This window comes from Coffea arabica, chromosome 10e, assembly GCF_036785885.1.
Source record: "Coffea arabica cultivar ET-39 chromosome 10e, Coffea Arabica ET-39 HiFi, whole genome shotgun sequence".
Taxonomy (NCBI): domain Eukaryota; kingdom Viridiplantae; phylum Streptophyta; class Magnoliopsida; order Gentianales; family Rubiaceae; genus Coffea; species Coffea arabica.
The window spans coordinates 47,590,761-47,660,536 of record NC_092328.1 but is presented as its reverse complement, the minus strand read 5'-3'; the positions used below and the strand labels follow the sequence as shown (position 1 = coordinate 47,660,536).

At 34.3% G+C, this 69,776-nt stretch overlaps 8 protein-coding genes and 1 long non-coding RNA gene across 13 annotated transcripts in view; 5 read left to right on the top strand and 4 right to left on the bottom strand.

Moving 5' to 3' along the window:
* The window catches only part of LOC113712347 (uncharacterized), a 3,077-nt gene extending 1,187 nt beyond the window's left edge, over positions 1-1,890 (top strand). Inside the window, exons 5-10 of the mRNA XM_027235736.2 lie at positions 1-55; positions 193-242; positions 326-476; positions 547-603; positions 1,415-1,536; positions 1,639-1,890. The exon at positions 1-55 is cut by the window's left edge and continues 26 nt beyond it. Coding sequence (XP_027091537.1) covers positions 1-55; positions 193-242; positions 326-476; positions 547-603; positions 1,415-1,536; positions 1,639-1,849 — 646 coding nt within the window. The 3' untranslated portion in view covers positions 1,850-1,890. The remainder of the gene's footprint in view (positions 56-192; positions 243-325; positions 477-546; positions 604-1,414; positions 1,537-1,638) is intronic.
* A 901-nt stretch (positions 1,891-2,791) lies between these two features.
* On the bottom strand, positions 2,792-6,881 carry LOC113712346 (probable choline kinase 1). Of its 2 annotated transcripts, XM_027235734.2 has the most exons (10): positions 6,744-6,881; positions 6,550-6,619; positions 6,348-6,388; positions 5,864-6,226; positions 5,095-5,216; positions 4,819-5,014; positions 4,163-4,280; positions 3,993-4,040; positions 3,260-3,360; positions 2,792-3,142 (listed from the first exon to the last, which is right to left on the bottom strand). In XM_027235734.2, the coding sequence occupies exons 4-10, from the start codon at positions 6,209-6,211 to the stop codon at positions 2,996-2,998; spliced, it is 1,080 nt and encodes a 359-aa protein (XP_027091535.2). In that variant the 5' UTR covers positions 6,212-6,226; positions 6,348-6,388; positions 6,550-6,619; positions 6,744-6,881; the 3' UTR covers positions 2,792-2,995. The 2 variants fall into 2 exon arrangements, with proteins under 2 accessions (XP_027091535.2, XP_027091534.2); XM_027235733.2 differs by lacking the exon at positions 6,348-6,388.
* Positions 6,882-16,021: 9,140 nt separating this feature from the next.
* LOC113711601 (tryptophan aminotransferase-related protein 3-like) lies at positions 16,022-18,668 on the top strand. The gene is made up of 5 exons (XM_027234761.1): positions 16,022-16,311; positions 16,588-16,882; positions 17,011-17,303; positions 17,773-18,056; positions 18,325-18,668. The coding sequence occupies exons 1-5, from the start codon at positions 16,022-16,024 to the stop codon at positions 18,666-18,668; spliced, it is 1,506 nt and encodes a 501-aa protein (XP_027090562.1).
* A 3,534-nt stretch (positions 18,669-22,202) lies between these two features.
* Positions 22,203-25,481, bottom strand: LOC113712107 (uncharacterized). 3 transcript variants are annotated; one of them, XR_011821683.1, is made up of 5 exons: positions 23,717-23,906; positions 23,296-23,509; positions 22,922-23,034; positions 22,551-22,830; positions 22,203-22,446 (listed from the first exon to the last, which is right to left on the bottom strand). It is a non-coding gene; the product is annotated as an uncharacterized lncRNA (long non-coding RNA). The 3 variants fall into 3 exon arrangements; XR_003453231.2 differs by lacking the exon at positions 22,203-22,446 and adding an exon at positions 25,457-25,481 and having other exon boundaries at positions 22,506-22,830; positions 23,717-23,833; XR_011821682.1 differs by lacking the exon at positions 22,203-22,446 and having other exon boundaries at positions 22,506-22,830; positions 23,717-23,898.
* Positions 25,482-26,518: 1,037 nt separating this feature from the next.
* On the bottom strand, positions 26,519-28,773 carry LOC113711600 (tryptophan aminotransferase-related protein 4-like). Its single transcript, XM_027234760.2, has 5 exons — positions 28,481-28,773; positions 28,094-28,388; positions 27,677-27,963; positions 27,296-27,576; positions 26,519-27,103 (listed from the first exon to the last, which is right to left on the bottom strand). Exons 1-5 carry the CDS (start codon positions 28,771-28,773, stop codon positions 26,727-26,729), a joined length of 1,533 nt encoding a protein of 510 aa, XP_027090561.2. The 3' UTR covers positions 26,519-26,726.
* A 4,258-nt stretch (positions 28,774-33,031) lies between these two features.
* Positions 33,032-33,442, top strand: LOC140015268 (uncharacterized). The gene has a single exon (XM_072067206.1). The coding sequence runs from the start codon at positions 33,032-33,034 to the stop codon at positions 33,440-33,442; it is 411 nt and encodes a 136-aa protein (XP_071923307.1).
* A 5,100-nt stretch (positions 33,443-38,542) lies between these two features.
* LOC140015267 (tryptophan aminotransferase-related protein 4-like) lies at positions 38,543-40,917 on the top strand. The gene is made up of 2 exons (XM_072067205.1): positions 38,543-38,776; positions 40,774-40,917. Exons 1-2 carry the CDS (start codon positions 38,543-38,545, stop codon positions 40,915-40,917), a joined length of 378 nt encoding a protein of 125 aa, XP_071923306.1.
* A 5,656-nt stretch (positions 40,918-46,573) lies between these two features.
* Positions 46,574-53,558, top strand: LOC113711809 (tryptophan aminotransferase-related protein 4-like). The gene is made up of 5 exons (XM_027235018.2): positions 46,574-46,959; positions 50,676-50,970; positions 51,056-51,345; positions 51,595-51,875; positions 53,076-53,558. Exons 1-5 carry the CDS (start codon positions 46,676-46,678, stop codon positions 53,288-53,290), a joined length of 1,365 nt encoding a protein of 454 aa, XP_027090819.2. The 5' UTR covers positions 46,574-46,675; the 3' UTR covers positions 53,291-53,558.
* Positions 53,559-54,813: 1,255 nt separating this feature from the next.
* On the bottom strand, positions 54,814-63,169 carry LOC113712998 (carboxypeptidase SOL1-like). Of its 2 annotated transcripts, XM_027236686.2 has the most exons (15): positions 62,856-63,164; positions 62,221-62,305; positions 62,036-62,131; positions 61,496-61,526; positions 61,334-61,390; positions 60,885-60,980; positions 60,280-60,402; positions 59,163-59,267; positions 58,359-58,405; positions 57,584-57,709; positions 57,364-57,466; positions 56,756-56,818; positions 56,153-56,236; positions 55,545-55,608; positions 54,814-55,360 (listed from the first exon to the last, which is right to left on the bottom strand). In XM_027236686.2, exons 1-15 carry the CDS (start codon positions 62,974-62,976, stop codon positions 55,050-55,052), a joined length of 1,512 nt encoding a protein of 503 aa, XP_027092487.1. In that variant the 5' UTR covers positions 62,977-63,164; the 3' UTR covers positions 54,814-55,049. The 2 variants fall into 2 exon arrangements, with proteins under 2 accessions (XP_027092487.1, XP_071923773.1); XM_072067672.1 differs by lacking the exon at positions 57,584-57,709 and having other exon boundaries at positions 62,856-63,169.
* Positions 63,170-69,776: the final 6,607 nt, after the last annotated feature.

The following is a 69,776-nucleotide window of genomic DNA, read 5'->3' as shown; positions in this document are numbered from 1 at the left end:
AATCAAGTCATTTACTTCCAGATTTTCTTCAAAGGATGTCCCTGTCCATGTTCTGGTAAATTATTGATCTCCTTTTCCTCCTCCGTAATCCTGCTGTTGTTTGGAAGTTCCTATGTACTTGGACTGTAGTATTCAGCTCTCTGACCTTTCTTCTATTGAATGCGTGCTAACCAAAAACTTTGCTTTTTGAAGGTTAATAATGCTGGTTTAATTGAAAATCGGCGTGTGACAACTCCAGAAGGGTATACCGTTTGTCAATTTTCTTTAAAGAACTTGCAATCACTACAGTGAACTGAGAATTTTGGTGTTTGTTTTAAGTCTCCAGATATGAGCTCAATTTTGCTGTTAATGTACTTGGCGCATACACTCTGACAGAGTTGATGCTGCCCTTACTGGAGAAAGCTGCGCCTGATGCTCGTGTTATTACAGTTTCCTCAGGTGGAATGTACACAGCCCCTTTGATGAAAGATCTACAGGTAGGAACCACTCTGAATGCCTCTCCTTAAGATTGACACCTCTATATGTTCTGATATATTGTCTTTGCAGTTTAGCAATAACAACTTTAATGGTGTGGAACAATATGCACGGAACAAGCGAGTGCAGGTACAGCGGAATAGTTTTTGCAAATGAAATGCAATCTTCCCTATTATTCTCCATTCTGAAAAATAGCATCTATTTCTTGTTGAAATATGATTCCCAAATTATGAATCCACTGATTTGTTTCATTGCTTTCTGCAAGTTTTAGACTTTGACCTTGGGGTCATTGTCGCTATGGTTTTGCTGACTAGGGAATTCACAAGTTTAGTAACGTTTAGAAAGCAGTTGATTATAATTTAACTGCAATGGTGATTGGTTCATGTTGCTTGATTTTATCTCATTAGTTCCTTGCTTATGTTTCATTGTGACCGCTGATATCCTGTGCACGTAATACTGTATGCCCTATAATGGAGAGATTTTTTCGATCACATTCTCTGTCATTTTAGGATGTCCAATATACCAGCACATGCTTTGATTCTACTACTACATTTATTATTACATTTTGATCATTTTATTGCATACAACCTTGCCCTGTGTTGGGCTAATAGATCATGTTACAGGCAGGCTAGTTGCCTGAACTATTATTTATTTTCCTGTGCAACCTGTTCCTTTTTCCTTTTTCCCTTTTTCCTAATTCCAGTTTCTTCCCCCCTTCCACCCCCAACAGGCACACACTATCTCTCACTCTCTACATTTTGCGTTATGTGCAAGTCAGCGAATGTGTAGAGCATCGTATCATGAAATCCGGTTCTTGCATCTAAAGTTATTTTAATATGAAACACAAAGATAAAAAGAAATTGCAGCTACAAAAAAAAAAAAAAAAAAAAGTCCAGAACTGCTCCTTTAAGCATGATGATATGTATTTTCTCTTGTGCAGGTTGCACTGACAGAAAAATGGGCTGAAATTTACAAGGACAAAGGTATTGCTTTCTATTCAATGCACCCTGGGTGGGCAGAGACTCCTGGAGTTGCCAGCAGTTTGCCCGGTTTCTCGAATTCGTAAGACTTTTGCACCACTCCTTGTATTGTTATTATCACGGATCCACTATCTGTTCTGGTTAATTATTCTTTTTCAGTGACTTTCCATGACCATGTTTTCAGGATGTCTGGAAAACTTAGAACGAGCCAGGAAGGTGCAGATACAGTGGTGTGGTTAGCTTTGCAGCCAAAAGAAAAACTAGTACCAGGATCATTATACTTCGACAGAGCTGAAGCTCCTAAACACCTGTTGTTTGCAGCTACAAAGGGTTCTCATTCTGCTATAGACTCCATCATTGAAAATCTTCGCTCTATGTCTGGTCTATCCTCTTGAATCCTGCTTCAATTTCGCCAAAGAATTTATATTTTGATCCTTGTGGTGGACCAAACTTAAATTATTGTCCTTCCAACCCCTACTTCGTTAGGTTATCTCTTTTTTTTTTCTTTTCGGGATACGATAAACCTACACTTATTCTATACTAAGGGGAGGGGAGAACCTGAAGAGACTCAAGGAGAATCCGAACGGGTGCATTTTATCCCTTGACCAAGTAGAGTTCTAAACCTCTCTTGGCGGCTAATTACTCCAAGAGTAGTTGGTTTACTTCGTTAGGTTATCAATCCACTCGAAAAAGAAGAAAAAATAAAAATACGCAAGAGATTCTGATGTCGACTTTATTGCTGATTCCAGCTAAAAGTCTTCTTCGTCGGTGGTGGGGATATATGTGATATTGACCCTGCAGACTGATAAATGAAAGGAGGACACAAGACCAAGGCTGGCGGCTTGTAGGACCTGCGGAGGGATGATATTTACACACGATGTAACTTTTTTTTTACAGAATGTATTTTCAGAACAGATAGTGGTGGGCCCCACACTTGACGCGAAAATTGAGTTACATGGTGTAATCTCAGCCGCACAAAATTTTGAGGGCAAATCTTGGCCCTTAACCGTGCAGGGACGGTCATCAGTATGACCGTCCCTGCCCCAAATCCATATTTTGCACATTTAAGTAAATTTACACGCTTATCAGTCGTCATGAACGAAGCAGCAAGTGTGGACACTGGGAGCTTTAATCTGAAGTAATAATGACTGATGATTATACTAGAATTGCATTTAGCTTTTTCTTTACCATTTGTCGTCTCTACAAAAGAACTTTGTTCTCATTCTTGGCAATCAGAGCATATTAAGATATTCAAAATGTCAATTTGGCATGTCTACGAGCATCGATGATTTGCTAATTGGGCGGAGGAGAATAAATTTCTGTGCCGACACTCTTAATTAAGTTACTATAACAAATGGTCCATTTGATTGATTACTTCTTGTTTTGACCATGTGCTCCTTATAATTATGTTCCCTCTGGGCTCACCCAACATGACAAAAAAGTCAACCGGATGAGATGTTGCATTGATATATTGCAACAGTTATAAATACATATAAACTATACAAGATTTGAAACTATAGGAAAAGGAAAGGAGAGGAAAACTAAATTTTAAGTTCTGCTGCTGAATCATTGGTTTCACACAATGAGTCTACTGAGATATCTAAAATCTTGGGTTTCTTGAGCCAGTACTGCTGAAACCTCTGCCTTGCATACTCCATGTAATCAAAGTCAATATTGTTGACATATGCCTGCAAATCCAAACACCAAACCAAAAAAAAAAAAAAAAAAGTTTTCATGTACTTGGTATCTTTCTCCGTCAAAGCAGGCAAATGAAACAGCAAAATCAAACCCTTCAAAATACTTACTGAAATGATTCCCCATAATCCCCAGAACAAATGGTTTGCAAGAGTGTACTTCTCCACGTTGATGGTGAGCTGCTTGACTTCAGCATCAGTAGGTTCATGGCCTGAAAATCATCAATGAACTTGTCAAAAGCTGTCATTATCTTGAAAAAAGGCTCATCAAGCTATTACTAGAAACAATCAAAGCTTACCATTGAATTGTACATCAACCATTTAACAGGTCACTTTCAGCCTATTAATTATGTTAGACAAAATGCTACGACCGGATGAGTATAAATAGGTGGAGAAAACTAGGATTGATTTTGTTGTCACCTAAAACGTGGGTCACTATAACCCACACAAGTATATTGAGCTGCATGGTCATTGACTTTTAGGTAGCTTGAAGGAAATTGGATATCCATTCAAAAGGAATTGGCTATGTAAGCAAGAGATTGTAAGGGCAGGGCTCTATTACTTGCAGAAATTATGAAGTTGACAATTGATATTTTGTTGTTTGCAGTAAAAATCATCTATGGAACCCAGGCCAATGTGTCTAACTTGGCCTGTTAGGTACATGAGCCTAAGCTTTGAATTTTACTGCTTTCTATCAACTCTTAGTTTCTAAACCTAAAAGCTATTGCTTCATATTCTACAAGATTTCACAATTTAGGCAGATTAAGGTAGATAACAGGAGTTTCCACATCCAGGTTCTCATTTGTCACACTGAACAAATAAGATAGGAGCAAATTAGACTAACCTGCAGAACTTAGATATTCACGTACAAACTTTTGGCGCTCCTCCAGACCTGTTTCGAAAATAAGGATGACAAAGTAAATATCTTCATGCTTTGCAGATTGCTCCTAACATACATGATGGAAACGGTAAATGAAGAATTACAGAAATCATCACTTATTAACTTTAACTTACCAGGGTATTTGTTGTAGTCCAAAATATGCGGAGTGTCGGTATGATAATCTGCCACCATCTCACAGAAATGATTTGCGATGTCATAGGCAATTGGATTGTAACTAGAATACTCATAGTCCTGTAAAATGGAAACAGTCAAGCTATAAGATAAAGGAGAGGCCTTTCTCACTGGAGTTTGTTTGCAGTCATTCTCACATACTTCCGCTGTGCTTAATAAACCTTAAAATATTCTGGTAAGAAGAAGCAGCAAGAGCTAATTTTGCAAGTCATGATAAGTGTCTACGAAACGCACAACTCTACCTTTCCAACCTGACACCCCCACCCCTCCAAAGCAGAAAGTATCTTCAAACCAGATGATGTCAAGTGTTTGCCAACCATAAGATGAATACCGAAGCTTAAAGATTAGCATGGTTTCATTGCACTTAACTTCATACATGTAATTACTTCTTTGCAAGATATCAGTCATCTAACGTTCAGTTAAAAGAAAATTTTCATTTAATTGATATCCCTGAAAAGAACCTTGACGACTTCCCACAAAGCACCACATAAAAACTCAGAAAAACCCAATTACAAATAACAGTGTCCGAATTCAAAATAAAACTAAGATTGGCTATAAAAAGAAGTAAAATAGAGCAGAAACCAAAGCAGACACTTACGATGAATGTAATTGATCTGGTCTCTTCATCAATCATTATGTTACCATATTGCAGGTCATTGTGACAAAAAGCGATTTCTTGGTTATCCTGGGACAGCTCCTTTTCCAGTATGCTAATTTCTTTTTCTAACTTCTCCAACCAAAACTCCTTCACATGTTCTAGGTTACACAAACTCTTGGCTTTCCTTAGCCAGTTTCTGAGGAACAAGAAATATCAGTAATAGAGGAACTTCTTTTTCTAAAGCCCTATATTCAATTTTAAGTAGTCAGGTAATACCTCATTCTGCCCCACAGCACAACGTTCTTTGAACCAGGCATATCAAGTTTATGAAATTCTCTCAATTTGGCTGCTATGAGAGCAGAAATTTCAGGGTCACGGAGGTCAGCAGCTGATAGAGTCTGAAAGTCCAAGAGAAATTGAGCAGAGCACTTAGATCAGCAAACCATCATTTAAGGAAGAAAGATTAGCAAGACGAAGGTGTCAGGCTACGGTCTACTGCTTTACGTTACTCAATTAGTTAAGGTAATTCCAAAAACCAGTAATCATACAGGTCCTGAAAATTTAAGTCACTGCCAACCTATTCACTTTTCCTATTTAGTCAATTTTGCCAAAATAATGAGCCAGATTGGTAAAAGCTCCACATACTACAGCTATTAGAGTCAAGCAAAAACTAATCTATCTTTCTGGGCTCATCAGAACAGCACAAATAATTATTGCGATGAGGTTGCAGTCCAGAGATGCTATTTAAGCATCTACACAATCAGAGATGCTTTAAAACACTTTCCAATAGAAAATGCTAGATTTTAGCATTAAATTTTAGATTTAATACTGCTGACAAGTGTCAAAGTCTTTTACCGGTGTATAGGACTTCCAGATCTTTAAAAGTGCAGAACTAGCAACAAAATCAGACTTGCATCAGATAGATAACATTATCTTTCAATTAGCTATCATAACTGTAACAATTTCCGGTCATAGTTCTAATTCTTTACAAACTCGGAAAAAAAAGTATGAGCTTCAAAGTAGCTCTAGACAAAGTTCAACAAACCTTAGCATAAATGAACTCTTCAACTCTTCCATCAGAAAACTGTCCGAGCAACCTAGGTCCATGACCATGGATCGACATACACTCAAAAGTCCTGATTTCCTCATCCCTGTTGAAGAAAAGTTCAACACCTTCACCATAAACACGAACCAAAACTGTTCTTGTATTTTCTTTGCTTTTTGTAGGCCAAGTTACCCTGTAAACCTCATTAGTCATGGCCCCCTTCAGTGGAATCACCTTAAAGGCATTCACATCAATTACATCTGTCCAAGTTGAAGCCAGAGTCAACAGCAACTTCAACAATTCCTCAGGCAAACACCCTTCAACAAATCCATTTGTCTTCACCGCCATCAATCCAACAAAAATCTTCACATCCCACAAAATTTTATCAAAATTAAGTCATCCAACAATACCAACAAAAACAATTCTTGACGAAATCATCCACATCAAATAATGTAATTTCAAGAAATGGCCATTAAAAACTCACCTTAGCAAGGGTCCTTCTTGGAAAAATGAAACTTGAAACAACTATAACATACACACAGGGTTTTTCAGCAGAAAGGCAAAACATGCAAAATTGCAGGCACAAAATTAACAAATTGCCTCCATAAAATAGACCGCGTATAAGCCAACATTTCAAACATCAAGAAAAAGTCACAATTTTTAAGAAAGAACAGCTACGAGCTCACCTAAAATCAAGGACCCTTGTCAGAAAAATTGAATCTTGATAGTAACTAGAATGTAGAAGCAAATTCTTTTCTGCAAAATGGCCAACATGCAAATCAAGATATAGTTAGCCAAAAATAAGAAAGGCCCAGATGAAGAAATGCTAAAATGGTTAGAGCCCTGTTGAATTCAGCAGAAAATAAACAGAAAAACTTACCAAGAACCTAATGGAAAAGGATGATTGCAGAGCTGATGAAACAGAGGCTACAACCTTCAGAAAAAGTCAAATGAAATGAAGAGAGGCAGGGGCACTTGAAAAATTGATCACGAGGGGTATATATAGGCACGAGGGGTTATAAGGCAAAGAAATTTGTGTCTGCTTATCAACTTGCACTTGTGAACTTTGGGATCCGTTTGCAACACGCATTGAACCGCGTGAGCTGCGGTAGCTAATGCGAACTTGACACGTCAGCTATATGCTAAATGCCGGGAAAATTGGGATGGTGAAAGTAAACGGCAAAAACTAACTGACGTACATAAATTTAAAAGGGATAATTTAGGAAACCTCACCTGAGGTTTCTGATAATTTTACTTAACCCCTTAAAATTTTAAAAATATTGTTTACCTCCCCTAATTTTAAATGTTTATAACATTCTCAATCTAAATTCAAATTATATGACTAAAATACTATGTTTAGGAAAGAGAAAATTATTTCATTCTAAAGTTACCTTTTTGTTGTGATTCATTAGTTGTAATGATAAATCAATTTAAAATCTCTTGATATTTGAAAACTTCATAGATTTGTTCTTTAATGAAAATTTATAAGTTTTGGGTTGAGATGTCCTTTACCAAATCTTATTTATAATTTAGAGACAAAATTTAAAATAGACAAATTATAAATAATTAACAAAGCATGTAAAACTATTTGTAATATTGTAAAGATGTAGAAAATAACTTTTTTTTACCTTCTAAATATCTCAAATAAGTTTTAAATGTAATTTTAATTTTGCTTCCTTTTCTAAATTTTGAAGCCATTCATCTAGATAAACAAAAATTAAAGATTCTAAACATTTCATAAAAAATTATTAAATTCAATCAAAATATTTTAAATAAAAAGAAAAATTTTTCTTATTTGGTAATCTAAGGGCACACGATAAGCTTATAACTACATAAAGGTAGGTCCAATATTGAAGTTTCAAAATCAAAGCAACACACCTGAATTGCAACACTTTTGTGAAAAGAAATCTACGCTTTTATCAAAAAAAAAAATAATAACAATCATATCGGGTTTATTTCTTACTATGTGACCTTAGAGTACTAAATAGACAAATCCTAAAGAAAAAAATTATTTTGCATTTTGAAAACATGTTAAATAAACTTCTATTATTTGTTTGCACTTAAAAAAGTATATTACTTATGATTGCGGTTACTACATTTTGTTCATCTAGAAAAATTGCACGTTCATATTTTTTGTCCTTATTTTTAATATTAGATTATTATAATTAGAGTTCAAAAAAGTAAGGTAACAAGACGGGTATTGTTGGAAAGAAATTATTTTCTCTTTCCTAAAATGTGTATTTTAATCTTATAATTTGGATTTAATTGAGAATGTTTCAAAATTTTGAAGTTAGGGGAGGCAAGTGATATATTTAAAACTTCAAGAGTGTTAAGTAAAACTGATAGAAATCTCACGGGGAGGTTTCTCAAATTATCCCAGTTTAAAATGTTGAGATAATCGGTTGGATATGGGACACGTGTGGTGTGGAGCATTTTTTTTTTTTTTTTTGTTCTAGTTAATCGAGGAAGAGGAGTTTCTTGACTTTGTATTACACCTCTGTTGGTAATGTTTGACCTTATCTTTGATTTGTTGCTTAATAGGTAAGGTGAACGTTGAAGTGGACTCTTCTATCTAATTGGTGGATTTTGTTGTTGATTATTTCATTTGATATCAAAGAAATTTTAGACAATAAAGAAATACAACGATGTGAAATAAGGCTGGCCGGTTACAATCATATGTGGAGCTGGAACTCCTCTAATGTTTTGTAAGGGAATACAAATTAGGGATGGCAATTGAAGCGGGTGCTCACGAGGCTAATGAGAGGGAAAAAAAAATTTTCCCTGTTTAGAAACGGGGCGAGGGAGTCGTCCCATCCTCCGTCTCGCCATCGGTTAAAAAAATTAAATAAATAAATCTATGTATATAATTATATATATAATATTTAATTTAATTAGTTGTAAACTTATAATAATGATATTATTAGTTATAAATATTATATAATGTATATTAGTATATGTAATATAATTGACATTATCAATTATACTAATAATTATACATGTCTACTAATAGCAATTATTAATTAGTTATACTAAATTTACTAATATATTTATACTAAATTGCTAATTACACTTAACACAATAATACTTTTTTGTCAAAAAAAAAAACACAATAAAGCCTTAGTGATTGTATTTGTGTCAAAAGTGAAAACTTGACTACTTTAATTGTATTTGTTTCATCATGTTGGATTGCATTTAAATAACTTTTATTTGATTATTCTTATGGATTTCAATTGTAAAATTACAATGAATAATAACTTGATGATATGTTGATATTTTAATACTTGATTATTTGCTAAAATTTAACTGTAATAAAATTATATGATAAATTTTTATTAGTCTCGTAGGTGCCCTGCGAGGGTGGGGCGGGGGGAGCAAGGACGAGGGGCGGGACAGGGAAATTAGTGGACAGCGGGGCGGGCCCGTTGCCATTCCTAATACAATTGGGCAAGAGTTAAGAAAAACAAAACAAAGTCCTTCAAAGGCTTTTGTTTTTTAGTTTCTGAGTGTCTACATAACAACCTTCATGGCTAACTAGATAAGATCTAAACATATGAATTATTCTACAAGGCTCAAGCACTGAGCTAATTTTACAACCTATAAATTAGTGTCTCCAAAGATTTGCAGCTTTGATGGAAATAGATAGTCGATCTTGACTTAATTATTACTAGAAATTTGTTATTTTAGTAGACGTGGAATCCCAACTTACGGCTTATGAATTAGTGACCCAAAGATTTGAGGTTTCAGTGGTGATAGAATCTTCCATCTTGACTTAATTATTACTACAAAATTGCTATGTTGGCACCACTGTTGGCAGAAATAGAATCTTAGAAACACTTTAGACGTAAGTTTAGCTTTAGACATGAACAACCTGCGATCAAATAACATGGGGACAGTTCACCTGAGTTGTCAAGGGGTTATCACGTCTAGATGTCTATTTCATTTTCTAATTAAATATTTTTTAGTATAAGTGAGAGGTTTCGATCCAAGTATCTCTCATTCGCGCTTCCTCTTCTGTATCATCCAACTCATTCTCCCCACCCCCTTCCCCCCTCCAAAGATTCTAATTAAGTTATGACTTTTTTCAGAGGGGTAGGTAGAGAACTATTATTGATTCTTCTTGAAAGAAAGGGAAAAAATATAGCTTTTTTCAAATCATAAACAATTTTTGGTTTGAGTTTTGCACAATTGACTTAATAAAAGAGCTCACAATACTCTTTGAAACTTTAAAACCTTATTCCTTCCATCTCCCACACCCCCCCCCCCCCAAAAAAAAGGGCCAACAAGATTATGTCATTCCATCACATCAATTGGCTACTTTTTTGCCACTTTTTAAGAGGGGGAAAAATGACAGAGGAAAAAGAGAGTCATTAAATCCCTCTAAACTTAAATCTATATTATTCCATCAATTAAGAAAAGAGTGTGAATATTGGACAAAGAACTACTTTCAGTTTTTTTGGCCCCTCCACTAAAGAAGGCATAAACTTGCTCTTGGAAAGGTTGGTTTGGATTTGAAATCGCCCAAAGTGCAATCATTTCTATTGACTCCAACAGGGATCCCAAATTGCACTAATTTAAATTAGAAATGGCCAAATCACTTTTCATGGATGGAGAAGGCTTTAGCCGGACAAATATTTACTACTATAGCGATGCTGGTTGGAGTTGGACCCATTCTTTCTCAGACGATATTTCTAATCATTCTTGTTTGAATGCTTAACTTTTGGCATTTCATGGTTGATAACTGTTCTTTTCCAGTGTCGCAAAAAATCTCTCATTTTTATTTTTTGCGACACAACTGTATCAATTGGAACCATTCTCGTATTAAAAGAAAAAGACCTTTTGATTGATATTGACTAAAGAGAGATACGAATAGTTGTTGGAATACGCTACCTGTGTCTTTGAAAGGTAAGTGTAACGTCCCAATTTGAAACTTTGCATGCCACTTGCATTAAAAATTTTAGGATTTAATATATGGTATTAATATACATTGATCACTTTTTTTTTTTGCATTTTTTTTATTGTACATGTAATTGTAAAATTATTAGAAACAAATCCCATATCGAATTTGAATAACCCACTACTCTCTAGATCAAAATTGTACATTATTAAAATTTCTCTAATCATTCATTTCTAATCCTCTACCATTCTAACACAATTTAATTATATATTAAACTAGTGTTTTACGCTGTCCATTACTAATTTCTTTTAAAGAAATATAACCAATATTCTCTTAAATTTGTTCACATTCTAAACGTACAACTACCATTCTATTTTTAATTTTTTTTTATACATGAAGTCATATAATCTAATAGTATTCATCAAATGCTATAATATATACTTAAAAATTAACATATATTCTTATAGATAGTAATTGAATATTTACGATGATTATACACCTAAAATTACTTACCATTTTTAATTATACACAAAAGGATGCAGCAATCTATTTTCTCATAACAAGTAGTTTTAGAAAAGTTAGGGACCCCTCATCTTAATTTTGTAATAATGAAGACCCCGGGCCCCTTCCATGTGCTCTCCACATATCACTATAGGTGATAAGTGCATGCGAACAAATTTGCATCTTTTTCTTCACTCTTTTCTTTTGGTACTTTTCTTTTGGGCCTTTGGTCATCTTTCCTACTTTTGTGTTTCCTATAAAACATTTGCCTCTTATTCTCTTGTAGAATGCATTGTAGAATCAGACTTAAATTAAATAGTTAATTATTATCTCGAAAAAGCATAACCAAACATGAGATTTATTAGACCATGATAGTTGCCAAGGGCAAAGTACAATTGAAAAAACAAAGTGAGCTAAGGCAAAAAAATTTCTCAATTTTTTTGTTTTAGCAAGAAAACTATCATTTTATTGATATCCAAATTCAGCTTTACAATGGAGAAGAGCTCCTACTACATCTGTAATACTCCAATGTTTAACACTATTACATCAGACATTCCATCAACAAAAGCACCAGCTGCCAATTCTCCTTTTTTTTTCTCTCTCTCTCTCTCTCTCTAGTTAGTCCAAAAAAATTGGTAAACATAAAATGCTATTCTTGTCTTGCTATTATTGAAAAGGGAAATTTAAATATCATATGGAGATATTTTGTGGGATGTCATTTTACTCCAATTAAAGGTTTCTGATTTAGTCTACCAAACAAGAGGGAGGTTTCTATAATTTTCAAATGAAGGACGTAGGTGTTTGGATTGTAGTTTTCTACTGAAAAATTTTTGCATTTTCCGTGAACATATTTCTTATCATTTTTTTAATCTTACATATATTAAATCATTATAATATATTTTCTACAAAAATTTTAGAAAATATCAATCAAATGAGACCCAATTTAGCGTACTCTAGTTTTTTAACAAATTTGAGGAGAGGTTGTTAGTGTACTCTATCCAATCTAGCACTGCAATGAACATACGTGGACAAAACAAGGTTTCTGGGTTGATCTTGGGTGGGCTGGTGATTCTCATTCTCCGAGCCTTGAAAGTGCACATTTCACCAAGAAAAGGAGAAATACTGGAACATTATGTTTCTTAGGCCGAAAAGCTAACCCAAAATAGAATCACGGGCTTACATTAGTTGGCAGATTGGACCTTCTCCAATTCTCCAACACAATACATGGTACAAGTCCAACAGGGAATTAAGAAGGTTTGAGGACTTTTTTTTTTTTTTTTTTTTCCTTTTTTGGGAGAATGGTTTCGGACTTTAAAATGAAACTATGTGTTAGTTCTGAACAACTCCAATAATCGAGGGAGGAATTTAAAAAGAATAAGAAATTTATGTAATTGTTCATATAATTTAGGGCACATCAAAACATAGTTAAAAAAAATGAAATTTTGTAGTAATAGCTCCAAGTATGATAAAAATATCTCCATTATTTATAAACTACCACATTTGATGGAAGTCGAATCTTGAAAAAAAAAAGTAGAAATGTATATCATAAACTGAGCGATATAAGGGTCCAATTAAAAGAAATTGAATATTTAAACTTACAAATATTTTGCTTTCGATTTGATGATCTTCTATGAAGGTGTGAACATTCTTCACACCAATCAACTCTAAGTACGAACGCCAATATTGGGGGGATTAATTAATTTTATTGAATTTTATGGAGTTCGTACTATAAATGAGAAGGCACAATTTTTCGATGAGTTAATGTGTTGGTTGAACAATGTACCTCTATTTTCCTAGAATTAAGAGCAAACAGAATTTAGAATTATCTCTTTTTTTTGAAAGTTTGTGAATAATATTGTATAAAAATATATACGTATAAATAATTTATTTCTTCCTTTTTAAATCGTAAAGATAAGAAGTATCACAACAAAATATGAATCGTACATGCATGTCTTGAAGATTAAGGTATAAGTTACCACTAGAATCTCTAACTTCTATGTTCACATTGTATCTATTAAGAAGAAAATGTAATGTATGATACAGAAAATTATATTAAAATTAAAGATATATGAAAACAATTACTTGACAATAGTGTTGACTACGTCATTACAATGAACACACACTATTTTTGCAAAATGAGATTGACATAGTTATCCACAATTTTTGCATAACTCATAGAACGAATTGTTTATATTAATGTTTTGAATGTAAGCAAGTATTCAAAAATATTTAACCTTGTAGGTGGGTATATTTCATGATGAAATTAAGTCGAGGGTTAAGATGGATACTGTAAGGAAGTTGAAAGAGATGATAGATTCCTGTTTTTATTTACGAAAACGACGAATGAACATATGAGGTAAGCAGCAATGAGAAGAGATGATAGATGCTGACGAACTATTATGACGAATTAACAGATAGGATAAGCAATGGGCAAAGTTGATAGATACCCATGAAATATTGTGGTTTTTGTCCTTTTCTTTTTTTGGTTGCAAGAATGAAGTGTTGTGGTTGAAGGATGCTATGTTTTTATCTCTTATTATGATTTTGGAGAAATCTTAATTGGAGTGAAATTCGTATGTATTTGACACATGCCAATGGGAAAGTTGTTGAGTTCAAAAACGAAAACGTCTCTTATTATGGTCCTGGGAAAATCTTAATTGGAGTGAAATTCATATTTGACACATGCCAATGGAAAATGTGTTGAGTTCAAAGATGCAAACATGGTGGTGATTTGAAAGACATGTACACTAATGACTTAAAATGGTGTTGAACGTGCAAATAATGAGTTATTTTAATTGTAAAGGATATTGGTCACATGATGAATTGATTTTGAAAAGTAACTAAATATCAATAGTACATGCAGCGGGAGTTAAGAGGAATGTATTTTATAGAATAAATTAAATGTGAAATGCTAGAAAAATAGAATTGAGAGTGGAAGGTGTGTGGAGGAATATTGCTGAAAATCCCTTCTCAAATTTACATAAATATAGATAACTAATTATTGGAAGAGATCTCTCACCTGGGATTTTGTGAAAAATCACCTTTTAAGAAGAAATAATTTTCACCATGCATATCTTACCCATTCCAGGGTTATTGAAGCAAACATGGGCACTTGCAATAATAAGTTATACAAGATTATGCATAATGAAGTCTGGAACACAAGAAGAAGAAGAAGAAGAAGAAGAAGAAGAAGCACCTGCATTTGAATATATGCATTCAATGAGATTGTTATGTGCTTGTTTGATAAAACTGTAGGCTGAATTTAAAACAATCAATATGCTGAATTAATCGATCACCTAAAACATTATCCTAAGATGCATTCTCATTCATCGGCTTAGATTCTTCAATGCAAGTCTCAACTCCCAACTACCTTAATTTGTCCAAACAAAACGCTGAAAAGAAAATAAAATAATGTCCCAACGACCAATAATTCGGTCATATACTAACTCTCCACATAAAAATTGGATTATATATCAATAACTCATGATCGTAGCTGCAGCAAAAAAAACGTGTTCCTTTTACTTTTATATAAGTTAATTTGCTGTGAAAAGAAGCAGGACGTAAATTTGATTACAGGGAACTCTTTCTTCCCGCATTAATATGAAGTATGAACCAGTATCGCACCACTGGAGCTAAGTTCTTGTTACGCGTAAGCTGATTCTAAAGTACAATGAATATCACATTTGACCTTACAATAATATGTACGTACATGTATAAGGTAACCTATATATGTTAGCACTAATTTGAGTAGTTTTAGCTTTTTGTTTTACATTTGTAACTCAATTATTGAATGTCACTGCTGCAGAATCTGAGGTTATTTTCATCTTAAAATTAATTGGCAAACACTCCCTCTTACCCTTGACTTGAGCTGAACAGATTAATGTGACTTGCTAAACAGATCAAGTGGACTAGATTTATAATTAAGACAAAATTTACTAGTTAAGAGCCAAAAAACAGGCTAAATGAATCAGAGCATTGTCATAGCAAAAGTCTATGAAACCAAGCTCAATACATAGAGTTCGAGTCATGTGTGAATGGAACATGATCAAGTACTACCTTTGAAAACATGTTAAAGAATATAAACTTTTACTTCAAAACCAATTGGGAATGAATGAAGTAGCCATTGTTAATTAGTTTAGTTGGTCTTGATTAACTGATGGGGAAATTAGCCATTGTTAATGAACGGCCACCATTTATTTTTTAGCTTCTTCCTTCCCATCTCTTCCCTTCTTTTTTTTTTTTTTTTTTTTCCATTTTTGTCTTTTGCCAAATAGATGAAGTTTGTTTTTTGTCTTCAAACAACTAGATGAAAATGTGAATCCAATTAAGATGATGCATCTTGAAAGGCTTAACAACTTTAAAGAAATGAAATCTATGTCTAAATTTTCCACTACTACCTTCAGATTGTCAAACAAAACTTTGAATGAAACACTTAGATTATAAAATCTCCTGCAAACAAAGAGACCGTGCGTGTGATCTACTTTCGCTATTTTTTTTTTGCAAGACAACTTGCGGTGAGTTTACATATATTGCGCAAGTGCATTGTCTTATTCATGGTCAATATCCAAGTTGTATTATCTTTATATTGCATGAGTCATTAAGATAAAAAAAAAAAAAAAAAAAAAACTCTCCAAAGAATTTTCCTAAGTCATTTATCAAACCTCATGTAAATAACTTTGCTGGTAATTTTACAGAATCCACTAGAACCAATATATAAGGAGACGAGTCACAACTTTTATGATCACATCAGATACGTTTGAAAAATGGAGAAGCAATATTTGAGCTTGACATACAAATTTTTCTTGGTTTGGTCCGTATCGCTCAATTTTCTTCTCTTTTCTTTGGTAATTAGTCGTAATTCAGAGCTGAGTTGGAGCAAAAAAGCAGCTGCGGAAGCTGAAGCTGCTGCTTCAGTTTCATGCTCAGGCCATGGAAGTGCCTACCTAGATGGCTTAGTTTTAGATGGTGGAAAACCAGTTTGTGAATGTAATGGATGCTATACAGGCCATGATTGTTCAGAGCTTATACCTGACTGCATTGCAGACGCTGATAGGTATTAGTCTAACCACAGATAGAACTAGAGCGGGGGGGAAGGGAGGTCTGAAAATTTTGGTTTTATACCGTTGTGAATTCTAGATTGAATTTTTTGAAATCCCTTATCCAGTGGTCTATACTCGCAAACTTTTTGCAAAGTTCTGATACTTTTGGATAAGCAAAAAAATTCTACGTTACAGTTTTAGTTGATGAATCAGAACTGCTGCCCTTGTATATGTTGAATTGGACTGAAAAAACGTTGAAATCTAATCTTGACTCTCTTGGTTGCATGCAGCGGAAACCCGACGTTCTTGGAGCCTTTCTGGAGGAAGAATGCAGCAAGTAGTGCAACTATGGTGGCAGGATGGCATCGCATGGGCTATGAATTTGAAGATGGTTCACTAACATCTAAAGAACTGGAGAAGCAAATACGAAAGCTGCATGCTACAGCTGGGAATGCAATCACAGACGGCAAATACATAGTCTTTGGCGGTGGCTCGACTCAGCTTCTTAGTGCAGCGGTAAATGCTCTTTCATCCAAGGTTTCATCATCACCTACAAAGGTCGTTGCATCTGTGCCATATTACCCGGTTAGTCATTGAAAACATCAAGTGAATTATCATCTCCAACACTTGAAGCCAAATCTGGTCAAGAATTATATATTACTCTTTTTTTATGCTTGATGAAGTTAATCATTTTCCGTTACTACTCATGATAGGTTTATAAATCTCAAACAGAACTCTTCAAATCAATGAATTTCAACTTCAGTGGAGATACAATGTCGTGGAAAAGATCATCAAATTCTTCAATGAATTTCATTGAGTTTGTCACTTCGCCTAACAACCCTGATGGTCAGTTAAAGACTGCCATCCTTCGAGGCCCGAATGCCAAGCAAATTCATGATCTCGCCTACTATTGGCCACATTATACGTCAATTCCATCTCCAATAGATGAAGATCTCATGATTTTCACACTTTCTAAGCTCACCGGTCATGCTGGAAGCCGTTTAGGGTACGTATATCTTGATCCCTTACAATCATGGTTCGTAGTCGCACTTGTTCTACATCCGTTCGTCGCCGCATATCAGTTGAATATTGAGTGATACATCTATTATACCATATAAAAATTTTCAAAAATTTTATAAAAATTACTAAAATTAGAAAATAGCAAAATATGTACAATCTGAAAAAATATCCAAATTGATTCCGAATTGATTCGGATATATCGACTGATACCATGTATCACGGATCCAAATCGGCCAATATCGATCGAGTCAGAACGAGTCACCACGAATATGATATTATCTACAATTCGGGGATCGATATCAGTTCCGGTTATGATTCGGTTGAGTTGTATCAGAATCTACCAATATTAATTGCTAACCATGCTTACAATAGTATAGGGAAAATGAAAAGCCATTTATTCATTGTGTAATAATTTGCCATAAAGAAAATTGATCACATGATTTGTCATCTTCCAGGTGGGCAGTCATCAAAGACGAAAATGTATATGACAGAATGGTGAATTACATCGATCTAAACACCTATGGAATAGCCAGAGAAACTCAGCTGAGAGCTTCGAAGCTTTTAAATGTAGTCCTTCAAGGGGATGGACGAAATTTCTTTGACTTTGGCTATGAAACTATGAAGTTACGATGGCAAAAATTAAGGAAAATTTTATCAGCATCATCAAAACGATTCTCCATCCAAGAACTCAAGCCACATTATTGCACATTTTCATCAGAAATAAGGTCTCCTGCTCCAGGTTATATTTTAATGTTCTATAGTTCTTCAAATACATTAAAAGCTCAATCAAAAATTCAAACTTTGTGGAGACTAATTATGTGAAAGAATATGCTCTATAAAGACATCAACTTGCCAAAAGGAAATTTGTGCTAGCCGCGAGTTGCAAACTAACAGCCCGGCTTAAAACTAAAAGAGACTGCAGCCTAGTAAAATTTATGTAGCAAATTAGTTGCTAAATAGATATTCATTTTTAGATGATCTTTATGGGCTTTGGATTATGCATACAGCTTTTGCTTGGATCAAATGCAACGAGGAAGAAGAGAAAGACTGTCATGCTGTCCTACGTGCAGCAAAGATCTTAGGCCGCCGAGGGCGTGTATTTGGTGCAAACAGCAGCTACGTGCGTTTGAGCCTTGTCAATAGCAAAGACGAATTCAATCTGTTGATGCACAGACTTGAGATGCTAGTTTTTGAGGAAGCAACAAATTCAGTGGTCGAATTTACTCTGGGAGACAACGAAATGAGGAATCGTTATTACGTTCCACGGAATGGTACCTCAGCCTCAGGCAAAGATACTTGCGAATCAATAGAGGTCGCTCAAATTAATACTCAAACTTGTGCAGCGCAATGAAATTATCAGGCAAACGAAGGGAGGTTTTTAGTAGTTCATAATTATAGAAACTCATATGTCAATCGACGATTCTCTTCTCTTATATGTTTATAAAGAATACTTTATAAGACAAAGATTAATATAGAATTTACACACTAAACTTTCATAGCCCCTCAATCTGAATGGGGTGCTACCATATGAAGATTTACGCACTCTCTCTTAAACACAGCTTCTAATTCGACATTTTTTTCAATTTGTAAGCAAGAATATGGCCTCAAAGGACATAAAACGCATACTGCAAAAACTTTACATTAAAGATTGGTTAAGGTTGGATTTAGTAATTAACTAGGGCTCTAAAGGAGGCTAGTGCAAGTGCGCAACATATATATACTGTTCAACCTTGTTTTCAGTAGTTCTAGACTAGATTGAAAAACTTATTTTGCTTTCAAGAATCATTTTCACATTAAAATTTCACCTGGGATTTGGAAAAAATATCATTTAATTTCTTCTCATTTGAGACCCAAAAAAAAAAACATCCTTTTTTTCTGAAAAAATTTTAAAAAAGCTCTACCTACTCATGCTAACTGTGTACTTCTAGTAAATCACATAACTGGAAAAGTCTGAAGTAACGAGCGTTATGATAACGAAACTGTTTTTACCTGATATAACAGGTAAAAACACTTTTAGCGACCATTTGATTACCTGTTATACTGGTCATCTAAATAAAATAGTACCTAAAAATATGGTTAGTAAGTTTTACATTAAAAATAGTAAGTTAACTCAAGAAATTAGTAACTTTTATGTCTCAAAAAGTAAATTTGAAGAAATATGGAACTTACTTTTTTTTTGAAGTAGATAACTACTCTATATCTAAAACTTACTTTTTGGAGAGTAAGTTTAGTTCAAATAATAGTAAGTTTTTATAGACTAATAGTAAATATTGTTGATAGAATAGTAAATTTGGGTTAATCATCAAAACTTACTAGTTTATGGCATAAATTTACTATTTTACTTAAAGAAACTTATATGGAACAAGTATTAGGAAGTTTATTTGAAATAATGCTAAGATTTTTTATTAATAATTGAAACTTAGTATTATAGTTAGTAATTACTCGTAATGTAAATGTATGATACACAATTGTACGTATCATTTATAAATGTTATATGTTTTAAGCATTTTAAATAAACTATGAAAACTTTTTTTTTGCATATGACCTTATAAAATATGTAAGAATAATTTGTCATATTATAAATTTTGAATTATTTTTGAATTTGTAAAAGGTTAAAAAGTTTGGATGACAGTAAAAAAAAATCTTTTGAGTTATATATAGAATTGCACTTATCTATACATCACAATTTCCATATATGGACACCGATGAATATAATAAAATGGTACGCAATTTTCATATATTAATGCCTATGAATTTAATAAAATGGTAAAATCTTAATAAATTTATTTTCTGGGTCACAAGTATAAAAATTAAAGTTGTATTAACATAGAATAATCTTTGAAAATTATAGTAAAATTACCCATATGTTAAGTTTTGTGACTTTCAAACATACTTTGTATCATTTACATTATGGATTTGTATCCATATGTTTTCTATCAAACTCTTTTTTATTGGCAAATGGTAAGTAAATTATTATAAAAGGGCATTTTATAATAATCATAATTTTTAATAGATGAATTTTATGTAAACTGTTAAAATTATGAATTCACAAACGACTAAATCTGACTACTTTATGACACATATTAGTCTAAATGACTAAAAAATTACTGTAATCATGTACACGTTGATTGTTGAATTGAAATTTCTTTTATTACTAGTACAAGTTCTTCTAATCAAAGCAAAATAAAATCAAATATCTTTTCCTTTTGTATGCAATAGTTATGCTTAATAGAAAATTATTAAACCATTTTTACAGTACATAATTTCTCCTAAAATTTGTAACATTTACCATGACCTCTAACCTTGACATTGTTATTTAATTTACCTTCTAAATTTAATTTAATTTTCTTATATTAATTGTTATACTAAATTTATAATTTTTGTTATTATATTATTTCTCATTTTGTTTAGGCTTTTACTCTTATTATTTCTTGTGTCTCAGATGTAAATTTATTAAAACTTTATCATCTTATTATATTCATAGGTGTTAATTTATAAAAATTTTGATATATAAACAAGTAACATTCTATATATAACTAGGAAGATTTGTTGTTATTATTATCCAAACTTTCAAACTTTTCAAAAATTGAAAATAATTAAAAACTTATAATACGACAAAATTTTATTACATATTTTACGAGATTATGTGAAAAGTCAAACTTTTTTCCATAGTATTTTAAAATATGTAAATAAATTTTTTTAAATGTTAACTATAATCTTGTATTATACAGGTATATTATGAGTACTTACTAACTAAGGTACTAAAAATTAATCATTAATAAAACATCTTATCGTTATTTCAAATAAATTCCCTAACACTAGTTTGAAATATGTTTTAAAGTAAAATAGTACATGTGTCTCATAAATCAGTAAATTTTGATTATTAATCAATTTTACCATGTTATCAGTAAGAATTACTATTTATGTATTAAAACTTACTATTACATGAATTAAACTTATACTATAAAAAGTAAGTTTGGGATATAAAGTAGTAATTTATTTATTTAAAAAGTAAGTCTAATATTTATTCCAATTTACATTTTGAAGTATAAAAGTTACTAATTTATTACTGTTAACTTACTATTTTAGATGGAAAACTTACTTTCTTATTTTTAAGTGTTATCCTATTTAGGTGGATAGGCCTATCAAATAATCAAATGGCCGCTAAAAGTAAATAAAAAATAAATCGAAAATGGTCATATAAGTGTTATCCTATTTATGTTTCAAAAAGTAAATCGAAATAAAAATGAAAGTTACTTTTTTTAAAAATTAAATTACTACTCTACATTCGAAACTTAGTTTTGTGGGGAGTAAGTTTAGTTCAAGTAATAGTAAGTTTTTATAGATTAATAGTAAATCTTGTTGAAAGAATAATAATTTGGTTAATCATCAAAACTTACTAGTTTGTGGCATAAATTTACTATATTACTTAAAGAAACTTATATGAAACAAGTATTAAGAAGTTTATTTAAACTAGTGCTAAGATTTTTTTATTAATGGTTGAAACTTAATATTATAGTTAGTAGTTGTTGGTAACATAAATGTATAATAATGATTGTATGTTTCATTCATAAATGTTTTGCGTTTTAAGCATTTTAATAAATGTATGCATCATTTATAAATGTTATGTGTTTTAATAAATTTATTTTCTAGGTCACAAGTATAAAAGGTAAAGTGATCGTATCTAATGTAGCGTAATCTTTTAAAATTATAGTAAATTTACCCATATATTAAGTTTCGTGAGTTTCAAATATATTTCGTATCATTCACAATATGGATTTACATGCACATTTTTTTATGAAACTTGCTTTTAATTGGCAAATAGTATGTAAATTATTATAAAATGTCATTTTATGATAATCATAATTTTTATAGGTGAATGGAATAGGTGCAAGATCTTGATACTGTACTACAACACAAATTTGGGGATAAGTACAAGTTTCAGGCATCGTCATTTGAATTTGACGAATCTCCTAACATTCCTAAACAACCGAATGGGTAACTTTCATTAATGACGTTTTAAAGCCTAAAAAACCGTGTGCTGAGTATTGTATAACATGAGTATTTGAGTTGCTTTTCGAGTTCTGCTCATCAAGTAAGCCAGTCCAATTTGAAGTAAACAGCAAAATCTACATGCACAAGACATTTGATATGAAATTGGTATTTCAAAATAGGAGAAAACGGCTCATTTTGAGCATCAGAATGAATCTAACTTTTAATAATTGATACTTACGCATCAAAATTAAGCTGGCAGGACACTAGATATAGCTATCTAAGCATGACAAGATTACATGGCCAAGAACTGAATTTAGAGCACAAAGACTTTGGCTTCAGAAATCTGAAGCAATCAAAAGGCTAGTAACTTGATTTGAGAATTTGATCACCAGCATCAAGGGCTCTGATATCACTATCAAAAGCTTCAGTTTGGATTGACATTTCTGGTTTACAAACCCAAGAGCACTTGGATGCTAACAATATCTGAAATTTGATCACCAAACTTTTTTCCAAGCAAGCTGAAATTATTCACATTAAAACAAGTAAACACCAGAAATTGCAAACTAAGGAGATTATGTTCAGATTTACAATCAAAACGCATTAAACTACCTTCGAAGAAACTTAAATCATCCTAAAAGCTTTGAGCAAAGACGTGCAAAAACATTTGTACTCTCTCAAGAATAAAATTCCTTAATGGTCTTGGCTGAAATCTGGTTCATTCACTACAAAACCATCACAAGATTTGTATTAAAAAAAGGCCACAACAACACATAATCATAGCAAATAAATAACATAAAACTTAGGCGTGAAGAAGGAAAAATGTACCTGAATACTTTTCATCTCCTAACAAGCTAGTGTTTTGTACATGACTTTGGATTAATGAAGGATTGCATGCCCACATTAATGCCTATACAAATGCAAATAGAGCACCATTATATTTCATGCCTTCACACAAAAATAAATAAAAGCAAGCTATACATTACCTGACCAGGAGGAATGATCTGAAACCAATTACTATCCATTAATTCCTTATTGCATCCATGCTGTGAATCTGATTGCAATAGGCCATCGGATGATCCTATCAGATTCAAATTTACATTCTCAACATTATTGGGTGCCCCAACATGATCATAATTGTGAGTTTCATATGCATCTGTGCACACTTTAGTACATTTTCGTCTATCATGTCCAAATGACCTGCGGGAAAAAAATTGCCTAGCACAATCCATAAACAATAAGATTGAATTTATAAAGGCGTATATGAAGTGTACATATATAACTAACATTTTTGGCCTTCTAACATAAAGCCAATGAGTGGATGAAATTTAGCATTGCTCATTCATATCTGGTTTTGCAAAGCTAGTCTAACCGTAGAATAAGTCAATTTTAAGAGTAGGTGATTACTTGCAATTTTTGCATCGTCTTCGCTTTCGCTTGTGAGTGGACTGTTTTGCCTTTTGTCCCTTTGTAGCAACAACAATTGGACCAAGAGAAAGTATGGACCAAAGTGGAAACCTTTGCCTGGGAATTCAATCGTATCGTTGGAATTGAGAACTAAATAAGAAGAAGACAGATGACTTTAAAGAGATAGGTGAATGTGATACCCGAAAGTGTTTCAGGAACCCAAAACCGTTTTCAGCAACCCAAAATCATTTTTAGAAACCCGGTGATTTTTTCACTTAAATATGTAAATTTTTTACTTTTAGTATTAGTAAGTTTAGTTTAAACATAAGTAAATTTTGTCAAATAATAAGTAAATTAAATTACTCAAAGTGTAAATTTCTATTTCTGACTAAAACTTATCTTTCAGGCATATACTTACTAGTTTGAATTAAAAACTTACTTATCTTCTCGACTTGGCAACCCGTTTCTTTTCTAGGTATTTTATGATTAGAACTCCATTCTCTCTATATTACAAATCATCATCAAACTAATTGAAAACCTCAATTCTCATATAAACCATTCATCTGAATTTTGTTCCAATCAACCCATTCAACAGATTTATGTTCCAGTCTAATCGTTATGATATAGCAATGGCATTAATTAACAAGCTATTTTGACTCTCCCGGTAAGGGTTTACGTATTAGTAATTTTTTAGGAGAAAGATGAGTTATTCACATGTCCAAAATATCGAAACAACCAGCATAATCTAATCCTTAGTTCAATGAAAGTCACAAATTTGCGGGTAGGTAGATTAGATTATGTTGAATGCCTTTGGCTCTTTACAATGAAATTCAAAATTTTTTCTCATGACAGAGCAAAGACGGTGATATAATTGATTGTGTCTATATGTATCAACAACCAGCATTTGACAATCCTTTGCTCAAAGACCACTGGATTCCGCAGGTTTGCCCCATGCAACACCATTCAAAAGAAAAATAAACAAAAAAATGCAAAAATATGAAGTATGTATAACACCATAATTGATTGATGGTCGGAAACTGTTCTATGAATTTTCTCTCCTTTCCTGACTGAAGAAGAGGGAAGATGTGATTCTACAAAATCTACATGTATCATAGGATGGTAATAAGAATTGCTTCTGCAACACAGATTTACAAGAGTAATAATGGCCAAATTTCCGTGGCATTGCAGACGTTACAATGGAGTAAAAAATTCAAGAGGCTGATAATAAATTTCCATAGAAACAACAGATTCGCAACAATGATTCTAGATCAGTTCAGTTCAATAACATATGCTCCATCAAGCGTATCAACTTAGAATTCCAAAACGGGAGAAACCTCTCTTGCCTGAAGAATTCAAGTTATAAAGCTCATGTTGAGTTACTAATATATTAGTAATTCTCACCCGCACAGAGTAGCAATCACAACATACAAATTTCTCTTTGACATTTCACCAAACATCTTATATGCATTCACAAATTAATCACATTTAACTTAAACGCCTGGTCTCAAGTCCTTTCCTAGATGTTTCACATGGCTATTAAACATATTTTACCCGTAGACAATCAAAACTACAACCATTTCCTAGATGTTTCAACGGACATTTTCGGCCCCAAAATTGCAATAAAATCTTCAAATTCTCAGCCTTGATTTCCCAAGAAAATCTTGACAAACAAAACAAATGAAATATAAATAAATTACAGCAATATAATCAAACGATTTCAAGAGAACATGATGATCTAACCTCGTCACTGCTATTTTTCATATGCTCTTTGGCTGGCTACCACCGTTGCTAACCCTTTTGTTGTGTTTGCATATGGCAGCACTCAAACCCAACCGAACGATGAGAAAGGATAGAAGCAAAGTGTGAACTAAAGATGAAAATTTTGAAGTGAGAAGATTTATTCAATTGTAACAAAGAGAAAGTGTGGATCAAAGTGGAAACCTTTGTCTGGGAATTCAATCGTATCATTGGAACTGGGAACTGAATAAGAAGAAGGTAGATAACTTTAAAGAGAAATATGATACCCAAAACCGTTTTCAGGAACCCAAAACCGTTTTTTTACTTAAATATGTACATTTTTTACTTTCAGTATTGGTAAGTTTAATTTAAACATAAGTAAATTTTGTCAAATAATAAGTAAATTAAATTACTCAAAGTGTAAATTTCTATTTCTGACTAAATCTTATCTTTCAGGCATATACTTACTAGTTTTAATTAAAAACTTACTAAAGTTAATATTAATTATTTTAATATAATATTTAAAAAGTCACTAAAAGATTTGATCTGTCACTAAAGGTAATAGAAACTTATAATAGCAGGTTTCCCTAATATCGTTACCATAACTATAGGCACTGTAGCACTGTCCATACACACACACACACTACATACGCACTTGTTGAAACTAGGACCCCCACCCCATGATTTTAGAAGTCCATCTATGAATCGTTCAAAAGGTTTTCACTTTTATCCTTGCAAATACTAGACTTCGTCCCCCAAACTTTTTTAATATTATAAAAGTGCCCTTAAGTATACATCTTCATAAGTCTTGCCCCCCAAAATCTCAAGCTTTGGTTCGCCAATGCAGTTGCTCATTCTTTACAGATTTCTCAAGACTCGGCGATGTGTTCAAGAACTAGATATCAAACTATACAGAAAGCTTCTAGCTAGGATAAAGGCAGTGTTCTAATTCTTCGCAAAAAATGTGTCTATTTTGAGTAAACTGTATACTTTTATTGATCTGCAGCGAAGAGTACACAAAGAAGGGACTCCGCCAATACATTTACATCAGATAACCCTATAAAAGCAGTAAACTGACAATTAAGTAACTATGAAACCTCCCTTATATAATATATATATATATCTATACTAAGGGAAGGCCTAAATTCTTGTGCTAATATTCCTATTCTCTCAATGGATACATGTAATATATATCTACTATCAGTAGTTCTTCGAAAAGAATCATGTAAATGTACAATTTTAAAGTTGTTAGAAGGCCATTTCGCCTATTAATCTAATACAGTGTCTGCAAAGTCTCTTGAACGTGTGAATTTCTGCTATCTTCTGATGCCATTTCTTGATTGGTGTAATAGCCAAAGTTTTCATCCGAGACATATGTAGCATTCAACGCCACGGTGAAGTTGCTCTTCCTTGTCACATGTCCTCCAGGAGTGAATTCAGCCATCAGATTAACTAGTCTTTCCTGGAAAACTAGCATCTCAAGTCTATGCTGCAATAATTCAAAATCATCTTTGCCATTGACGAGGCTCAGACGCACATAAGTGCTGTCAACACCAAATACATGTCCTGCACGGCCTATAATCTTTGCTGCACTTAAAGTAGCATGACAGTCCTTATCTTCTTCCTTCTCGCATTTGATCCATGCAAAAGCTGCATTAGCCAAAAGTAAGCTCATATCAGACCAAAATCCAGAAGACAACTTACTAATGGATTGTTCATTTTTTGCTAACTAGATTGGAATCAGGTTGAATTTGTGAACTTGAATTTTCTCTCATTCTAATATGTTCAGCCACATGATAACTTGGCAATAGTATTGAAAAGTATTCGGAGTTAAATAATTACCAGGAGTAGGAGCCCGAACTTCATTTGAAAATGTACATTGTTGGGGCGTTAGTTGCTGGATGGAGAATCGTTTTGATGCTGACAAAATCTTGCTTAACTTTTCCCATCGGAACCTCATAGCTTCATATCCAAAACTGAACATCTGTTTTCCATTTCCTTCAAGAACAACACTCAAAAGCTTCAAAGTTCTCAATTGAGTTTCTCTTGAGACTCCATAGGTATTCAGATCCATGTAATTCACCATTCGTTCATAGACGGCCTTATTCTTGATTATCGCCCACCTGAATGACAAAAAATGACATCAATAAAACTTTTAGGTCCGAAAGGATGAATTCTTTATTGAGGAACAAAATAGAACACGAAAGGTAAGAAGATATTTACCCAAATCGGCTCCCAGCATGACCAGTAAGTTTAGAAAGTGTGAAAATCATGAGATCTTTATCCATTGGAGATGGAATTGCTGTATAATGTGGCCAGTAATAAGCCAGATCGTAGATTTGCTTGGCATTCAGGCCTTGAAGGAACGCTTTCTTTAGCTGACCATCAGGATTATTAGGCGAAGTGACAAACTCAATGAAATTCATTGATGAACTGTTCATCCAAGAGCTTGTATGTCCTTCGAATTTGAATTTTGCCGATTCAAAAAGATCGGTTTGAGATTTATAAACCTGTCATCATCACAAGAAACTAATGATTAGCTCTCCCATGCATACACTATTAAGAATATGAGTTAGGACTGGCTATATTTAAATTGAATTTTGCTGCCAACTAAATTTAGGTTAAGCCTGTGAGACTAACCGGATAATATGGAGCGGAAGCAACAACCTTGGCAGGCGAAGATGAAGCATCAGCTGCAAGAGCATGCACTGCTGCATTAAGAAGTTGAGTTGAGCCAGCACCAAAAACTATATATCTTCCTTCTGTCACTGCATTTCCAACTGTAGCATGCAACTTTCTAATTTTCTTCTCAAGTTCTTTAGAAATCAGCGAACCATCTTCAAATTCATATCCCATTCGATGCCATCCAGCCATCATAATTGCACTAGTTGCTGCATTTTGCCTCCAAAATGGCTCCAAGAAAATTGGATTTCCACTGTAACACGAAAAAAATATTTTAATAAAGCTGATGAGCTTGTTTTTTGCAATTCAATATGTGAGTTAAACTAGGCCTTAAATTCATGATACCTGTCAGCATCTACAACACAGTCAGGAACAAGTTGTGAACAATCAAGGCCAGTATAACAAGAATTGCACTCGCAAATTGGTTTGCCACCATCGAGAACAAAGCCATCCAAATAGGCTCTTCCATGGCCTGAACACGATAGTGAAGCAACTGCTTCAGCTTCCTCAGAAGCTTTCCTGCTCCAGCCGAGGTCTGAATTATTACTGCGAATTAGGAAAGAAAAGAAAAGGAGATTGAGGATCGCTGAGAAACCTAAGCAAAGTTTGTATGTCAAGCTCATATTGTGCTTTCCCATGTTTCTTGATTGAGTTCGGGTCTGAATCTGATGTTTGTCAAGGATGAGCAAAGTTGAAGTACTGATCTCCTTTTATAGTGGTGGTTATGGTAGCTAAAATACTATTGAAGTACAATGGTCTGACCAATTCACCAAGTAGCTAGCTAGGAAACATCGTTTATTATACTTTAGTACATTAATCGGATTATATTAATATGGGAACATTTTTAAATCAAAACTGAGTCATTTTCTTGATTTAATTAAGCAATAAAGCACGTTTAGCTCCTGTTGTACAAGTAAATTTGTATAGGAGAACGCGGGAGGAGTTTTTGATTAGTACTAGGGAGCTAGAGACTGAGAAATAACGTAGCAAGAATACATGTCCTGATTAAAAATGAAATTCAGATAATGCGTCATATGATTTCCATGCATGGGAACGGTCCATACCCGATTCCTTTTTGTCCTTTTTCTTCATTAATTAGTAATTTAGTATTCAGGCCGATCAGGTGTGTTCTTCAGGGGTGCTCAATTCCATTACAAACTACAAGTCAGCTAATATTTTTAATTTATTCAATGAAATCTTAAACTTTACCTGCTATGGATAATCAGTGCCTTATCCTATAAGTAAAAAATTTAAAGTCATGACAAAATCGAGGTTGTTAAAAACATTTCTGAAACTTAGGGATCATCATTCCACATATGATCTGAGTCATAAATCAATTCATACATTTTCTTGGCGTAAGTTCTTTCAAACTATCTTCTTTATTTATAGTTTAGTTATCCATTTTTCTCATTCAAGTATTAGATCACTCATCCTTTGAAATTATTTTTCCTAACGATTAAAATAAAAATGTACCAATATGTTTGCTGTTGATTAGACACGAATTTCAGTGACTTTGTATGTTAAGGTCAAGGGTAAAATACACTTTACTCCCTGTGGTTTAGCGATTTTTCATATAATCTCCTGTAATTTTAAAACTATACATAACCCTCTCATAGTTTGGACTAAAGTGTCAAAGTTACGAAATTTGCATTTCATAACGAAGTCAACTAAAATATCAAAAGTATCCCTTTATGAAGTTGAAAATTTATTAATTAACCACAGGGAGATTAGGTATATATTTTGGAAATCATAAGGGGATTATGTGATAAAACACTAAACCATAAGAGGGTTATGTAATAAAACATAAAACCATAAGAAGTTAAAGTGTCATGCATATTAACTTCATATATTTTGATTATTTCAACCATTTTAGTTATTAAAGAATGATATTCTCGACATTTCTTTGGATTCCGTTACAAAGGATCATTTCCATCACATTAATACTTTAGTTTAAACTATGAGGGAGTTATATATAACTTTCGAAACTATATGGGATTATATGCAAAATTACTAAAATACAAGGGGATAAAGTGGATTTTACCCTAAGTTCAGCAGAGAGATCAAATACTATTTAAACATGTAGTACTATATAACCCTAGATACTATTTCCTTCTTCATGCATTTAACAATCCTTTCAGACAAAAGAAACTGCTCTGCCAACTGGAATTACTAGATTAAATGGCTAAATAACAAAGAAGTAAGACAAGAAAAATACTTGTACGCGGAACTCAGATGGTTCCACAGTTGACCTCCAATTTTGAAATCAGAAGAAATGAGGCTTCTGATGATGCTTCACTCGCTTCATCACCTGACCATCGCTTCATCACTCGCTTCATCGCTTCAAACCTCAATATATTTTATGCTTAAGGAACCAGAAAGAAAGCATGCCTAATGTTTTTGTTTAATACTAATTCAATGGGAACATACAAAAAATAATCGTTAAAAATAGAAGGGTGTGACTCAAAACCTGATTAAAAGAACCTTTTTATCTCATTAACATATTCCAGATTTAATCTAGTTATGTTTCTTAGCATTAGTTTAATGAGTGAAAGAAAGTTGCAGGAAATCTACTTTCTAAAACATCTTAGCTGCCATAACCACCACTATATGAGGAGATCAGTCTCAACTCTTTACTCATCATTCACAAACATCAGATTCAAAATCACTCAGTTACCAAACATGGAAAAGCAAAATATGAGCTTGAAATACGAATTCTGCTTGGATTGCTCTGCAGTCGTCTGATAGGGCGATAATTGAGTGTTATTACATTGATGTTTAGTCCTAATTTTGGCTAATTATAGTCCAGAGTAATGGGTTTCTGTTCATAATTGGTATTTGCGTCTGTTGCAGGCAATTGGTGTCAAAAGTGGCAAAAAGAAGCAAATTCCAGAAGACTAGGCATTCTCTGGATTGCCCACGCCAGATACTACAAAACTGCGTGAAAAAGACGGACCGCGGGTCCTATCCCGGAGCTACTTCCTTTCTTTGGAGATACATTCTAAACCTACGTGGGATTAGAAAACCTTTGCAGAAAAGACTTTTGGTAACAATTCAATGAGGGAAATAAGGAAGCAATCCTTTTGAGAAACAATCTATAAGTCGGAAAGCAAGTGTGTGGTGGAAACACTTTAAATAGGACAGCAGTAGACTAGGGTCTTGGATCTTTCGTCTTTATCTTTTACTTCTCAACGCAAGTCTTAGACTGGCGGCGATACCCTTTTACTTTTCATCAACAAAAACTCCATGAAAACTTTGAATTTCTTTGTTGTCATGACTATGTGGCAAGGCTAGATCGTTTATCTAGTTGAGGAGTAATCAAGGCCCAGAGCACGAATAATTGTGAGATCGTTTTGTTTATTCTAAATTTTGCGTTTGTGAGTATTTAATTATTCTTTGTTTGAACAGCCTATTATTGTTTGGATTTATTGGATCAATATGGCCAGTTGTTCAATTGTCTAAATAATATATTACTAATTAGGATAGGGGTGCGTATCACTTTTTTTTTTAAGCAACCTTTTATTTATTTAATCCATAACAAGACAAAATGTTACAATGCCATAGAGACGGAGTACTACTCCCTTACCACACGAATAGACGCAACTCCTATCCTATCAAGGTGATATGCTCCTCTCGCTAACTGGGGTAAAGCTGAAGCGGCCAAATAAATCTCCACATGACCCTGTCGACAATCTTCATTGGCCAATATATCTGCAACCTGGTTAGCTTGACGGTAACAGTGACGAATGCGTGGAAAGTGGGATACCAACCCGACCAACTGCTGCACCTCCTTATAGATACTCCATGGGCACTGCGATGTCATATTTAGAATTTGCACTATCACGAAGGAATCCAGTTCAACATCAAAGGCATCAAAACCCCTCTGAAGGCATAAGTTGACCCCAAAAAGTAAAGCGCGGGCCTTAGCCTGCATACTCGAAGCGATTCCAAAATTACATGAAAACGCCATGACCAGCCTACCACTTGCCTCCCGAAGCACCCCTCAACCACCACTCACCCCAGTGCGTATCACTTGAATGTCTTAAATTAGTGGCAAACGGTACCAATTTCATTGCCTCGCAAGCAATCTAATCTGGGTCGTAGGAATAATTATCTAGTTTAAATGAACCCGCATGTGTGTTTGTTAACTAAAATTGGGTCTCTCTAATTCTTAAATCTGTAATTAGATTAAATACTTCTAGCGTTTCTGGGGTTATCTATTTACAAGAGAGTAATTTAAGAGCGTCTCTAGACTACCGTAAAATTAAGGAGAGATTGGGAGTTTGACGGTTGTTAAATTGTTAGAACCAATTTATTTGTGAACGTGTGAATTAATGCAGGTATCTATGATCAATTACGTGAATCGGTGCCGAGATTATCTCCTTGACTAGGTTGTGTCAATTAATTGTTTATTTCATTCTTGAGTTTTTGCATTTATTGTGATTGTTTATTCAGTAATCTTACGTCTTTAATTTATTTTATTTATCTCTCTCTCTTTCAAAAATCTCTCAATTACCTGTGTATGATAAATCTACTGGTTCCTTGAGTAGACGACCCTACTCACCACTATACTCGTTTAGTTTTGATAGTAGGTCTAATATAAATTTTATTTTTTGTAGTTTGACAGCCACCAAATTTTGGCGCCGTTGCCGGAGAACTGGTGCTTGAAGTGATTTATTGCACAGGCTAATTTAGCCTTGTTTTATGCCTCGATCTTCCTGTACAGGAAGACTCGAGTTTGACCTAGAGATTGAGAAAATAGCAAGGAGGCTAACGAAGAAGACTAAATTGCTAAAACAACAAACTTCAACAGCCTTACCCTCAAGAGTTGAGCAAAATTTTCACTTTGGTGATTCATCAGTTGGACTGGACACAAATTTGCCTGGACCCAACGAAACAATGGCAGCCCAAAAGATCTTGAGGGAGCTTGCAACCCCGAATGTTAACCAACAGCCTCTGTGCATCACGTACCATGACACTGAGGAGGCTTTTGAACTAAAATCTGATTTGATTCACTTATTACCTACTTTTCGTGGTGTTGCAGGTGAGAACCCACACAAGCACTTGAAGGAATTCCATGTAGTGTGTTCAACCATGAGACCTCAGGGAGTCACTGAGGAACAAATCAAGTTGCGTGCCTTTCCGTTTTCCTTAGCATATAAGGCTAAGGACTGGTTGTTCTACTTGCTATTGGGGTCCATCACTACGTGGGAAGCATTAAAACGACAATTCTTTGAGAAGTTCTTCCCAGCCTCCAGGGCCGCCAACATCAGGAAGGAGATATGTGGAGTTAGGCAGGCAAATGGATAGACTCTTTACGAATACTGGGAGTGGTTCAAACAACTGTGTGCCAGTTGCCCGCACCGTCAAATTCCTGACCAACTGTTGATCCAATATTTTTATGAGGAACTCCTACCCATGGATAGGAGCATGGTCGATGCAGCTAGTGGCGGTGCTTTAGTAAATAAGACAACAGATGAAGCCAAACGGCTTATCTCGAACATGGCTGAGAATTCTCAACAGTTTATAGTCCGATCTGAGGGTGTGACTAGGAGAATCAATGAGGTAAATCATTCTGACCTTGCGAATAGATTAATTGAACTAACTGCCTTGGTTCGTCAAATGGCTATAGGACAAGTACAGGCAGCTAAAGCATGTGGAATATGTGTTGCTTCTGAACACATGACCGATATGTGTCAGACCCTTCAAGAAGATCCCTACAAGCAGGCAAGGTCCATGGAAAGCTTGCCTGGACCACCCCAAAGAAGAAATGACCCATATGCACCCACATACTATCCAGGGTGGCGGAACCACCCCAACTTCAGCTATGCTCCAAAACCCTCGAGTTTCCAACAACCATTCCAGCAGAGACCACCAGTACAGCAGTCGTCCACATCTGATTCAGGTATGTCCCTGGAAGACATGGTTAAATCACTAGCTGACAGCACTTGTCAAATGCGGCAGGACAAACAAAGATTTCAACAAGAAACTCGTGCCAGCATTAGGAATTTGGAGGCACAAATGTCACAACCGGCGTCTTCAATGAGCAAATTTGAGAATGGTAAGAGGAAACTACCATCTCAGGTAATCCCCAATCCAAAGGAGAATATGAGTGCAATTACTTTGAGAAGTGGCAAAGAATTGCAAAAGTATCAAAAGGCAGTATCTAAGCATGATCTTGAAGAGCAAGTTAAGGAAGAAACAATGCAATATCCAATCCAATCCCTTCCAAGGAAAGAGCCCAGAAATGAACCCCCAGTAGTGGTGACACCTCCTTCTCCATTTTCCAGTCGATATGCAAAATCTAGGAAAGAGGAGCAAGAATAAGAAGTTTTTGACATTTTTGGCAAAGTTGAGTTGAAGAGCTTTGAAAAGATTTATATGGGAGAAAATGTTTCAGCGGTCCTACAACAGAAATTGCTTTCTAAACATAAGGATCCAGGTATGTTTACTGTTCCTTGCAAAATAGGGAATATTAAGGTCGAAAAAGCATTGATAAATTTAGGAGCTGCAATAAATATTATGCCTCGCTCAATTTATAATTCTTTGAATTTGGGACCATTAAAAGAAACGAGTGTCATAATGCAACTTGCTGATATGTCTAATGTATGTTCTGATGGGGTATTGGAGGATATTCCAGTTCAAGTTGATAAATTGGTTTTTCCTGCAAATTTCTATGTGTTAGATATGGATGATGATTTTTCTGTGTCACCTCCAATTTTGTTAGGTAGGCCATTTTTAATGACATCTAAAACAAAAATTGATGTTTATTCAGGAACCTTGACAATGAAATTTGATAGCGAAATAATAAAATTCAATACTTGTGATGCCATTAAATGTTCCATTGTGGCACATTCTGTTTTTGTTATCGATGACTCTTTCATGCAACAAAAGTTTGAATTAAATGGTAGAGATGCGTTGAAGGTTGTAATCAATTGCAATTTTGATTCGCACGAGATGTCAAGAGTGGCAAAGGAATTCGAGTTACATCCAGATTGAGCAAGTGGCATTGTCTAGCCAAAGACGTTAAAGAAAGGCGCTACTTGGAAGGCAATCTAAGAGTTTCAATTTTTAGTCATTTTTTGTGTTTTTATTTCATATTTTTTGTGTTCAAGATCAGGTTGTTTTGGATTTCTATTGATAGAAAATCTTTATTGTAGGTCTTGGGTGTGTTCTGTGACGTTTTACTGGGATTAGACTTTGATGAACAGAAGACTTTGGGTTCCAAGGCGTACCCACGCCTTCCAACCATTGCGAGGAAGAAAAAAGAGAGCCTTGCAAGTCCACTCTTCCATTCAGACGCAAAAAACTAATAGCCTTCTTTGCCCATGTTGGCTTTTAACCGCCTCATCCTCCTCCCCTATAGTGCTTTCGTTGCATTCTTTCGCCCTTCAGGGCAACTCTAATTTCTTTCTTTTTGGTTTCTATTTTTCTTTGCTCCATTGAGGACAATGTAGACTTCAGGTGTGGGGGGGAGTAGTTGAAAATTGCTAGAATTTGATGCTATGATGATTATTGCAATTACTCTGCAAGCATGAGTAGGGATATTATGTGGTTAAATGTCTTGTCTTCTTAATAATGGAATTAAATGATGAAGTTTGCAAGACTTGGCAATTAATATCCTGTTGTGAGCTATTGAGCCAATGAGCATTGCATTAATAACTCCTCTATTTTCTTTCATTGAGTGATATCACACATGATTTGATTGTTCTAGAACTTGGTTTGTTATGCATATCAAGACCACATTCCTGAGTTTAATGCATTAAAATGATAAGGGCATTTAGATTAATCATTTTTTACTTTCTAAATACCAACCCTATTCAGATCTCCCCTAATTGACCATGGTTGAGCCTAGACATTTTCTTTGTTTAATAACTCATTTTGTCACCCCTAAAGCTCTTATGTTCGAATCCTCTTTGTTTCTTTTTAACCCGTGTCAAAGGAATGCCTTGATTTCAGTGTATGATGATCTCGAGTTGGATTGAGAGGGGATGATTGAAGTTAGCGAGTGTGCCTATATCCCCATGAAGTTGGGCGTATTTGAATTGCTTCCAAAAAAAAGAAAAAAAAAGAGATAAGGGGGAGAAAGAAAAGAAAAGGAGCACACCAAGAAAGAAAGAAAGAAAACAAAAGAAAACAAAAAAATAACAAAAAAAAAGAAGAAATAGAAAAGAAAAAAAAAAGAGTTACGAAGTGCTATTATCAATATGTGTGATGTTGAGATAGTGGGGTGAACCCCTTGGTTGTGCTTGCACTTGCTAATTTTTGAAAAATTTATGGATATACTTTGGAAAAATCATTGGAATGAAAAAGAAAATTGGAATTCATGCAGTGGGGTTGACGGTGCTTTCTTTGACATAATAAGTCTAAATTACCTGTTTGATTCTACCCGTGCCTAAACCCCATTACAACCCGCATCAAGACCCTTTGATTTTTGCATTAAATTTGGATTCAGTGGTGGCTATGTGATATATTAGCAAGTATATGGTAACATTATTTTATTGTGTGGCGAGAGTAACCTTTTGTGTTTCATATCGGTATAGTGAGTATCATATTCCATCCTATAAGAGGGGTCGAGTCTTGCAATTCCTGAATTTGATAACATTGTTTGGATGATAGGATATTTGTACTCGCATGATGGATTGCTACATGTGTGTAACTGTGATTGTATCTCTCAGTTATGAAATGCTTGAGGACAAGCATTGTCTTGGTGTGGGGGGATTTGATAGGGCGATAATTGAGTGTTATTACATTGATGTTTAGTCCTAATTTTGGCTAATTATAGTCCAAAGTAATGGGTTTCTACTCATAATTGGTATTTGCGTCTATTGCAGGCAATTGGTGTCAAAAGTGACAAAAAGAAGCAAATTCCAGAAGACTAGGCATTCTCTGGCGTGCCCACGCCAGATAATGCAGAGTTGCATGAAAAAGACGGACCGCAGGTCTTATCCCTGGAGCTACTTCCTTTCTTTGGAGATATATTCTGAACCTACGTGGGATTAGAAAACCTTTGCAGAAAAGATTTTTGGTAACAATTCAATAAGAGAAATAACGAAGAAATCCTTTTGAGAAACAAACTCTAAGTCGGAAAGCAAGTGTACGGCGGAAACACTTTAAATAGGACAGCAGTAGACTAGGGTCTTGGATCTTTCGTCTTTGTTTTGTACTTCTCAACGCAAGTCTTAGACTGGCGGCGATACCCTTTTACTTTTCATCAACAAAAACTCCATGAAAACTTTGAATTGCTTTGTTGTCATGACTATGTGGCAAGGCTAGATCGTTTATTTAGTTGAGGAGTAATCAATGCCCGGAGCACAAATAATTGTGAGATCGTTTTGTTTATTCTAAATTCTGCGTTTGTGAGTATTTAATTATTCTTTGTTTGAACAGCCTATTATTGTTTGGATTTATTGGATCAACATGGTCAGTTGTTCAATTGTCTAAATAATATATTGCCAATTAGGATAAGGGTGCGTATCACTTGAATGTCTTAAATTAGTGGCAAACGGTACCAATTTCATTGCCTCGCAAGCAGTCTAATCTGAGTCGTAGGAATAATTAATCTAGTTTAAATGAACCCGCATGTGTGTTTGTTAACTAGAATTGGGTCTCTCTAATTCTTAAATCTGTAATTAGATTAAATCTTTCGAGCGTCTCTGGGGTTATCTATTTTACAAGAGGGTAATTTAAGAGCATCTCTGGACTACCATAAAATTAAAGAGAAATTGGGAGTTTGGCGGTTGCTAAATTGTTAGAACTAATTTATTTGCGAACGTGTGAATTAATGCAGGTATCTATGATCAATTGCTTGAATCGGTGCCGAGATTATCTCCTTGACTAGGTTGTGTCAATTAATTGTTTATTTCATTCTTGAGTTTTTGCATTTATTGCGATTGTTTATTCAGTAATCTTACGTCTTTAATTTGTTTTATTTATCTCTCTCTCTTTCAAAAATCCCCTAATTACCTGTGTGTGATAAATCTACCGGTTTTCTGAGGAGACGACCCTACTCACCACTATACTCGTTTAGTTTTGGTAGTAGGTCTAATATAAATTTTATTTTTGATAATTTGACAGCCACCATCCTCAATTTTCTTTTCTTTTCTTTTCTAATTCATAGTAATGATTCAGGGTTGAGACGTTGAGTTTGGACTCGAAAAGCTTCTCAGGAAGCTGAAGTTGTCTCTTCACTCAGTTGGATGGCTCGGTTTTAGATGGTGGCAAACCAGTTTGTGAATGCAATGCTTGTCATACTGGCCCTGATTGTTCACAGCTTGTTCCTGATTGTGTGGTTGATGCTGATAGGTATCACTTTCAGGCCTAACTGACAATTGTTTAGTAATTTGAACTGAGCTTGTCTGTTAAGTTTAATATTAACGATTTTTTTTCCCCCGAATATAGTGGAAACCAATGTTCTTGGAGCCTTTCTGGAAGCAAAATGCAGCTAATAGTGCAATTATGGTAGCCGGATGGCACCAAATGGGCTATGAATTTGAGGATGGTTCGCTCACTTCTAACGAACTGGAGAAGGTAATCAGGAAGTTACATGCTACAGTTGGAAATGCAGTCACAGATGGCAGATGTATTGTCTTCGGTGCTGGCTTGACTCAGCTTCTTAATACAGCAGTGCATGACATGCGCGGGGTATACAGATAATAATTTAGCTCATCCACAATCAAGTTTTACACTTATAATTTTTAAAATACTCCACACGCTATTTATCGCAAGTATACGAATCATGAGTGAGTATAGGGTATTAAAGGTCGATCCCACAGGAAAGATTACAATTACCGGTGATTTTCGAATTTCTTTATTATCTAGACTACCATAAATGTAAAAGTAATAAAAATAACACTAGAAAACTCTTAGAGATATGGAATTCCTTACTACTCTTGCAAATGAAGTTACCGGTTAAGTGAATGCTATTATCTTAGTTAGTTATGGCGTAATTTCCTTATGCATGCGAAACCTACTCTCGTAGTGAATCAACTATACTTGTAACTAAATCATACCTACTCTCGTAGTTTATGAATTAATTACAAGTTCATTTCTTCTATGAAATTACATGAAACAAGTCACTAAAGCCACATAGGTGCACATCTACTCTCGTGAGTGTACTCCCTAGATTTATCACTTCTTTGAACTAGTGTTAAATTCCAATTTTCATTGCAAACTTAACACATTTAGATAATCACAACTAATGGTCGGTTAATCATGATTAGAAAAGCAAAAGTAATAAATAACTTGATCAAAATAATATCATCAAATAATTAAGTAAATATCATAAACAAGATATGGAAAGTTCATCTATATCTAGGCATGAACTTTAGAAAAACATGAAGAAAAACAAAGTCAAACTTGTATTATAACTAAATATGAAATCAAATACAAAAGAGAAAGTGATAGGAAAGGAATGTAACCCTTGTCACATGAGCTCTAACTCTCCATCTTTGCTTCTCCAATTTTCATCCAAATCTAGATACAAATACAAGAAGGAAAAACTACTCTACCTATACTATACTAATGAACCAAGAAAAACTAGTGAAGACTACATTTTTTGTGGAGTTCTTTTTAGCCTTCCAAAGTTATCAAAATGGTTTCCAAAGGCTGCCATTTATAGAGAATTCAAGAAGAATTGTTTCCAGTTGGCAAAATTGACTTTTGAAACTCTCTTGAATTGTCTTTCCAACTTGTTTTTGGTCAGATACAATTGAAATTGATGGCTGGAATTGAGTTGGAAAGGTTGTATGTAAGCAAGGCAAGTTGGTCAGCAAATTACAGCTATCATGCACATTTTCAACTGATATTTTCTCAATGTTTGAAGCCGAAATAACTCTTCTGTAAAACACAAAAGTTGTAGATATTTGACTTAGATTTCCAAAATATCAAGAATCATCCAATTTAGAGCTCTGAGGACCAAGATATGATCAGAATACCATTGAATGGTCAGAACTCTATTGTCAGCTTTCGACAGCAGACTTTGACTTCTGTATTTCGACTTTTTGACTAGAAATATGGCTGAACTGGACTTTGATGTCTTCATACCAAATGTAGATCTATCTCTTAGATTCAAAATAATCAAAGAATCATCTCAATCCAATATGTGTAACTCAAGATATAGCTGAAATACCACAGGTTGCCAAAATTGACTTTTATTGCATTCTTTTGTTCTTAATTACATTTTATCTTTTACACTTCATATTTTATTTTTATCACTTTAAACCATCATCAATCATCCAATTATCTTCTCAATGCACTCCATTTGATGATTGAATCATTAAACCTATAAAAATATGAAGTTTTTACTATAAAAATCCATAAAATGCAATTTTTACACTTTAACCATAAAATGTATAGTTTCACTAGAATCCTAGTTTATTAGCTATAAAACTAAATAAAACACACCAAAACTAACCAATAAAACACACTAAAAATACGTAAAATATCTACTTGTCAGTGCACGCTCTTTCCTCAGATGGCTCATCGTCGCCTGCCATGGTTGTTGCATCTTCGCGGTATTACCCGATTAGTTACAATTGGCTGACATCTAATCTATTATTTTCAGCAAAATTTCAATATCAATTCGGTTAAAATTTATATCCTGTTAATTGAAATTTAATGATTGCTTTTAAACATGACAGATATATAAATCTCAAACAGAACCTTTTGAATCCTCAAAGTTCAAGTTCGATGGAGATACAGCAACATGGATGAACATGTCAAGCTCCTCAATTGATAATAATTTCATCGAATTTGTCGCTTCACCAAACAATCCTGTCAGCTAAAGACAGCTATGCTTAGAGGTTCTAACGCCAAGCAAATTCATGATCTTGCATACTACTGGCCGCACTACACTGCAATTCCATCTCCAATGGATGAGGATCTTATGATTTTTACTTTCTCTAAGCTTACTGGTCATGCTGGAAGCCGTTTCTGGTGAGTATTTTGTTATTTCCTTTAATATTTTGTTGCATAGCACCCTCAATTAAGGGTTGAATTTTAGCTCATGTATGATCAATGATAAGATTTAAACTGATCATATATTTTTTGACTCTCCAGGTGGGCGATAGTCAAGGATAGGGTTGTTTATGAAAGAATGGTGAATTACGTGGATCTGAACACCTATGGAGCCCTCGAGAAACTCAACTGAGAAGGCTGAAACTTCTGAATGTTGTTCTTGAAGGAAATGGAAGAAAAATGTTCGATTGGATACAAAGCTATGAGATTCCAATGAGAAAAGATAAGAAAGATTTTGTCAGCATCGAAACGATTCTCCACCCAAGAACTAATGCCAAAACGTTGTAGATTTTCTAAAGAAGTTAGGTCTCCAACTCCAGGTAATTTTTAATCTCCAACTCTAATCTAGAAAGTCCAAATGAAGAATAGTTCATTGTGCTAGATACCATCTAGAAATGAATAGTTCATCGACATGGGTTTTGGTTGATGCAGCTTTTGTTTGGATCGAATGCCAGAATGAAGAAGACAAGGACTGTCATGCTGTTCTAAGAGAATCAAAGATCATAGGTCGTGCAGGGCACGCATTTGGTGCTGAGAGGAGTTATATGCGTCTAAGCCTCGTCAATAGCCAAGATGATTTTGACTTACTACACGGCTGCACCATCGACTTGAGATGTTAGTTTTCGAGGAAAGAAGGATAGATCTAATTGCTAGAACAGCCAATAACAATTTCTTGATCCATTGAATGATACAAATGTCGCGGAGGAAGATACTGAGAATCATTCTAATCAAGAATTTATATCCCAAGGCAGCAGAAGACCATAGTTTCAATAAATTTTGCAGACTCTTCATCTCCAGGACATGTGGCCTTCTAAGTTCTAACAGATTGGCATATGTACATATAATTCTTTTTGTAGAATATTTAGTCATTTCATTTATTCACTAGGAAGTGAGAAGAAAAATGCAATGATCATTTATTGATATATATATTAATGCTACACACTTTCTTAGTCGCTATATTTATTGGTTTTTCAATCTCGAGTAAGTTTTCTGAGGCTAATAACTGTAACTGCATTATTATATTTTCAGTACTTAAAAGTTCATTAATACAACAATAAGTTGTCACGATTACCTTTTGGGGAAGGTACTTGAAGGCGTGGTATTAGTTCCATCTAGCTTCAGTACATTCTTTAGGGAAAGTGCTTGAAGACGTGAAATTAGCTCCATCTAGGTTCAACTTGTTCGTCTAAACATTATGGTGCCCTATAACTAGAAAACATTAAAAATTATTGTTTTGTACGTGTTCAAAGTTCAAGAAGAATTTTTTTTTATAACGTTTCGAACTCAAAGTAAGAATACGTATTATCAATTTTTATTATGGTTGCTCGGTCAAAATAGCTTTTAATTATTGTTCGGGATTTTTTTTAATAAAATATCTTTTTTATTTTTTATAAAAATTTTGGCAGAGTTTTCCCTTATAAATGGACGAAACTCCCTGCCAACAAACCCAAATTCAAGAAAAATATCCACATGGCAGTTATTTAATACAAATTTTGAGCTAAGCTAAAGCATTTTTCTACGAAAATTAGGGAAACATTTCATCCACATCCTGTAGCAGCTGCAGAATGCCTAATTTTCCTAATCGAAGGCATTCCTATCCTATCCAGTCGGATTTCCCCATGAGCCAGCCTAGGAAACATATTAAAGCAATTATAGACCTTGATATGTTGTTCGGGATATTGTTCGGGATTAATTATAAATCAAAACATTACAATATAACAACTCATACTTAAACTATGGATAGGTATATGACTTACTTTTTTTAGTATAAGTGGAAAGTCGAGACGTCTCACTTACACTTCTTCCTCTATACCATTCAATCCATCTCTCTTCATAAGTATATGACGACTTACATCAACCCAAACCAATAATATTATACTAAATTAATCCTCAATGATACATTCATTAGGATTCATATACACTCGAATACGTTTTTAGCGTCTTCCATATTTCTTGCATATTCATGCTGACAGTACTTCTAATTGCATTAAAAGAAAAAAAAAAGTATAAAATATGAACGCTAGTCTATATATACGTGTTAACTTATAATATATAAGGCACAACAAAACTTATTCCTTCGATGAAAATTTTTTTTCATTGATAGAAGAATTAGAACTAATTTTCAGCCAAGACTATCTAACTATGAGTTAATTTGGTCTTAAACAAACCCTAGTGTTTAGTATAAAAGATTTAACCAATTTTTTTTATTGAAAAATTTTTTTCAAAAGGAAAGTTTGATGCTATCTTGTTTATCAAAATAGATAAGAAGGATATTCTAGTCATTCAGATTTATGTTAATGATATTGTCTATGGTTCTATTAACAACACAATATGCCAAAATTTTGAAAGACTTATGCAAGAAAAGCTTGAGATGAGTATGACGGAAAAACTCATATTACTATTAAAGATGGTATTTTTTGTAGAGTACAACTAAGCAATTTGAAGATGGTATTTATATCAATCAAATCAAGTACACAAAGGAGTTGTTCAAAAGATTTGATTACTGTGATATCAAAAGTACAAGTAGTCTGTTGAGTGCTACTATTAAAATTGACAAGAATGAATAGGGCGAAAAGGTTTGTGAGAAACTTTACCGAGGTATGATTGATGATTTATTATATTTAACTACTAGTCGTCTCGATATGTGATATCATATTTGCTGTTTGTCTTTGTGCTTGTTTTCAGATTTGTCCTAATGAGTCTCTTATCTCTACTGTTAAGCATACATTCTATGTGAGTTATTTGCCTAAATAACTCCCTTCGCAAAAAATATTCCTAAAATGATTCAATTTCATACTTTATTTCCATAACAACCTTTTCTGTTATCCATCCGATCAAATTCAATGGAAATGAGAAAAAGGGTAAAACTCTTGTTTAGTCATTAATATAGTTCAAAAATTCCCTACATGACTATAATACTCTACTCTGCTTTTACTTATCACTCTATTGTCCAAAAAAGTCTTGAACACTTAACATAAATCTAACGATATTTCCAAACATGAGAGCAAAAGTCTTGAATACTTAACATAAATCTGACGATATTTCCAAAGATGAGAGCAAAATCTAAAATTTGACTATTCATCCCCATTCCAGTTGCAATAATTTTCTCTTTATGATGCTTTCCTTCTTATTAAGAAAAAGAAAAAATAAAAGAAAAACTCACTACAAATCAAGGGAAACTGGAATTATCTCCAAACATTAAAGCAAAATCTAAAATTTTGATTGTTCATCTCCATTCCAGTTGCGGTAATTTTCTCTTTCTTATGCTCTTTTTCCTATTAAAAATAAAAAAGAAAAACTCACTACAAACCTGGCGAAATTGGAATTATTAGTATGTTTGTACAAAACTCTCCATCACTTGTTCATTAAATTAACTCTTTCCGGAGTTTTAGTTTTGATTTTGTCATATTGCATTGAACAGGAACTCATTGTGCATGTGGCAATATGGGGAATAGCATGTAGGGCTGAGGAAAGGAGTCTTATGTTTTTATTTTGGATGGATGTGAGTTTGGAACCTCCTATGTTAATAATGGTGGTAACGAGAATTTGATTGAGTTTGAAGAATTTGATTTAGAAAGCATGGAGGAGGTTGCTCCTTATTAGGGGATAAGGTCAGAAGATTATATTAGTAATAAAATTTGGAGTTGAATCATTGTAGGAATATTTTTTGGAAAAACAAAGGTTATTTTGGCAAAAAAAACTCCATTCTATGTAACTCAAAAATTCTTAAATTCTTTGAATTTAGGTTTGTGGTACTTTAGAACAAACTGTATTGATTTTATTGATTATTGCGATGCTGATTTTTCTGTGTGTAAAGTTGATATGAAGCGGACTACTAGCGGGACATGTTACATCCTGACATGTTGAGAAGCAAAATGGAGTCCAATGTCATCAACGGTGCGGGTCCGGATAGATATCCAATCTTGGCAGGATAAAAAACTGGTGAAAGGAAAAGTGTCACGATAGATACCCTATCCTGGCAGTTTTAAATGCCCATATCCATTTGGATTTACAACCATGAGCTTTTCATGGGGGCTCTGCAGATATATATGCATTTCCTTTTCCTTTTCCTTTTCCTTTTATTGGGGATATTTTTTCTTTTGTTTTCCGTTTTTTTGGCGGAGGATTAACCAGGATTCCCTAACTTTTATTTAATGTCACTTAGTCCCTTAAAAGATAAGAATACCCCTCTATTATGTTAAGTATTTACTTTCAAATTTTTACTTTCTTTAAACATTGAATTTTAACCTGTGGTTTGATTTTGACCACTCTAATTAGTGGTAGCAATGTTATACATGAATTTAGTGTGTGTGTATATAAATATAATAGAGAATATGCTAACAATTGAATAGTTTAAACACATGACAAAGAAAAGATCCTAATAAGTAAAAATTCATTAGAGGAAAAATAATTAAAAATGTCCAATAATTGACAGGTGAATTTGTGAAAACTAATGAATTTAGAAAAAGAGGAAAGTAAAAAAGAAGAACTATATTTTCATTCGCTCAATTGAAATTTCAGTTCACCACTATCACTCATACAAGAGGGTAAGGGAGTACTGAAGAATTCAAAGTATATCAACTGATTCTTATCATCCTTTTTGGAAGTCGTGACAGTTTTATCATCTCGAAAGTCTTGATAGTTTTATCACCTCAAAAATTGTGAAATAAAAGAAACAAAAAGAAAAAAAACTAATGTCTGATATTTTCACAAGCAAAATAAACAAGAAAATACAAAATGAAAAAGAAAAAAGAATACCAATACCATTTTTCATTTACAGGCGGATTTTCGAAGAAACTTATGATGCATTTTAAACAATAATTCAAGCTAAAATATTTTATCCTAATAATTGTTTAATGTCATTTTTGTGATGACAAGCTCTTAAAGATATTTTTGAAGGATACTATAAGTGGAAAAGAAGTTGGGGGAAATTATTCTTATTTTCAATGATCATTTAAAAAAAATGTAGTAAAAACATGACTAATAAGTTTTAGGTTTGTATGAGGATGTGTACTCAAAAAGAAGAAAGTTTGTATGATGTCATGAATATTAAGAGTTGTGAAAAATAAGTCGCTTGCTGAGCCAAAAATTAATTAAAGAAATAATGATCCTGTAAACAGATTCTTAATCTTTTTACCTTTTAGATGTTTCTAAAACTTTGTCTAGTCAATAATCAGCACTTCTTGTTCCCAAGCACGTCATGACCATTCTAAAAAAGAAGTTTACTGTGATTTGAGGTATCTTGAAACCTCCCATTTACACTAAAAATAATATTTAAAAAAAAGGTAATTGAACTGAAAATTGATTAAACTTTTAATCTTTACTGTTAGTGAATAACATCATGTTTCATTTTCAAATGCTTTCATAGTTATGTCAGCAACGACAAGTCGACAAAGGAAATAAACATAAAGTCAGCAGGGCCACCAGAGTTAGCTTAACATTTCTGGTGAATCTCAAGCATATTCTCTATTTCAATCCTGAGAGAATTTGATCATTGAGGTTACTTGAAAAAGCCAAAAAGGCAGCATGGCCAAGATGCATAGCTCTTGCTATGCTGTTTGCCTTTTGGCTTCCATGATAGTTAATGTCTTGCTTATGACGCAACAGAACAAGGTCCGGAATCAGCTGACTTGGAGCCAAAACGCTGCAGCAGAAGCTGAATCTGTGGCATCGATTTCATGTTCTGGCAATGGAAGAGCCTATGTTGATGGATTGGTTGTTGATGGAAAACCAGTTTGTGAGTGCAACTCATGCTTTCAGGGACCTGACTGCTCTCAATTCATAACTGACTGCCCTGCTGATGCTGATAGGTTTGGCCTCGCTATCCCTCTCAAATCCCCCTCCCCTCTTCTGCCTGTGGCTAAAATTTCTTTTTTCATTATAATTTTTTGGTATGGAGAGGGGAATCAAGAAGAAAATATTTTTGGGATGACAAATTGATCAGGGATGACATATTTGTTCATTTATGATAGTTCTTCTCCTGGAAATTCACATCTTCCCTTAGGTTGCTAAGTCCTATTTCAGGCGGCATGCAATTGCATCTCCAGATTTCAGACTTCTTCTGCTCCGCAGTCAGTAACTCAATATCATGAAAATGATCGTGCCGTCAAGGAATGATCAATCGAGTAAAATGTTTTTGTCGAATAGTGGAACGAAACTGTTTTTAATATCTTAGTTGGCTCATCAGGGGCCATACGCTGTGAACCTGAATATTCTACTAAGACGGCTACAACAAACAATTTTAAACAAGGCATTAGATGCCATTGGCTAGTGGCTATGGTTTGTTGAAGAACCAGATTAGGAAATTTACTCGCTGTATCCACATTCAACAACCACGTGCGTTTGATAAAATTAAAATATAAAATTTGTTGAAGTTATCGAATTATTAAATAATGAAATCTTAATAGTTGAACATATTTTTCGTTAAGTAATAAATGAATGATTTATCACTTACTTTTTAGAGTGAGTTTTGCTTAGAGAGTTCTATTTTTTGTTATCAAACACGTCGCAATATATTAAGATCTAAACCTATTAAAGTCAAACACTAAATTGAATCATCAAATTAAATAGGCCTCATGCACATCTATCTTTTTATATATCGGTCAGGCTGAGATAGAGAAAGAAAATCTTATCAAACTACTACATTTGCTACATTTCTTTCTTTGCAACTAACAACATAGCACACTATTGAGGGGAAGGGGGGGGGGGGGGGGGGAATCAAGTCCTAAGGTCCCAGCCTACACTGTTTCCCCATAATATCTTTCGTTAACAAGCTAGGCTCCGTTTGGAACCTGAGTTTTTTGGAAATTTGTCTAAAACTTTACTGTAGTGCACGATAGAAGTTTTTAGAAAAATTTTTTAAGATGAAAAACTTTTTTTTTCCTTTTCTTTTTTTTCTTTCTTTTTCTCTTTCTTTTTCTTTTTCTTTCCTTCCTTTTTCTTTTCTTTCCTCTCTTCTTCTTCTTCTTCTTCTTCTTCCTTCCCCCTCCCCCGTTACCTCTGCCTTCCCAGCAGCCATGGCCCTACCATTTTTTTTCTTTTCTTTCTTTTTCTCTTTCTTTTTCTTTTTCTTTCTTTCCTTTTTCTTTTCTTTCCTCTCTTCTTCTTCTTCTTCTTCTTCTTCTTCTTCCTTCCCCCTCCCCACTTCCCTACCCCGTTACCTCTGCCTTCCCAGCAGCCATGACCCTACCATTTCTTTTCTTTTCTTTCTTTTTCTCTTTCTTTTTCTTTTTCTTTCTTTCCTTTTTCTTTTATTTCCTCTCTTCTTCTTCTTCTTCTTCTTTTTCCTTCCCCCTCCCTCTTCCCTCGCGGTACTAGACCTCTGCCTCGTTGAAGAACCAGCAGCCATGGTCCCAAAATTTTTTTTTTCCTTTTCTCTTCCCCTCTTCTCCCTCTCTGCTCCCCTCTCCCCCTCTACTCCCCTTCACCCTCTCCCAAAGCCAGAGAACCAGTAGCCATGGCGTGCACAAAATTTTGTTTTTGGCTTTTTCTCTCCCTCTCTTCTCCATCTCCCTCTCCTCCCCTTTCCTACTCTTCTCCCATTCCCCCTCTCCCTTTGCCCAATCTGGTCGCATGACCAGATTGCAGATGCGGTCTGGTACCGCGCGACCAGATCGCAGCTAGAGAAGGGGAAGGGTGGCCAGGGAAGGGAGGGAAGGAAAGGGGGAGAGGGAGAAAGGAAGGGAAAAAAAAAAAGGAAGGTCGGCGCCGGAAGCAACGGCGGAGGTGGTGGTGGCCGGCGCCGGAGGTGGTGGCCGGTGATGAAGGTGTGGTGGATCAGGGTGAGGGAGAAAGAAGAAGAAAAGAGGAAGTTTTTTGTGTATTAGATATTTTAAGTATGTAGGTTAAAAAATTTAATAAGTTTTTTTGGGTTCCTGTAGCTAAAGTTGTTAAAAACTAGTAGCTAAAAAACTTGGCCAAAAAACTCGATTCCAAACAGGCCCTTAGTTCTAAAGCCAAATGTTTCATAATAGCAAGAAACTAGTAGATAAAGCATTCCTCAATCTTTTTTTGGAAAAGGGTTATTATTACTTTACCCATTTGACGTTCAGTATCACTATCAATGTCCCTCTTAACATTACCTTTTAGTCACTTTATATCCAAGATTAACGGTCAAACTTAACGGAGTTTGTTAATTAAACTAAAAAGATATGTTTAACTCTTAAAATTATTATCACTTTATCCCCATAAACTATAGCATCATTATCAGTTTACCCCCTAGAGTTATTTTTAAGCAATTTACCCTACCATTAAACCAATTTAGTAAGTTAAAAAACTTTAGAAAAAAGTACCCTCCTCTTTGAATAATAAAAATAATCAAAATTTTAGAATGGTTCTTCTCATTTTTAGTATAAACAAAAGAGTAAAAGTGTTAATCTCTTTCTTCTTGGCAATCTTATTAATGTTGGAAAAAAAATAGAAAGATGGGGAGGGGAAGAGAGAGATAGAGAGAGAGAGAGAAAGAGTTCAATTCTTTTTTTAAAAAAATACAAATAAGAAAGGATTAAATAATTTTATTATTTTAAAATTATTTCACTTTCTGTTTACCACCAAATTTCAATTCTAATCTCGACAACCTTAAAGTAATACGATAATATTAGACTCTTCTTTATTTTCTTTCTTTGCAAAATCTAATTATTTGTCTCCTTCTTTCCTATCTCCTTTTCTTTTCCTAGTATTAATAAGTGTGAAAAAAATTTGAGAAAATTGTTTTATTTTTATATTTTTGGATCTCTTAAAGTGAAAAAAAAAGGAAGAATAATCATTCCAACTTTTTTATTTTTAATTATATATAAAAATGGTAAATATATTTAAATTTTTTTTACCATACTAGTTAGATTAACGATGAGATAAAATGCCTAGAAATTAATGTTCGGAATTAAAGCGTTTGTATCACTATAATTTCAAGGGATAAAGTGATAATAACAATGTGATAATGCTATAGAATAAAGGGGTTTTTTTTTGTCCAAAATTTCTTAACATGTTGATTTGAATTACTTATGAGAGTGAAGTGACTAAAAGATAACGTTAGAAGGTAAACTGATATAGTTTAAGAAGTGATAATAACCCTTTGGAAAACTTCTAATCTATCCTTCTCTTGGAGCTCCCCAATCTTGGAGGAACATATTAAGTTGCACTCTATCTGTAAAAGAATTTCAAGAAAAAGTTTCTTTCTATTCGATCAATACCAAATCTAGATTCGAAAGATATTTCATCGTATCGAATGAGATGGAGAGATTCTGCTTGTTTTCCTAAATTTTATTTGGAGCGAACATCTAGAAACCTTTTTCTAGTAGTCCCGCTAACTGTTGATCCAGATAAAGTCTTTCCCATCTACGTTACTCAGTATTGTTGATTCGTGCTTTTGCTTTACGTAAATTCTCTTCTTCAAATTCTCAAGTGCAAAATTAACACTAATAACAAGTCTGTTGCTGTCTTTAGTCACTCGTTTAGAGAGAATATCTTGCGAGTTACATTATGGTAATCATTTTGTCGCTAAGTAAAAGCTGAAATTGGCTGAGTGCAGTGGAGATCCTTTGTTTCTAGAGCCCTATTGGATGCGACATGCTGCAAGTAGTGCCCTCTTAGTTGCAGGATGGCATCGAATGAGCTATACGTTTTCGGACCATACAAGTATCTCGCAGGTTCTTGATCAACACATCCGCACACTACATGCAGCTGCCAAAAATGCTATTACAGATGGAAAATACATCGTCTTTGGTGCTGGTTCAACTCAACTTCTCAATGCTGCGGTTTTTGCTCTTTCCTCTCGAAACTCATCTTCTCGCACAAGAGTTGTGGCATCTACACCTTATTATCCGGTTTGTCCTTGTACATGATACTGATTTCCATTTAAAAACCAAGAAACTACAATAAGATTGAACTGACATAGTTCTATTCCCACAGCTTTACCAAAAACAAACAGATTACTTCGAAACTCTTCATTTTGAGTTTGGTGGTGATGTATCCTCGCTCAAAAATAATTCAGATGCTTTGGATATCATCGAGTTTGTAACTTCACCAAATAATCCAGATGGTCAGTTGAAGAAAGCGGTTCTGCAAGGCCCTACTGTCAAGGCTGTCTATGATCATGCCTATTATTGGCCGCCTTTTACAGCGATTCCATCTCCAGCAGATGAAGATGTCATGATCTTCACAATTTCTAAGCTCACTGGCCATGCTGGAAGTAGATTTGGGTAATACTAATGGACTTGTATACTCAAATTAATGTCATGTTTTGGATGTGGTTTCTTTTTTAAGAATGCACACGCAGATACAGGCTTATAGCTGAATCATGCTTGCAGCAGTTTTTAGTACTACTAGAGTTGTTGGTAGAAAACCTAACATGCAAGACGTCTGTGAACAGATGGATGAAGTTCTGAACATAAAAACTGCTCTTATAAACTGACGTTATAGGTTAAATTCAATTGTGAGATTTTGTGCAGATGGGCAGTAATAAAGGACAAGGATGTTTATGAAGGAATGTCAGCATACATAAGCCTGGCCGAGATGGGCCTCTCAAGGGATACTCAATTGAGAGCTTTGAAGCTCCTAAAAGCACTACTTGAAGATGATGGCAAAGAAATTTTTTATTTTGGATACAGAAGAATGATGGATCGCTGGAAAAGGTTAAACCAGGTTATATCATTGTCAAAGCATTTCAGCCTTCAAGAGATCTCCCCTCAATACTGCAATTATCTTGACAGAGTCAGAGAACCATCTCCAGGTGATTCTCCCCTTATGTATACACTTTTGCGAATACAATAGTTTTAATCTGTCCTCCATTAGTTGATAGTTTTTTGCTGTTAAAGTATCTTGAGATTCTTCAACGAGGTTCAGGGACCAAAATGTTGAAATTTAAAAAATGATAACCAACCTACAGAACTAAACAAAGATTGAACTAACCATCAAAGCTTCCAAGTTGAAGAAAAATCAATATCACTGTGAATTTTGGTTTTAGTACTTTCTAGGATATGTAATCTTTGATGTATTGGCCATGTTTGTCTTTTGGTGGTGAGTTACCTGAATATTGCAATTCTAATCAAAACTGAAGACATATCGATTGTTAATCCATGTTCACAAAATATAGAAATCAATTTCTATAGAAATCATTTGTTGGGCTTGGTCCTCATCATTTGGTGGCCATTAGACTTGGAAAACTAGTAACTAGTACTAGTAGCCATCAGCTTCTTTCTTGGAAAAGTAGACGGAAAGCTTTAGCCGTACTAGATATCAATCAACCGAGGGAAAAAAGATTTCAGCCGATTTTGGGAGAGAAACTAGAGAGAGAGAAACAATTTCAAAATCTTGATTGGAGGGTGATTCGAAATTCGATTGGAGCTAAATTTTATTCATGGATCCTCTTGTTAAATTCTACTCATTTGGATTTCCTCTTCATTTGGTAACACTCTTCCAAACTCACTTCTTTGACAATTGTAGTTTTTGGGGCGATTTTGTAGCAATTTCGCTTGGTTGATATTGGTAATATTGTTATCATTCGAATATTTCGGGTAGACCTGTGTATTTTCATTATTGTAATAGTGAAGATTTTTTACTGGATTAGGTCCCATGATTTTTTTTAATTTGGATTTTTCACGCCCTATACCTTTTATTTTTCTATATTTTATTATTATTATTGATATCGTTGTTTGGTGATTTGGTTTATTCCTATTTTAACTGGTATTTGGAAAAAAAAGTAATTTGTCTTGGATTAATTTTGATATTTCCCAACATAATTTAATATCAATACCTTTTTGACTTCTGAATAAAAATTTAAATATTTGTATAAATAACTCTCTGTCTTTTGCTTCTACTTGCCAAAGTTCTATATTAAATACAAATGCTCAGACATTTTTATCCAAATAATCATATCCAAGACATTTTGATACTACTGGTGATCTTTCTGTTTGTGTATTGATAATGGCAGCTTATGCATGGCTGAAATGTGAAAGAGAAGAAGATACGAATTGTACTAAAGTCCTCAACGCAGCAAATATCATTGGTCGCAAAGGTAGAGTTTTCAATGTTGGAACCCGCCATGTTCGCCTTTCCCTTCTCAAGAGACAAGGTGATTTTGAGTTGCTGTTATACAGATTGAACGAACTAGTCAAGAAAGAATATGATGCACACCAGGCTATGTGATTAGTGAAGGTTTTGATCAATAGTCGGTTGACTATAAACTCAACAAAAATCATAATTTGTGAGTAATAAATCAGATAAAACTCTTGCCTGAAATAAAGATGATCAGGAATTTATTTGCCTGAAACCAACAACACAAGACACTTTTGTCTATTTGGGGTTCAGGATTTGATTCCAATTTGTCCAGTTGAATATTCCCAATCCTCATGTGTACGTACCTATATCAAATTATTTTTCTAAGTTTTTTTAGTTTAATACAATTCTTGTGGCATTCATTTTTTATAACTAAATAGAAATTGTGGCATGTGGTTGTAATTGCCACTCTCAGTGCAAGTTTGGTGTCGTGACACTGAGGTGTAGTGATACTTTTTCTTTGAGGTGCCGTTGAGTTCCTTTGTCGAAAAACTTAACTAAAAATGCTGTCTGTGTTTGTATTTATAACATGTTAAGCTAGGATGTCTCAAATCTTTTATTTGTTGATTTTCCCCTCCAAAATTGTTTCTCTTTTCCTGCATCCTGGAAATGTTTTCAATAATGATGATCCCTCTGCAACAGCAACAGACTGATCATGTAAATCCGACCTTGCGTTTAATTTACCTAAGTTGTCGAGTGCTAAATCCAAGACATATATCCGACTTTCCGTAAAGCACAGACATTTTTTGTAGCAGAAAAAGGGATCCAATTTTACATGCTTTGCTAAGTAGTTACCATTCTTCAGATCTTCTAACTTGGTTAGACTAGGGGTGCTATCAAGCTAAGCCACTCAAGAGTAGTTTGTGAGCGGCTTCATCCAAAGCTTGATTCGAATTCGAGCTCGAGCTCGAGCTGCTCGTTACATGTAACGAGTTGAGTTCGAGCATTTAAAATAAATACTCGAGTACTCGACGAGTTTAATCAAGTATTTGTATTATTTATATATTATATATTTTAATTATGTAACAATCTTAATTATCAGTGTTTGTACTGTCAGTGTAGGAAAGATTAAACCTAACTATTATGGGTTCGTATTTTAATAAATTTACATGAAGTAATGTTTAGTAAAAAAATGATGAATAACAAAATGGTAATCTGATAAATCTAAAAGGTCAAAAATTGAAAACAAGAAAAAAAAAAAATCACAGGTATAGATTCGAGCTCGAGCTTGAGTAGTTCGAACTTGATATTTACTTGATCTCAAACGAGTCAAGCTTGAGTTTGATTTTCATTATATCGAGTCGAGTTCACGTTCCAATTTCTGTACTTGTTTGAGCTCGAGTTGCACTGACAGTGATCGAGTTCAAACAAGTGGAAAAATTGGTTGTTTCCAAATATTTCTCTTTTCGAGTTTTCACGCAAGATTATGAATATAATCAAACACGGAATAAGTTCAGCTCATCAGATTGACACTGCTCACTGTACAGTATTTCGTATTAACTGTGAATCTTGTAGTTATAAGACTTGGGGGAATCATCAAAGATTCAAAGCGAAGTTTCGAGTAATTTTGTTGAAGAGACAACACAAAGATCAAGGCTCTGCAAGAAAAGACAAAGATACAAAGCACTTCAGACATATATTTTTCTACCTTACAATGGGAAAACAATTTCCAACCCAAAAATAGGATTGGTTATAATCCATGACAGCGTTCATGAATCAGCTTTGCATCTCGTATCATGCTGCTGCTCTTCCTTTGTATTGTACAAAAGGTATATCATGTTTAAATGCACATTATATACCAATTGTGTCTTAAAATACAAAGATTCCTAATTAAGTGCAGATGTATAATTCATACAACAAGGGGCCGCTTTTGCCCTGCCATCTGTTTTGGTCTCAAATAATTCAATATTACTCTCCTCTTCATCAAAAAGCAGAGGAATAGTAGAATTAGAATTACAACGATCAAAATTTCTGAATGCTGCCCAGGCAAAAGCTCAATGAGTTTCTGCTCTCTCTTCTCAAAGCTGCAGTCACACCTGCTTGGCAGTGAATCATCTCTGGCAGCAACTACCGGATCAAGAATAAAGTCTACTGTACTTGCTTCTTCTCCCAATATGATACGTGTACTCTTGGACTTGTAACCGGGCATCGATGCGACAACTATAAATTTTCAAGTTAAAATCAGAATGTTCACAAAAAAATTTGTAGGTATGTACTCTTTCCTTAATCATATCCAATTGCGAGCTATAAGTGAAGACAAAAACTACTGAAATTCAGTGATTACACTGATGAAAACATTGATATCGTGGTTGAAGACCGAAACATTTAGGCTGATCATGATTACCTTCGTATTTCTCTCCAGGAGTCAGCAAACGATGATAATCAGCAAACACTTTGCCAGCTTTGATCTGTTAATTAAAAGGTTGTGAAAAAATGAATTGAAAGAAATCAGCTATTCTGCTACATCATTAAAAATCCGACATATTAGGGTATACAACCAGCAATGACTAACCCCTTTGGAGTTATATTACAATCTGATGGACCATCTAATAGTGCTTAGACAAGAATTGTCATGCACCTTTCTATTCAGTGGTCATCCCCTTCCTCTGACCAAAAATTCAACTTAAACGCTACCTTAAGTAAACATTTTTATTCTGTTTGATCACATAAAACTACTGCTCATGCGATGCCATCAATAAAGACAAATAGCTGCAGTGAACTACTTATGTGAAGCATGAAGAAAAGCCTCAAAATTGGGGAAAAAATTCAACTTAATATACAAATCAATTAAATAATGCATCTATAAACTGAATTACAAATATATACAAAATTGTATGATTTCACTCTTATATCCTTCATCTAGCCACAAAGTCATCATGGTTATGTGTTATCTTGGTAAGTTTCAGAAATCTCAGTGTCTCAAATGCAAGTCAAGCATAATCAAAGACATACCGTGGAATTTATTCCCTTGATAGATATTGAGGCTGCCAAAGGGCTTCCATAATCTGATGAGAAGATCCTTCCATGTATTCCTGTCTACATAATAAGAAGTCTTTTGAGGTGAACATCATTAAAGTCACCATACAAAAAACTACATATCAATTTTCAGTCCAATAACAAATATCAAACCTCTCGACCAATTAAACAACCAGATAGATGAACAAACAATAACAATAATGCATGAACTACATTGCTTTAGTCCTCCACCAAAAAGAGAATCTTTTTGGCTTCTGGAGTTACAGGTTTTTGTTAGAAAAAATACAGAAGACATGGTCATGGACAATTTGGACTTGACACTACATGAACAGCACCAGGGATGCTCAATAATTGGTAGCATGCTCCAAATCATACAACAAAATTCGTAGCCAATGCTTGTCCATGATGTCAATATGGTGTATTCCCAAAGCTAGGTAGCTAAGTACAAGCACAGTTTAAGAGAATATGGACACAGCAGGATCAAAAATTAGGAGCTACTTTGAAAAAAACGAATGTTAGACATGGGGACTTGTTGCCAACAATAATAGATAAAAGATACCAGAAGCTTAAAAAACTTACCTTTACGAGACTTGCAACAAGGTTTAGCATGCTCATTCTGTTAAACTCCCAAAGAACAGGAATCTGCAAAAAGGTGAAACCAGAGGAGAACATAAAATAGACTCTTGAAAGATAAAATGGATTTGGGAGAATAACACTAGGAAAAGAATACGTTCATTCATTCAAGTCAGTAGTCATACGTCATCTGAAGGTCCAGAAAATAAATAATGAAGACCTTGTATCTAGAAATCCTTTTATTTTATAGATGTCTTCTGAAATCACAAACAATAGTTAAAAAAAAACACCACCCCTAAAATCTAACAAGAATGGTGTCTTCACACCTGTCATTTAGCAAGAAAACCAAATTCTACCACCATTACCCAATCAATAATATCAAGGATTCTGGAAAACAAAAAGTTTGAAAGGAGAAACTTTTGTAGAGATCTCTTCAAGCTCCAACCTAACCACTATCACTAGCTAACAAGAAGCCCAAAGTAAAGCAATAATAATCTGAAGATATCTCAAATTTAGTACACCTGCAAAGTGAGCTCTTGATAGATAACTTTAAAGCAGTTTTGAGGGATATTTTGTATTTCTTAAATGCAAAAAAGGCTTGGTTGAGATCTAACCTCACTTGCATTAGGCCACTTATCATCACTAATCTCCAAAGTCAATTCAAAACAGCCAGCATATATATAATTCCAATCTTGCATCCCACCATATATAGGATACCTACAGGAGAATTAATATTTGAACACAAAAGAAAAAGAAGATAAGTTCCACAAGGCGTCTCTACATGGAGCATCTGAAGCATATTACTTCGTGCAGTTTATGTAAATGATATCATACCACATAGCTCCATTCGTTATTCCCCCAGGAAACTCCTTGCTTAAGGACATATTATGGTGTGAATTACTGTATAAACTTGCCATGAATCTGAATGTTTTGTCATCAGGGCATGCATAGTAATACTTCCTGAGACGATCCAGATTGACAAGAAAATCTAAGAGAAATTGATAAACATAACTGCTAGCAGTGGAAAAAGATCAGTGATTCTATAGTAGTATGCAAAAATAAATAAATAAATCTTTGTGGAAACAGGCAACTGAAGTGTTGAATTACTCAACTATTAACGAAAGTCAACCAACAAATATACCATGATTTATTCTAGAAGATAGGTGCCAATTAGAAACATGATTAACTGACTTAATCAAAATTCAAAGGAACTGTTCCAGCTATGGTAAATGCTTTCTCCAAATGAGAAAAAAATTAAAAAAAGGTCCAGCAACCAATCCATATATCAATGGTGGTGAGTTCATGACAATAAAAAAGAATTTACATCGTCAAATCTTATCCCCCAAAAGCAAGGTCACTCTCATCAATTTATCAAGGGTTGTCCAAAACACCACAATCAGACATAAAACGTATTTCAGAGAACTAACTTAATTTCCCAAGAAACTAATGCTGCCAGCAGGAGAAAGATTATGCTGTTATATGAGGATTCTTAACTTGCACAGAAAAAAAAGATGTGCAACTAGAATAGTTTACAGTATTTCCATGTCTCCATAATAACTCAATCAAATGCTGAATAAATTCAAGGCAGAATCAAATATAGAATACTCACTTTTCATCTGAAGTTCCATCCCATGGATAATTAGCAACAAGTGCTCCCTGTACAGTAAAGACTAATTAGCTTATCAAGTATGGTTGATCATATCTGTATCCAAATAACTTAGGCCTCCTCAAGTCAATGAGCTGCCTCAAAGTATACATGCAGTAGTCACTTATTAAAAGGAAAAAGCATATAAGCAGTGGTTTGAACCTTCTCGTACAATGAATGCATGACCAGTTAAACCTAGTAGTATCCCGTATGATTTTATTTTATCACACAATTTGGCACACTCAACCATTCAGCAGAATTATTTACAAAAACATCAACACATTCTCTTTTATTTTTGAGAGACAAGGTCGATGAGGTGAATCCAGAAAAAAGCAAAAAGCGCATGAATACTCTGTAAAGAAAAGTCATGTTAAATTAAAATTCATTTTATTGGACCATTCTGCAACTTGGAAGATGAAGAAAATTTATGTTAAGAATCAAGCTCAAAATATAGTATTTCAATCAGAAAAGAAAAATGAAAAGGAAAAATACAAGATAAATACCAAATAGAAGGAGAAAGCAAGAGGGGTGAGAGGATAAGAAACTTCCTGCTGAACTACAGAAGAATAAACTAAGAGAAGATATCAAAGAAATATTCGCTTTAAGAGCTATTGAGATCTCTGTACATTTCAACAAAAGAAAGGGTCCTTTCAAGCAGGAACTTCTATCACTGGCTTTGATTTGCAACTCTTCCTTGTCACAATAGGCACAGTTCACAAACCAAGAAGTTAAAATACTAAGGCAGTATGCAACAGAGGGAAACATTACCCCATGCAGAGTGACAGATGCTGTGAAATGGATCTTTTCCAACCAACTCATAATTGCTTTTGTTTCAGGTTGTCGCATGCCCAGGTCATCGTTCATGTGAAAGAACTATGTCATTTCATGTCAGTGAATGCTTGTAAATGAGTCATTCTACAAATAAGAATGAATAAAGCAGACATCGTTGTATAAACAATTTTGTCAACAGAAAGCTAACCTTTTATGGAGAATAACTCATTCCAAAGTTTAAAAGTAACACTGAGACAAACATAGTCTCAATACATTTACTAGCCACTTTATGGAAAGGAAAACGTTAAACCTTAATTATTTTAATCCGAACAGTAGCCAGATGCTGAACTCACAGGTTGGAGGCGGAAAAGGTCTCATAATGATAGAGAAATTGTGATGCAAGGTGATATTTTACCTCAAGGGAAACAAGTCACTAAGTTTACATTTCAGAATCATGCCTGAATTCTTTTCCTAGAAGCATATTATGGTCATCTATTAGGTGGTACTTTAAGCAGTGGCACTAACGGATAGATTTATCTAGTAATGAGCAGCAGTTTGTATCAAGGTGATATTGAGCACCTTTCTCTTCATCGATTACCATACTTTCTATTCAAAATTTGACCTGGATAATAAACATCACAGAAGGAAAAGCTCAGCCTACTGAAATGCTTATACAGACAGGGGACAATGTTTGAAAGTTTCCTTTTTCATACTTTCCATTAATTTCCTTTACCCGATAGCTCATTCTTAATCAAAATGCTAGTGTCTAGTGACTCATAGTTTACATTGCTAATCTCAGTTATTACCTCAAAATTTCTGTATAAGATTCTTAGTGTTTTCACAAGTTGACTATTCTTCTGAGTACTTTTTCCCAAAAGTAATACCTTGTTATAGATGAGCATGCAAGAAAAAGGTTGTTCACTTGAGATACATCAAACCAAACCAAATGGAAATTATGCATCTGAAAAGTTTCGCTTTTATATAGAGTTTACATTGCACAACTTGCTCCCCTTAGGACTTCAATTCCATAACATCCAATTCTAGATACCTAAGTAATATTCAGTTTATAGTTGAAGAATAAATATGTCCAAATATAGCAAGTGCAGCAAGATACCTGGTCTGGAAAATCACGATTTAGGTCTACATTGTTTGCATTCCCACGCAATCTTGATTGAAACCCATCCGGATTAAGGGATGGAAGTATGTGAAGGTGAACATTATTCACAATCAAAGTAGCCTGCATATAAAAGTTAAACATTCAATTGTATCACACTCAATAAGAAGCTTTCAGAAGCAACGTCACTCTGTGGAAAACATGGAAACTAATAATTGCGAAAGCTTGAGGGAAAATTTCTTAGTCCAGAAAAGAATCATAAATATTGGTACAAGGAGTAAATGATGGAATTAAGCAAGACAACAAGAACGGCAATTCCACACAGACAAAATGATGTTTCAATGTGGCATTAGAAAGATTAAAGTTTAATTTGTCCTCTTATCGCCTTTATTCAACAGTTATGGTTTGAAGAAAACGAAATTCACAAGGTGTTAGAAATTTCAAAAAGGTTATTTAAAGTGGTTACCATGCACTTAAAGGAAGGGCCATCCACGGGGTGGATGGGGGCAAAAATTAAACCAAAAAAACTTTGGGTCAAAAAAGAAATATGTCAGCTAAAGTTAACTATAGTAATAACATGGCTACATGTGAAGCAAAGCAATTACCAAAGGGTGCTGCATATAGTTGTCACAAAGCCAATTTGCTAGATGTAAGAGAAGCTCACGACCAACAGGTTCATCCCCATGCACATTCCCAATGAACTGCAAAATGAACGCTATTGAGCAAATTAATAGCCAACCAACCAAATCATCTATGAATTCAAAGAAGATTACTGAAAATCATCCAAATTGCAGGAACAGAAACAAAAAGAAAACTGCAGGCAAAAAGAAGGACAAGAAGAAATTGATAGCTCTTATTTCCATTGGAGATTTACGAGAAAAGAAAAAACATAAATTAAAAGTATATAAGTTCTTCTAAGTTATTCTTTGGCACAAACTATCTCCTCGGAGACATGTAAATTTTAGCTTCATTTGCCATTCAGTTTCCTTATTTTCTCACAGGAAAAGTAGCATTTCTTTTCTGTAGAGTATACGTTCATGAAAGAAATTCATACCTTGAAAGCAGGTTCAGGTTCGTCCTTGCCCGGCTTGTCAGAGATTTCGATTACCCACTGAAGTCAGTGAAGGCCAGTAAAACATCAGTGAAGTCAAAGGAGTGAAATCAAGTAAAAAGCAGAATTTGAACATGGGAAGGCATCTAGGAGTAGAAATATTACCAGTGGAACTCCTAAGGCACTCTCACCAATACTGATCGTAGATTCAAAAGATCCCTCAAAGAGAAAAGCACAATAAGTCAGGCATATAAATCACCATTTCAAAAAGCTAAAAGATTATTTCTGAATTATATATTCAGCATTGTGTTCTATGCAGTATCATGCAAATTTTTTATGGCCACTCTTTCAAATTAAATTCCCTGCAAGAGTAACTACCTAGTCTACCCCTACTATGACATGCTTCTATGGAATATACAATCTGCATTATCAAAAACATGACTAAATTAAACACTCTTCTAACTAGAAGAAAATGCAAGCCTCATTGAAGGTCCACACGGCAGTGTAAAGATTTCTTACAGAATCAAGTCTACATGGATGACATATAATCTATGCTCAAAATTAAAATCCTCTTCTCATGCATCTATCTAAACCTAGTCGTCTATAAATATTTACACTGTTAGTGTAGGAAAATTAATCCTTAAACAAAATAAGTTTTTGCCTGAGTGGCTCCTACGACAGAATTAGCTCATGTAACACACTTACCTGTAGACTCTAGATATGCTACTACACCTACGGTTAAATTCCTTGATGGCCTTCTCAAGCTCAGCATTACTCATGTACCCTTCAGCCAATTTGTTACTGCAAATCAAACGGTCTTCTGTCTTTATTGCAAATCGTGCAACAATTAAGAAGTTAAGAAAGCAATATCATGAGTTTTTTGACAGTACAGTCTTTTGATATGCTCTTGCATTGAGAACTTCTTTTCCTCAAACAAATGCCTTGCTGAACCGACATAGCTACTATCGCCCAAACCTACCAAAACACAAAGATTATTTAAGTTTCAAATTCAAAAAATAAAACTTGTCCACAAGGATTAAACTTTGCTACACATATTGAACTTTCTCACTGATCACAACTCTACAAGCCAAAATTACGAAAACTATCAAAGCCTGACCTCTCCTTCTTTGTCATCTCAACGTGCAAAAACATGATGAATTGGGACTGGAATGGAAATTCGAAATTAACATTGGCATATGATGCAACCTCCAATTTTAAAATTTTCCCCAATACGGGCATATTCTTCCAGTAATAGAATAAAGTAAATTTCTTTATTTCATAAGAGACAAAATGCAATTATCCCAAGCCAATTGAAGAAAAATGACCAAAAGCTACAATAATTACTACTACTGGTCATCAATTCCCACATTTTCAACTCTAAAGAGAAAATTTTTTAACAACTAAAACTCCTTGAATCAGTAAAGGCAAGATTCTCATTAAATGAAAGCAAACGCAGTAAAATTTCATTGAAGCTTAAAATACGGAGAAATTCAGGCAAAGATTCCAGAACTTTTTCTTTCTAAACCTGAGAAATTAGAGCTGATAAGGCCGCCTTTAGCGATGGCGAAATGAAATAGAGAGGACAAATGCAGAGAGAGAAAGAGAAGAGAGAGATTGACGACGATCAGCTTCATTTTTTCTTTCATTTGACTCCCCGGAAAAAATAAATGTTTCTGATCTGAGGAGTTAGAAGAAATAGTTGAAGAAGAAGGCAAGTGACCGGCAACCGGCTGGCCACACAGGAGTATTTTTTATCGTTGAAAAAGTGGGGGAGAAAACGTACGTGAGGAGAGGTTTTTTGGGATTTACGGTTTTTGAGCTCATTTATTTTTCTTATTGCCCCCGCGCCCCCTCTCCAAAAAAATGGAAAAATGGCCAGTTTCCTCCCAAAATATTTTCTAGTGTCGATTTAGTTTCTAATTTTTATTTCTAACCAATTTAATATGTGAACTTAATTTTTGAGTCTGATTAAGGTCTTTTTTGGCGCCGCTACAATTTAGAAGCGATTTAACTCTTAAATTACTAATCAAACAGGGATATTTTTGGAACTCCAGGCGTTCTCCTCCTTCCACCTGATTTCAGGCCTTGATTCACTCTCTGTGAACGAACCTTGAAGAGGAACCCTTAGATTTTCGGGGCTTTGGATTCTCTCCTTCATCAACCACTAAACTCCATTACCCACCAACCACCTCCTACTCCTTCCCCCATCCTTTTCCTCTCACCTCTACCTCCTCCTCCTCCTTTTCTCCCCCTCCCCTACCTTTTCATCAACATCCCACTCCTATCTCTCTCCCCTCCCTCTTCATTGTCACCCCCTTGCTCCTCCCTCTCCCTGAGGAGTTTTGGTCAGAGAGATAGCACATAATTAAAAAATCCAATTCGTCAATTTCATGCTAAATTGGTAAGAAGAAAACACTTAAAAGGTTCAGTTTTGGCCAACAAAAATTTGGTTATTTTTAGTAGCATTTTATGAAAAATATGACTCACTTGCATATAAATAAACATGTATTGCTTGCACATGACGAAGTGATAAATCCATCCTTCCCCGCTCCATTTCTTAAGTCTCACTTTTCTATTGTTAGAAAAAAAAAATTTAAGAAAAAGGTGAAAATTAGAAGTTTATTGCAAAATAATTTGAATACTTGAAGCAAAAACTCTTAGATCCAAACAAGTCAACCGGACTACCTTCTTTTTAGATGGATTTTGAGTGCAAAAATCGGCAAATGGAATATACTCAAACTTCAAGATTAGCTAAGGAAATGCAAATTCTTCTGCTATTTCTGCACTTCCACATCATATTTAAGCATAGGATTAGCAAGAGAGCTCATCTATTTTCCAAAGGAAAGAAGAAAGCAAAAAATTTATAATACATCACAGAAATGAAAAATTAAAAATTAAAATTGAGAGGCATAATTTTTCTAGGGAGGGACAATATTTTTCATCTCTCTATCTTATATCGATGCTACTTTCACCGTAGACACCAACACCCTTAGCAATTCACATTGCTTAAAGAAATTCTTCTCCATAAATAAATGACAAATGAAAGGCATGTAGAAAAAAATCTCGCCATCTCCTACCTAACCCTTCTAATTTAGACTATGCCTTTATTTGTTTTTTGAAAGGACTGAATTATGGTATTCAAGACGAGTACTTTCTGATTGAGATTCTTTTGAATTTTAACTTTTACTATCAGATGATTTGCGTTCTAAACTTATGAAAAATTTTCAAATCTCTACAATGACTTTCACCGTTAGTGTAAAAGTAGATAAAAGCACATGATTGAACTCTTTTTTTTTTTCTTTTGAGACTATTAAGGAATAGTATACTTTTTCAACTTCAAAAAGAAAATGTTTTGTGGTTTGTATGCATGTATAGTATGTTGTATATGTAGTGTATAGTTGTATACCGTGTGTAACTCTCCTCAATAGTGTGTTGAATTGCGGTAATTTACAATTAACTAGCAACTTCAGTGTGTAAATTGACCAAAAAAAAGAAATTATTTCAAAGTGCAATGGGGTAATGATTGATAACTTTAGGGTACAATTTGGCGCAAAGGAAAGTTGAGAGGGCAAAGTAGCAATTGTCAAAAAAACATTTGCATCAGCGGACTCAGAAAAGTCATCTTCTTTGCTTCTGTACAATATGCATAAATAGTGGTTACCAGTGTTGCATGTAGGAGGATTGAACAGTTGGAACTATTCCACTCTTGATTTGGCTTTCTCATATTCGTTGCTCCAAATTTCATCAGGATTGATCAAGGACCAAGTACGACCATGCATTATCTCTCTCACAATTTCCAGACTCATTTCACTTTTCTGAAAAATCCCAGCCTTACCACCGTTACAGGAGAGCTCTCTTCTCTTATTCAGGTTGGTTTATGTGTCCTCCATGTTAGTATTGTATATCATTACTATCATCATTATTGTTATTATTATTTGGCATAACAGTTGCCCAAGATTGCAACTGCTACTCACCTGTTCGCCATTTGCTTTCTTTTTTTTTTTTAATGCAAATTTTACTAGTGCTACTGAAAGTCCTTTCTTAACCAGCACTAGTCGTACATTTTCAAGTAATTTGGCATTTTCGTGTTTTGTTTTGGACGTTGGTTTTTCTTTGTACTCCTCCTTTTTCTTAACATGCATGTTAATGTTTTGGTTTGGCGCAACGCTACGGTTTGCACTCTGCACTGTACGGATTCTTCCTTTAAATGTACTGCTAGTCTACTACTACAGCACTATACATTTTTATGTTACTGATACACAAACCACCCAAACGCGAGGGTAGGAGCAGCAGCAGTCATAGCACATTTGGAGTTTTCACAGCCGGAAATGCAAATCTTTTTGTATGCGAAAGTCTTCCTATTTCCCCCTACTGCTGTATAGCAGTATCCTCTCCATCAATGATCAAACGAACCCTTTATGATATGCTACTTACGGGTCCTTCCTAGTTGTATTAGATTTTCACGTCAAAGTCACAATTCACAAGGGGATAAATTTGATTCCCGCTGCTAGCTACTGCCACCACCAAAGCAACCAACAGAAAGAAAACTCAATTGTGTTTGCGAAAGCCTCCGCATCAGTTATAGGCCCTCATTTTAATGGCGATGTTAATTCCGCCCAGTTTGTATTCTATCATTGGGCTACCCCATAAGAATCTGGAATTCTAGGACTTAACGTGGGAATCAGTAAGAAGCCCGGATGTATTCAGATGTTTAGACCAGCCCAGGTTTCTTGTCCATCAGTCAGCTAGGCAAAAAAATCCCATCCTATTGACAAACTAACAACAGTTTTTTCTTTCTTTTTTTTGAAACTAACAAAGGGAGTTCCATCTTGGGCGGAAAGATGGAATAAACTACTCGATGCTCAAATCGAGTTCGATTTGATAAGAACTCATTTGAGCTTGATCCACTAATTAGTCAAGTCAAATAACATTTTATGTTTGATAATTTTTAATTTTGATAAATTGTTCAAATTTGGTTTGGTAAATAAACAATCCAAAATTAAACAAAATTTCAAGATTGTTAGGATAATCAAACAAACTTGAATACTATGATGTTCGATAATTTTTAATTTCGATAAATTATTCAAGTTTGATTCAGCAAATAAACAATTCATAATTAAACAAAATTTCAAGATCGTGAAAATAATCAAACAAACTTAAATACTATGGTGTTCGACTTGATTAGATTCGTTTATATCCCTAATTACATCTTACCAAATAAACGGTTACTGGTTGATACAGCAGTTGGGCAAGGCTTTGAATGACTTCTTTTCCTTCTTGTTGGAAGACTAGGCAACGAAACATCCGGAGTGAATGGAGTTTTAATTCTTCTGCCAAGAGGGTAACAAAACTCAAGAATTACTAAGATAACTATTTATAATTTTTTTTAACATAACTACCTAAACACATCTTAACAAAAATAACTGACTTTTTTGTATTGTAACTACCAAAATAGCCATTATTTGATGGGAACAAAAAGATTAAAATATCACAGTTTGCTTCAATAATAAAAATTTTATGTATAATTAATTCGTAAAAAAACATTTTTGAATTGCGCACACATCGCGTATCAGTTTAGCACTAGTATTGATTAGCCATACTTTGAATAATAATAATAATAATAATCAAAGGTAATTTTTGAATAATATACACATTCCATCATATTTCAAACTATTGTTAGACAGATATTATATTTTAATTGTATTGGTACAATTTTTTAACCTTTTTTAATTCATCCTTTTATTTTCATTTTTTCAATAATGTCAGCACTGTGCATAGCACGGGTATTCACACTAGTAATGAAAGTATGTAGTGTTGTTCTTTTGCAGTTAATTTTAGTTGCATTTGCATCTATAATCCAAAAAATGAAAAAAAAAAAAATTTTGGCTTTTCTTTTGGAATAATTCCCTGCTCCCCCACCCCTTCCAATCAAAATTCCAATTACTACTATAAAGCTGTTGCAGTTAATCCACATAGCATTATCCAAACAAACAGAGTAGATGGTGCTCTAAATTTAAACCAAAGTTATCATTGAAAAAAAAGTGGGGATTTTATCATTGACTCACAAAGTCTATGTCAAATGTCAAATTGACAATCAACGCCCACTGAGAAATTGCCATTACTATTTGCCATTGACTTGTAACAAGAATTCTTAATTATTGTGTTAAAGTAGAAAGCCGTGATTTAATAATTAATCGGCGGTTGATTAAGCTAAGCAATAATGCTATCATGCATCAGCACCCGGGAAAAAGGTTCGATTGCCATTGGTGGATTAAACCGACCAGCTTTGAAGTGTTATCGCTAATTACGTGGGTGGTTTCCTTCCTGCCGACTTTTTTCATTTTCTTGTTTGGTTGCATCGTTCTAGATTGTTCTTCTTGACTACCTGTCCTGCGTTTCTTGGCTGAGGAAAAAGCTCACTTTAGATGATTCAATACGCTAATTCTCTGAGGTTGGATTCCTCTAATTGATTAACGTAAGATAAGAAGAGATGCTTAGACCCTTTTGAGAAAACGTTTACAATAATGACATGGGATTCTGTGCGAGATACCATCATAGACTTAGATTAGACGATGATAAATCATCACGATTATGAATTTGGAATAAGTTTATTTATGAAGGCATGTGATAAATCCCGCCAAAAAAATTGTCGGATTTATCGTAAAATTTTTAAATTACAACACTTTCTTTCAACGAAGAAAATTATCCTTTAACGAAAAAAAAAAAGAAATATGACACCGTTTAGGAATTAAATCTTTGATCTTTTTATTTTAGTGAAAACACTTTATATATATATATATATATGCCACTTGTGAAGATGGAACAAAGTTGGTTGCAGGGATAAGTATCACACGGCATTAAATTAAAATTCTCTTCCACTTTGTAATGAATCCTCCTAATTCTCATCATTATGACTAATATTATGTTTTTGTTAATGCAGTGGACAACTTGTACTTCTTGTAACTGTGAGGAGATGGATCGCACTCTCTGTGACTCGATGAACCTTAGTGGGGGTTGACAAAATGTTTCACACGTCTCGTTGGTTTAAATTGACAGATGAACCTTCAATTTTAGTAGACTAGAAAACGTGTAATGTCTCGAAAATCTTCTCAAGCACTACTTCACAATTTCGTGCGAACCAATAATGTTAAATTGGCAGGGATAATTTGACAGTGAGAATAAAAAAAGTAAAAATAATCAATCCAGAAAAACAAGTTAATGAAGTGTCCTTGCTTGGATTGAAGGTTTTCGGAAAATATTATCGTTTTCCGTGATCACATTTCCCTATCACCTTTTTCCCTCACATATATCAAATCGCTACAGTAATTTTTCCATGAAAAATGACGGAAAATGCAATCCAAACACAATTTACAAAGGTGTGCATATTTTGATATCTGAGTACGGGAAAAAGAGAGAGAGGAGAAATTGGCAAGAGTTAGAAAATAAGAGTCACATGATTTTCAAAATGTCAATCGCGTCAATTGTGTGCGTCGCTGCGTCTTTACGAGGGTTGAGTGGTAAAATGAGAAAGATTGTAAATAAGAGCTCATGAATTCAAAACCTTCTATTTATCGGAAAAAAAAAAAAAGAAATGCCAATCGTGTCTTTACAAACACCGCTTAGTGAAATATTTTTCTCTTAATAATAGTACTCTTTAATAAGCCAATGCCAATTTTTTTGCTATCTATCAAACACAAGAAGGAAGGTGGTACATAAAACCTTTAATCTCCAATCTTGAAGAATTAGTGGCTTGTTTTGGGTGAGTAAATGCCAAATGCCATAGCCTACCAAAGAAAAAAGAAAACCATGGTATGTGAATGCATGTTTTGTTTTGAGTTTCACATGCCATATGAGCAATCCACATATATGATCCATGCCAAAGTAGCCAACCCCATGAAAAGGGATAGAGCCCACAGAGACATGGGCAAGTGGGAAGTATCCTGTCATCATATATTATAGGATAGCCAAGAAAAAACAAGAGAAGATATAAATCTACCATATGGTTGAGCCACGTATGGGCATTGGACAAAGGCAAATATTAATTGAAAGTTGACACCTTCCTAAACTAAACATATTATTGTTTCTATAATCCGCCAAAAATCAATTGCTTTGCTCCCATTGGACACAGCTCCTGAATGGTCGGTCCAAAGACAAATTTGCTTTTTCTAAATATCTTTCTTTCTTTCTCGTGATTTATACAGAAGAAGAAGAAGAAGATAGAATTTTGGAGGCAAGGGGATGCTTTGCTGAGTGGTGGTGTGTCTTCCTCTTCCACCAGATATTTCTATCTTGCCCGAATTGCCTGCCCGTTCACTCTCAGCCACTGATACTTTAACTTGTTCGAGTTATCGTCCTTAGATGCTCTTCGGGCAGTCTCTGCCCGCTATTGTTCGACTATGCCTATGTTCTCAGCTCATCGTAATCCCCTCCTGCAACCGAACTGTTA

What these genes read in the sequence shown, in the direction of transcription:
- LOC113712346 (XM_027235734.2), bottom strand. Translation starts at nt 6,211, where the DNA reads ATGGCGGTGAAGACAAATGGATTTGTTGAAGGGTGTTTGCCTGAGGAA. An exon ending in AAGAGTTCATTTATGCTAAG is followed by an intron (nt 5,217 to 5,863) that starts GTTTGTTGAACT and finishes TTGGACTTTCAG; the next exon opens with ACTCTATCAGCTGCTGACCT. An exon ending in GTGCTGTGGGGCAGAATGAG is followed by an intron (nt 5,015 to 5,094) that starts GTATTACCTGAC and finishes CTTGTTCCTCAG; the next exon opens with AAACTGGCTAAGGAAAGCCA.
- LOC113711600 (XM_027234760.2), bottom strand. Translation starts at nt 28,773, where the DNA reads ATGGGAAAGCACAATATGAGCTTGACATACAAACTTTGCTTAGGTTTC. An exon ending in CATGCTGGGAGCCGATTTGG is followed by an intron (nt 27,577 to 27,676) that starts GTAAATATCTTC and finishes TTTGTCATTCAG; the next exon opens with GTGGGCGATAATCAAGAATA. An exon ending in AGTTCGGGCTCCTACTCCTG is followed by an intron (nt 27,104 to 27,295) that starts GTAATTATTTAA and finishes TGGCTAATGCAG; the next exon opens with CTTTTGCATGGATCAAATGC.
- LOC113711809 (XM_027235018.2), top strand. Translation starts at nt 46,676, where the DNA reads ATGGCCAAGATGCATAGCTCTTGCTATGCTGTTTGCCTTTTGGCTTCC. An exon ending in TGCCCTGCTGATGCTGATAG is followed by an intron (nt 46,960 to 50,675) that starts GTTTGGCCTCGC and finishes GGCTGAGTGCAG; the next exon opens with TGGAGATCCTTTGTTTCTAG. An exon ending in AGTCAGAGAACCATCTCCAG is followed by an intron (nt 51,876 to 53,075) that starts GTGATTCTCCCC and finishes TGATAATGGCAG; the next exon opens with CTTATGCATGGCTGAAATGT.
- LOC140015267 (XM_072067205.1), top strand. Translation starts at nt 38,543, where the DNA reads ATGTTCTTGGAGCCTTTCTGGAAGCAAAATGCAGCTAATAGTGCAATT. An exon ending in CAGTGCATGACATGCGCGGG is followed by an intron (nt 38,777 to 40,773) that starts GTATACAGATAA and finishes TAAACATGACAG; the next exon opens with ATATATAAATCTCAAACAGA.
- LOC140015268 (XM_072067206.1), top strand. Translation starts at nt 33,032, where the DNA reads ATGGCAGCCCAAAAGATCTTGAGGGAGCTTGCAACCCCGAATGTTAAC.
- LOC113712998 (XM_027236686.2), bottom strand. Translation starts at nt 62,976, where the DNA reads ATGAAAGAAAAAATGAAGCTGATCGTCGTCAATCTCTCTCTTCTCTTT. An exon ending in AGTGGCCTAATGCAAGTGAG is followed by an intron (nt 56,819 to 57,363) that starts GTTAGATCTCAA and finishes ACCTTTTTGCAG; the next exon opens with ATTCCTGTTCTTTGGGAGTT. An exon ending in TTGTTGCAAGTCTCGTAAAG is followed by an intron (nt 56,237 to 56,755) that starts GTAAGTTTTTTA and finishes CTTATTATGTAG; the next exon opens with ACAGGAATACATGGAAGGAT.
- LOC113711601 (XM_027234761.1), top strand. Translation starts at nt 16,022, where the DNA reads ATGGAGAAGCAATATTTGAGCTTGACATACAAATTTTTCTTGGTTTGG. An exon ending in TGCATTGCAGACGCTGATAG is followed by an intron (nt 16,312 to 16,587) that starts GTATTAGTCTAA and finishes GGTTGCATGCAG; the next exon opens with CGGAAACCCGACGTTCTTGG. An exon ending in CATCTGTGCCATATTACCCG is followed by an intron (nt 16,883 to 17,010) that starts GTTAGTCATTGA and finishes TACTCATGATAG; the next exon opens with GTTTATAAATCTCAAACAGA.